Consider the following 51,443-nt stretch of genomic DNA (forward strand, 5'->3'; position numbering starts at 1 on the left):
AGCAGTCCAGGGCGGGGCGGGGTATGCAGACTCTATCTGAATATGAAGGGGTGCAATCAGAGAAAAGAGACAAGTACTCTGGCCCTAAGTAGCTTTTCTTGAAGGCCGTTTGTCTCTTGCTCAAATCTCAGACCTGCCAGTCAGTCTTACTAACCCTGGCTGTAGACCCTTCCACTGGAGACTGGTTTTCATCTCCCTGCTTTCCCCTTTTGATTTATGCTAATTAGTAGCAGAGTTGGCTCCCAGCCTGGTGTTCTCACTGCTAGATCAAGAGTTTGAACACATGAAACTTTATGGTGACAGAGAACCCTAATAAACAAAGATGATTATAGACAGCAGGCCCCCATAATAAGGAGTGTAAGGAACCGCCTGTGAAAGAGGCCAACCTTAGAAGATAAGAGATAAGAATTGGAAAATGGCATTGGCCAGGTTCACAAAATTTTTGCTTAAACAAAGTATTTCATGCATTTCTTTTTATGAATAAATTGTTCAGAGATGAAGCCGTAGCTCAGTGGAAGAACGTGTACTTAGCATGCACATGGCCCTGGGATAGATCCCCAGCACAGAAAGAAAGAGCAAGAGAGAAAAGAAAGAAGGAAGGGAGGAAGGGAGGAGGCAAGGAGGGAAGGAAAGAAATGGAATAAGTTGTTCAAAAAAGGACAAGCATAGTTTTATATGCAATTCAGCTTTCTCTTGTCAACTTCCCTGGGCTTCTCTAATAACTTCCAGTCTACTATTTAAAAAGCTCAGGTTTCTATTTTCATTTGTAGCTTTGTTAATTTTAGATATTAAATGCAGTTCTTCTTTACACCAAAAAAGACTATAATTTAATATTCAGTTGATATGTAATAGATACCTTTTAAAAAAGGTATTTTCCCCCTTTTGTCTTCCTTCACCTCCCTGAATGTGGGTGCCTGATTCCAGTTTCCCCCTTACCCTCCCATCCACTTCTGAGACCACATGTTCCTGACAGATAGAGAATATCCAGGTGGCCTGGTACTTGGAAACCTGTCAGATGCTATTCAATGCAATAAAGAACACATCATACCAGTCTTTGGCGTATTGTTACAGGGAAACCCTGTTTAGAATTCACTAATTGGGAATTTGTGATAATTTGAGGAAGGGCTGGCTGAAGTTAACCTTTGTACTATCTATGGAAAAAAAAGAGTTCACTGAAGTTCTGAATAGTATAAACAAGATTGGAAGGGGAATAATTATCTACTTAAAAGAACCAGTTGTTTTGAAAAGCTTTAGAAGTATCCTTTTACATACAAACAGGGTAATTATGATTTAAACAAAGGCTGGCCTGTTTCTTAGGCTTCTTTGAAATGTCAATTACAAATTACTCTTGTCTATTCACCAAGGCAAAACCCGACCCCTGTGTACCAGGCCACAGTTGGTTAGCTTGCTTCCACTTACAATATTTGAAAATAATAAACCCGAAGTTCTTTTAAAGTAATATAATTTAATTCAAGCTTTTCACTATCCTAGAAAGCTGGTCCATCCTGGAGAATGGGTAAGGATTTACTGAATGCTAGTGTATGACAATCAGGAATGCGTGGAAACAATTACTTTCGCTAATTTAATGGTGTAGCTGGATAAGAGGTGAAAATCTCCAAAGAAAAGGACTCTACCCCAGTGACTTTTATGTTTTAGCTTATCAGTGTAAGAAACACAGTTTGTACTGCAACTCAGGGCACACACACTGAAGCAAAAACAATTCCCTTGCTGGGTGTGCTGGCACATACTTGTAATCCCAATGGCTTGGGAGACTGAGGCAGGGGTATCCCAAGTTCAAGGCTAGCTTCAGCAAATTACCAAGGCCCTGAGCAACTTAGTGAGACCCCATCTCAAAATAAACAAAAAGAAAAAAAAGGACTGGGATGTGACTCAGTGGTAAAGTGCCCCTTGTGTAAGTCCCTATTCCAAAACAAAACAATTCCCTTATTTGTACAATGCTATTATTTTCTAAATAGAAATTTTTTTATAAGTGCTAGTCATAACATACTAAATTGATTTTGTGATCTATTTATAGTAGACCCCTTTATCCACAGGAGATATATATGTTCTAAGACCCCTCCAAGAATACCTGAAATCACAGATAGTACCAAGCACATATTATGAATTTTCCTATACCTATAGTAAAATTTAATTCAAAAATTAGGCACTGTAAGAAATTAACAACAATAAAATATAAGAATTATAACAATATACTATAATGAAAGTTATGTGGGTGTGGTCTCTTTCAAAATATCATGCTATATATACAGGGTTTGGTATCTGAGGTTGACCAGGAGTAACTCAGACCAATAACCAGAGAACCAGGGATAAGGGGGACCACTGTAATGGGTTGCCATTTTGAAAATACCTCTCCAGAATGTGTTGGGCAATAGATTCTTCATGACAGAAGTGTAGAGGAGGGAGGGCCATAACTGCTATCTACTTTTCTTTATCGTATGCAGGTTGGTGCAGAGCCTGCAATAAACACCTGCCTGGGGTGCCACAGGGAAGCCGGCTCACTGCCCTTTCTGAACCCAGATCCTGTCCTCATTCTCCTTCTCTCAAGGAAGGCTTTGACCTCACTACTCTAGCCTCTGCTGCCTCTAGTTTCTCAATGTTCCATACAAAGTTCATTTCTCCACATGCCAACCCTTCCAGCTCAGTCTCCATTTCCCCCTTCTCTGTCAGGCTTCACCACTGCAGGTGAGGCAAGTGGATGCTACAAGGCCTCTCTACCAAATGGGGTGAACACTCCCTAGTTCACTTTCAAACTGCTCCCATCTCCACTCAGTTTCTCTTGGCTGTATTTTCCACTGACAGTCCTTTTCTGGTCTATCTGAATTGGGTTTGGTATTTGGTGTCTAAAGTTTTTTTGTTTTTTTTTTTTTTAAATATTTATTTATTTATTTATTTTTAGTTCTCGGCGGACACAACATTTTTGTTGGTATGTGGTGCTGAGGATCGAACCCGGACCGCACACATGCCAGGCGAGCGCGCTACCGCTTGAGGCATATCCCCAGCCCATTGGTGTCTAAAGTTTTTAATTTAATTGCTTTTCATTAAGAACATAAATAATATAGTATAATGGGGGAAAACATGTCTGTGGTCCACCCAGTTCCCCACACATTTACCAGCTGTATAACCCTGACTATGGTATTAATTTTCCCATAACCTCAGTTTCATCACCCATCCCTTTGGGATAATACCAATCTTGCAGGCTTGTGAAGGGTAAATAATATTATTAAAAAGCTTGCCTGTGTCTGGCATAAGGCTAGCATTCTCTAAGTGCTACCTAATATCAATGTTGTTATTGTTGCTATTATTAAGGTTTAACCTACTGTAAACTCATCTCTCCTCCTGCCAAAACTATCCCACCCAAATTTGTTCAGAGTTTGAAAGAGTCTACCATGGAGCCTGTGTCCCCAGCCTCCCCATTCCCTCCTCTCTACAAATACCTCCTATGGGTATACTCTCTTTCTTTACTGCATCCATCTTAGTTGAACCCTTCCCCGCATTCCCACAGTTCCCTGCATCCCAGTTCCTGATACTTGACGTAGATGGGCATCTTCATAGAGCTCAATTCTGATACTTACCTGAGTGGATAGGCCAAAGATGAAGGCAGGCCCAGGAATCTCATGCCTCCCAAGGCAGCCATCCAATCAGGTGACTGGTTTCAGCCTTTAAAACCAGAGAAGACTTAGTTTATCCCATCAGGCAAGGAGAGACAAGGACACTGTCATACAGCCCAGAGGCCCCATGCTGAGAGGCCATACAAGGCAACATCCAGCCATGGCCAGTGTCTGCAGCCTGGGTTTCATGAGTCAGCTCCTACTCTCCAGTTGTGTATCTCATTTATTAATCCTGTCCCAACCCACTTGGCCATGCTTTTGCTCCTCATCCTACCATATCTCATCCTTTTTTTTTTTAGTTGTTGTTGTTATTGTTCTTTTTAGGTATATATCAAAATTGAGTATATTTTGACATATTATACATACATGGAGTATAAGTTCTCATTCCTATAGTTATACATGATGTGGAGTTACACTGGTTATATATTCATATGCGAACATAGCAAAGTTATGTTCAATTCTTTCTACTGTCTCCTATTCCTATCCCCTTTCCTTTCCTTCATTCCCCTTTGTCTAATCCAGTGAACTTCTATTCTTCCCTCTGCCTCATTTATTTAATGTTAGCATCCTCATATCAGAGAGAACATTTGACCTTTGATTTGGGGGATTGGCTTATTTCATTAGTATGATAGTCTCCAATTCTATCCATTTACCAGCAAATACCATAATTTCATTCTTCTTTAAAGCTGAGTAGTACTACATTGTGTATATATATTACAGTTTCTTTATCTATTCATCCATTGAAGGGTACCTAGGTTGTTTCCATAGCTTAGCTATTGTGAATTGTCTCTCACTCTTTTGATTTAGTACCACTCTCTCTGGTTTTGATGTCCTCCCACCCAAGTTAGCTTCTATTTTTGGTCTAATGTTCTTACAGATTATCTTGGATAATTTTCTCATATTTATAGAATTTATAATCCTGCCATACTGAACCAACCTCTATTCCTTCTTCCTGTAGGCAGCCATCTCTTATCCCTCAACAATGGCCTGTCCTGGGTCTTATCTATGAAACCAGGGAAAATATCAGCTTTTGGCACAAATGACTTGGTAATAGTGTCATTGGTTTATGTTCTAGGTCTATAGTAGAATATCCAGGGAATGAGTCCTTATTTTATTATTTTGAAAATAACTATGGTCCTCCTTCTTGGACAGGCCCTGGTGAAGCTGTATATGTTTGGGCATTATTTATGACTGTAGAAAGTGCTGATTAACTTACCTTGAAATCAGTACTATGCCATCTTCAGAGAAGAATGATTAATATCATAGTAATTAAGAGTCTGGATTCTGAAGCCAGATGACTTGGGTCCAAATTCTGCCTCTGCAACTTACGATATTTTAAACTTGGTTATTTTGTTAATTTGAGGTTTATTGGGGTCCTACTTTCATAAGCAACTTAAGCATCTTGATCACATTAAGCTGGAACTACTGGAATTATTCACTCAATTGTGGATACTTGCCCCTGCTCTGATTCTGTTGCTTCTGTTTCCCCAGGTCTTGCCTTTTGTATTCGTGAATTCCTTTGTGCACTGACTGAACTGCATTATTTATGTGCCCTGTTGTCTGGCACTGTGCTAGGCTACAGAGATGCAAAGGTGACAAATCCCAAATTCTATTCTTAAGGGTGGATAAATATTCACACATACACAGGGCACAGATATGTGCTAACATACATATTCATCAAAATGTTAAGGGTGCTGAGTTAAGAGAACTTTCCAAGGCTCACTGGCACACAGGGGAGAACACAGTGAGTTCTGCCTAGGCAACAGAGCTAAATAGGTAACAAAGGTCTTTATGAAAAAGGCCAGGGCTTACACTCTTGGTTTTCTTTTTTTTTTTTTTGGTGGTACTTGAGATTAAACCCAAGGATATTCTACCATTGAGCTATATTCCCAGCCCCCACTTTATATATATATATATATATATATATATATATGTATATATTTTAATTGTAGTTGGACACAATACTTTTTATTTATTTTTATGTGGTGCTGAGGATCGAACCCTAGCACATGCTAAGCAAGCGCTCTACCACTGATCCACAACCCCAGCCCCAGACTTTTTTGTAAACTAACTTCTACAGAAGGTCTCACTAAGTTGCCGAGACTGGCCTCAAACTTGCAATTCTCCTGCCTCAGCCTCTGGGGTGACTGCAATTACAAGTGTGTATCACCACACCCAGCTAAGTCAAATCCTGACGCTTCCTGCTTCCCACCTGTGCCTTCAAACCCACTCCAAAATGAGGCAGTCTGACTTAGACAAAGGCTCTACAAACTTGCCTTAGAAATGTCATCCCATGTCCTGATTTCTAGTACCCTAGTCCCAGTGGTTGTAATGGGTTAAGGAATCTGCTCTTTGGTTTCTGACCTGTCCCTTCCCTGTCTCCACCCCCATTAAAGGCTCAGCCCTTAGTTATGAGGGCTGCAGTCTGGACCACATATAATACCCAAGTCTTTCCCCAAGACTTAAGTCCTTCTTTGAACTCTAGCCCCATCACCAGTCCCTACTGGCTTATCTTGTCTTCATCAGCCTTCTCCTCTCAGATATGGGCCTTATTTTATATCCCAGCTGCAGTCCTACCACCCAATCAAAGAATGAGCACCAGAACTGCCACCCATCTACCAAGGCCTGGCAACCCCACTTCACTGGAACCATGGCTGAATTTCAGCTAATTTGTGACAAAGGCTAAACTTTGGTCAGGCTCCTCTGAGTCCTATTCTTAACTAGGCCTCAATTTTGGTCCTGGTCTCTTTGGCCTGTCCAGCCCAGGTTTGTTTTTTGTTTTCTTTTGCAGTACTGGGGATTGAACTCAGGACCTCACACATGGTCCAGCCCAGTTTCGTAAGAATCTTGCTAAGTCAGTTTAGTGAGAATCCCCCAATATCAAATCACACTTCCTATCTATCAGTTCTTCAGCTTCTACCTTTGGTGTATAAGTCCTTTGTCTGCCTTTGCCAAGAACCTTGTTTAGGTCAATTTAGCAGGAATCCTTGAGGTATCCTTTTTATATCAACTGACCCCCACCATCTGCCCTTGGGCTATAAATCTCTGTTTGTCCTTGTTATATTAGGAATTGAACTTCATTTATCTCCCTATTGACCTCTATTGCCATAGCCTTGTATAAAATCTTCCTTACAGTTTTAGCAAATATCAGAAAAATGTTTTCTTTAGCACCTATCATGCCCTTGGTACAACAGCTGTGGACAGCCCATAGTGCATCTACCCTTCTGAGTCATGTTGCCTCCCCTCCCTGGTCTACTCCAGGAATCAGTTATTTTTTTCAGGCCCCTGAGCTCCTCTTCGTCAACAGCCCCTAGTAGATACATGTAGAAGCACAGCTGTGGTAGAGTTGTTTGAAAATAGAAACCTAGAAAGGATGGGCCAATTCTATTCCAATCAACTTCCTCTAGTTCATTCCATCAGTCAGATAACCAAAATATGTGAATAAATGTAAATGGTTTCTCAACATAAATTTATTTCCAAAGAGCTTCCTTATTTGCATTTTAGATATAAGCAAAATACACACACTCAAGGCATGAAGTATCTGTCCTGTGCTCTTTTGAATAAAAGAAAAAAATCACAGTGAATGCAGATCTTCAGTGTTCCAATGGTGCCAGAAACAAATTCACTGGCTTTTTTTTTTTTTTTTTTTGAGAAAAAAAAAAAAAAGAATTGTCTGAAATTTTACCTCTTGGGTTCCAAGTATGTTTTTGTTGATAGTAGAGAAACTTTATTATAAAAGTCTCCTCATAGGGCTCTGGTGAGTTCTCATTTTTATTAATCTCTTTCACTTGGCTTCAAGTAAGGTAAGATGAAATTCAAAATTTGTTGAATTTTGGATTAATGTCAGGCATAGCATTTTCCTCTGGAGTATCTCCCTTCATGGGGACTGATACTGAAGTGTTCTGTAGGAAATGGCGGGTCAACCACTCATTGGTTCTCATGGCTTTGCAGTGGAGGCAGGGCCTTTCCCTGATTTGGTAATTTCCCAGATTTCTTTGCCTTTGAGCTATTTTTCTCTTCTTAACAATGGTTGGGGATAGATGCTGCTCACTTTCACTCTCCTTCCAGGAGGAGGCTCCTGAGTTAGATTCTTCACTGTCACACTCAGTAGTGTCACTGTCATGTTGGGTCTGATTCACCTGATGGAGTTGAGACTGGCGCCTGGCTCGTCTTTGTTCTAGATAGGCATTGACCAAGGCCACTTCTGAGTCCGTTACTGGGGAAAGTTGACCCTGTTTTGTTTTTTTCATTGTTTGAGAAAAGGCCCAGGAACCGTCTTTGTTTTGTCGCTTATAAGAATTTTCTTTGCTTGCTAACCAAGAAAACAAATGGACAAGTTAGAAACACTGTTGTTTACTTTAACTTCACATCATCCAAGGAAGCCTACTGCATGTGTGGGCTCACTCGTAAGGGTCAAATGTCAGGTCACTGCTTTCACCCAATCAACTGCTCTGCTGGCAGCTGGCTGCACTTAACAGTGCCATACCCTATGTTCCCAAGACCAGACGGTAATAGACAGATGCTTGATATGTCACTTTTGAAGTTTTGCAGACCCCAGAATATTAAGAACAAAGGGGAGAAAGTCTGCAAACTTTGTCAGAGAAGGACTTTTTCTCCCTTTGTCTCAAAGTCTCAAACATTCAAGAATGTGTATGTGTATGAGGGTGATTTGGGTAGCAAGAACTAAGGCTCTTTTCTTTGTGCATTGGTATGCTGGCATTAGCTTAGACCAACTCACTAGTGCTGATAAATTTTCAGGAATTTCAAGAGATGGTTACACATAGTCATCACTAAAAATCGTACAAACTTACAATTAAATCAATCCACTAAAAATAGTAATAATTACTTAATAACCATCATTTCCAAATTATCGTACTGCAGTTTATTATGCTATGTGTTCTTGAAACTATTGATTTATGTCTGTTGTGTCTGGGTGTTGGAAATACCAAGCTGGTAGCTTGAAACCAGCTTTGAGGGGTTACCCTGAAAATCAGCAAACTCAAAAGACCAGGATTTGATGTATGGTTTTGTTGAATGTCTAAGACTAAGAAAGTGACAGAGAACATGTTACTAATGCAGACTGCAGTGCCATGCTGGCAGCCACTACATTGTGACTAACTCCTTAAAATGAAACATTCTTCCAGTATTGTAAAGCTATTAGCCATTTCAGCAAAGAAACCCACTCACATCATAGACAACCAAGTTCCAACATAATATCTTTTTCACTTTCATTTGAGGAAAACAACATTCATGCTGGAACTATACCTGTTCATCAACTGCAGCCATGCTCAGGATGCAAGGGTCTGGCAAAAGTCAAGAAGAGGGCTGGGGGTAGTAGCACACCTTGTAATCTCAGAGGCTGGGGAAGCTGAGGCAAGAGGATCATGAGTTCAAAGCCAGCCTCAGCAACAGCAAGGCATTAAGCAACGCAGTGAGACCCTGTCTCTAAATAAAACACAAAATAGGCTGGGGATGTAGCTCAATGGTTCAGTGCCCCTGAGTTCAATCCCTGGTATGCAAAAAAAAAAAATTGTGGGGGGTGGGTATAGCTCAGAGGTAGACCGCCACTGAGTTCAATCCCTAGTACCACAAAAAAAAAAAAAAAAAAAAAAAAAAAAAAAACAAGGAGAGCATTTTTGTGATCAGTGGTCTATACAGAATTTACCATAAAGGGCATTATATATTTTATTATTTATAAATTGTGTAAATTAAATTATAAAAACATGCACATTTTGGGAGAGAACCAGTTGTTAATTGTTACCAGCACACCACTGTTTATAGGTTATTGAAAAAGATGTCACTTCAGCTCACAACAAAGTGTACAAAAGGCAAGTTAATGTGAAGGGAGAGTGCTAAGGAAAGAAAAGAGAGTTTGTGTTCTACCTACCAGTAACTCATTGCTTCTGATGGCTTGGCTCAAGCAAGAGGAGCTGTCCTGAACTAGGGAGTAGAAAAGCAAGGAGCTCACCCAGTGGGCCTTTGTTGGGTGGAGAAGCCCTGCAATGGTTTTGGCCGTTCACCTCTGTTGCTTGCTTTCCACACTCAGCACATGCCTCTCATCACAGTCCAATACCAAGCACACACCAGCTCTCACCTTTACTTACTGAAGCACTTGTTCCTCCGTCTTCATCCTTTTTAGTCTCAGACATCTGTTTCAGAAATATATATTAGTAAGAGTGATCTCGGTTGTTTTTCACTAATATTTACTTGTTAAGAAATGCTATTGCCCAAGGCAATAGGGTTGATGTCTAATTTTTAAAAAGTTTTTAGTAACTTTTTTAATATTTATTTTTTAGTTATAGCTGGACACAATATTTTATTTTTATATGGTGTTGAGGATCGAACCCAGGGCCTCACCCACACTAGGCAAGTGCTCTACCTCTGAGCAACAACCCCAGCCCTCATGTCTAATTTTAAACATTCAACAGTTACATAAGTACTTAAGTTCCTGTTACTATGTTTCTACTTCTGCTGCCCATTCAGCCGCAGAATCTACCAAAATGTTTTAAACTAAGCAAAATGAAATAGAGAAAGGAGAGAAAATAATGCTGAGGAGGAGCTGCTGGTTATAAAGTTTTCCTTATACCCATTTACATTACACAGAAATTTCATTTAAAAACACATTGGATAATACTACAATTCATTCAAAATTATTTTTTAAAGAATTTATCAGGTTATTTTTTAAATAAAATATCTGATATGAGGCATTTATATACACAAATATCTTTACCTGAATTCACAGACTTAATACCTCCTTAATCTTTCAGATAGTTTCCTCCAAGATGCAACCATAATTTATTATCTTTTAATACGACATTCAGAAGAAATGGATTTCTTTGAATAGTCCAATTCCAAATATTCTGTCCCAAGACTATAAATATTTGTCCCATATTTCAGAGTAGCGTCCCACTTTCTGGGGCTGGAGATGTGGCTCAGCGGTAGTGCGCTCGCCTGGCATGCGTGCGGCCCGGGTTCGATCCTCAGCACCACATACCAACAAAGATGTTGTGTCTGCCGAGAACTAAAAAATAAATATTAAAAATTGTCTCTCTCTATCTCTCTCTCTCTCTCCTCTCTCACTCTCTCTTAAAAAAAAAAAAAAAAAGAATCAGAGTAGCGTCCCACTTTCTGATGCTGAGGATGATTTTGCCAAAAGACGCAAATACAAAACAACTTTCAGAATGTATCAAAAACTTTAGAAATATTCATTAATGTCTTGACATATAATTTTTTTTCTCAAGGATTCTGTCATCAGGAAATAAGCCTCCCAAAAGAGAGCTTTTTCCACAGAAATATTCATCATTGTATAATTAGGATAATATAAAATTCAAAATTCAAAAGTAAATAATGGCTAATTAAATTATGGTATGATCATATAAGATATAGTTGTAAAACTTATAATAAAAGTATGTCATAACAAGAGGAAATAAATATTTCAATGTTGAGCTAAAATTCAAGATGCAAAACTGTATATAATAGTATGAGCACAAGTTTGCTAAAAATATGAAAAGAGACTTTAAGGAATATGTGTATAAGGGGTAGCAATGGTTGGCTTTTAAGTGATTAAGACAGTGACTTTTTGTTTCTTTTTTTTTCAATTTTTCTACACTTAGGGGAAAAACAAATTTATGCAGAAAGTCAAACTTCCTTTGGGTTGAAAAAATGCAATACTTGGATATTTATAACTGCAATCTAAGATCCTGACCCATTACTTTCTCAATATCTAAACAAGGTACTTCCTTGCTTTTGGGGTTACAATAACCATTCTCTGAAAATCTTGACAGTGGAATCCTTTTTGAAGACACCTTTTAAAAAAAATGTTTTAGAGCTCCATAAATATTTTAAATGTAATATGTATAGAGAAAAGTATTTAAAAAATTGGAAATTTATAACCCTCAAAGTTAATAGTTGTTGGATATTTCTACATAATCTGAAGTGATTTTTATTTTAGATTGTCTATTTTCCTATAATCTCCACATTGTCTATAACATGTACTTGTGTAACAGGGAGGAAGGTGTTTGAAAACACTTATTGGTTTTCTATCATTTCTAAAGAAAGTTTCCACATTTGATGTCAAATAAAAATAAAACCACAAAATCAAAAGAAAGATTTTGTGTTAAGCTAAGTGGAATCACACGGACTGTGGTTACAAAAAGCATTTTATTAACTGTCTTTGTGTGTGACTTAGTGAGTGAAAACAGCAGCAGTGCCTGCCCTGAGGGCAGAGTAGAAAATGTGGGCTGTGCTCTTTCTTTCTGCCACTAACCAACTCTGTGATCTTACCAAGCCACTTAACACCTCCTAAGCTCAGTTTCACATAGGCAGAATAAGGATTTCAGAGTAATATTTCCAGAAAAATACCAGCACTAGCAATCTGAATAAATCCTAAACAACTAAATAAGCTAAATAGAGTATTTATAGTCTCTGAAAGCAAAAGGGTAAGTGCATCCTAAAAAGTGGGAAATCCAGAGGAAATCAGCATGCTTCACGTGGAGGATAATTACCACCACATTTCCATTGTGCTATTACCATTACTTCAAGGTTTGTAAATAAAGTCTCATAGTTTCACAGAGAAAATGAAGAAGTTCAAAGTGAAGGAAAAATTCCATCCTCCTTGACTAGCTCTCATATGGTTCTCAGATTTCCAATCTGGGACCCTTCAGGAGAAGCAGTCCGGCCAATTGTAGCTGCCACAAGGTCACAGAATGAAAGATAAAACCTCTAAGATAATTAAGGTTTTAATCAGCACTGAATAGATTTAATTCAACATTTCAAACTATGCTTTGAAGTAAACAAATAATATGGCAGGAAATCTAGGTCTAGTCCCCTCTGTCACTAATCACTTGTGTGACATTGGACAAGTCCCTTAATTTCTGTGGGCCTTATCAACTAAAGAAAGAGGTGGATAATGATACCTTGTTTGCCTGCAAACAGAGCCTGGACCACATACTCTCTTGAGTCCTTGAAGCTCAGGATTCTGAGTCTCCAAAGAGCTGATGCAAGCAAGAGAGCAGAGGAATAGCTGAGACCTCTTAAGTGGTCTTCATGATGAAATTGCCAGTGATCAATTTCAATTTTTTGTTAATTTTCTAAAGTAGCTTTTCTTGCCAGGCCAGACAAATTCAATATACTTAGCTAGGGAGTCTAAGACACATATAAGCTATCACTATTCTAAATCTCCTTTTGGCAAAGTATTTACCTTAAAGAAGCATTTAGACTTTAGATGAAACTTCTTCTTGGCTGGGATTTGGTGGGGGAAGAATCTTTGATTATTATAATGGAATCTGGCTGGCATAGACATAGCAAACCTCCTCTCTATCCAGAGCTGATATAGCACTCAGTCTAGTTGACCACTGCCAGACCAGGGCTCTGGCTGTAATGCTAAATGATGGTAGCTTGATTAATCATCAACCTGGCATTAATGGCCAGCAAGGATTCCATGTCAGCAATTTTCAAGAGCTTGGTTGCTCATAATATTTTGGGGCATCACAGTCCTGATAAAGTAGGCTATGTCATTCCTAAGAGCATGGGATTTTCTTCTGCTGATAAGTGATCCAGGGTGGTGACTTTAGTTTAGTTTAGTTCTGCATCTTATCCTATGCAGAAAGTATACTGCTTCATTCTAAAATCTCCCAAATCCTGCATGAGTTTTTATCAATATAACTTTTTTATCTTCAACTAGAATGACATGGCTACAAAAAGAATTAACTAGGACAGAAGTTTATCCAAGCATTACCTAACTTATGGATAAATTATAAATAACCTAAATATCATAAAACTGAAGACAGAAAATCAAGCAATCATTAAAAGTGCTGATGAGTAAATATAACTTTTGCAAGTGTTTGCGGTATGTTATTAAGTTTAAAAAAACAGGATATGAAAATACAAACAATATAATGTCAGCCATGTAAGAGGAAAGATATACTGGGTCAGGAAAAAAAAAGAAGAAGAAAAATAACCTAGAATGATACTAAAAAATGTTAACAGTGATTATCTCTGTGAAATAGTTTTAAATTTTTTTCCTCCATTCTTTTCAGTATTCTTGGATTCTCTAAAATGACTTTTGAATTATTTTTATAACTAAAAAATAAATTTTTAAGTAGTTTCAGCAAAGAAATTTATAAAAATCCCCTAGTATATACTAAAAATATTATTTAAAATTTAAAAAGGATATCCTACCCAGACAGAAGCCCGAGACAAGAACATCAGGACAGATATAATGGCAAAATACCAAAGCAGGAAGTTCCCTATTGCCCCACAAGAGTCATCCTTCCGGCATTCATAATCCTGATTAGGAATGGTAAAACTTAAAGGTATGGGGGGAGGATCTACCTCCCAAAATAAGGAAAAAAGGTCTCCCATGATGGATTCTTGCTGAGAAAATAAAACATGCTCAAAGGGATGAAGATGACTGGGAACTATTTCACTCCATGACGTATGACAATTTCCTTGGCAACCCATTATGACATACATTTAAGGAACTATTACAGGGATTGACAAGTGCTTCTTGTATTTCTAAATTTTTGGAAGATTTATCTAAATTACTTCTACAAAATTTTATGGTATTTTCCCCCATACTTCAATATGGTTTTTTTGGCCTTAATCTTTTATTCCCTTAAAATTGTATATGTTTTCATATCTTTAGATCTAAGTGTCTAAGGTACCACTCATTTTTATCAATCTCTTTTATATGTTTCATACCATTATAAATTAATATACACAATTCTAATTTATCAAAGACTGAGTTGCGTTCCCCCAAATTCAAATGTTGAAGCCCTCATACCCCGACATTTGATTATATTTGGAGAGAAGACCTTTAAAGAGGTAGCAAAGGTTAAGAGAGTCATAAAAGTGGAACCCTAATCTAATACTACTAGTGTTCTTATAAAAAAAGGAAACACTAAGGATTTACCCGGCACAGAAAAAGCACACATGAGGACATATGACAAGGAGACTATCTATGAGCCACTCAGGCCTCAAGAGAAACCAATCCGGGCTGGGGATGTGGCTCAAACGGTAGCACGCTTGCCTGGCATGCGTGTGGCCCAGGTTCGATCCTCACCACCACATACAAACAAAGATGTTGTGTCTGCCAAAAACTAAAAAATAAATATTAAAAAAGAATTCTCTCTCTCTCTCTCTCTTTAAAAAAAAAAAAAAAAGAGAAACCAATCCTGCTGACACCTTGGTCTTGGACTTCTAGCCTCCCAAATGGAAGAAATAAATGTCTATTGTTTAAGCTACACTGTCTGTGATTTTTGTTTGTTCGCAGGGGCACCCTGTGGTTTGTGATATTTTGTTATGGAAGCCCAAATACAATGGCAAACGTCTATCAAACTTGATTGGCAGTGTTCTTTTTTAAGCCTGGAATAAATGCTCAATAGCTTATAGATTACATTAAGATGGAGAAATACATATGTGTCTGTTAAAAATTATATCAAATGTATACTATTTTTTTAGCAAAGAGTTGGACATGGAAGAGGTAGAATCCGGACATTCTAATTTTGACGGTATATTGAATCCAACTTTTTTTCTTTGAACAATTTTCATGTTACTTCATTTTTAAATCCACAACTAGGGCCAAACAATATTACTGCAAAGATAATATAAAAATGATTTTAAAATATCATTTAAAATCTGTTAGATCTTTAAGCATAGCAAACCCACAGGTTTTCTTATGCAATACAATGAACTTCATATTCTTCTATTTAACCTTAGGATCGATTTAGGAAAAATTTTAGTTACTAGGCGAACATGATGGTTTATTATGACCATGGATTAATGTTTTCATTGTGGGACACATTTCTCCCTATGTCGAATGAGTCCCCAGACTTCAAGCACCCAGGCCACTGGTTCTCTGGGCCTCAGGCCAGTGTCAAGATCTCCAAGAGATCTGGGAGCCAGACTAAGTCCTGGGCCAAGGCTGAGCTACATGTGCCATCTTAGGGCTCACTACACTCATCTCACTTGGCCTTCACTGCACCTCTGGGCCTACAGACTGAGCTCCTGAGACAGTAACCAGGGAGTTCTCATTTTTTATATTTCTCGCCTAGCTCAGTGGCACAGTATATGTATTTGGAATAGAACCAAACTCAACTACTCCTTGATGAACCTTTTCCTCATAATTATAAGTTCCTTAAAAAGAATTTTCAGGGAAATAGGTGTTTGTTTTTTTAAACATTGAAAATCTTTAACTTCAATCAAACGAATTTTGGGGTTTCTTGTTACTGTTGCATTCTCATTATATAAATATTTAAGAATTATGTGGGGGGATGGGCTGGGTTGTGGCTCAGCGGTAGAACGCTGCCTAGCACATATGAGGCACTGGGTTCAAGCCTCAGCACCACATAAAAATAAGTAAATAAAATAAAAGGTATTGTGTCCAACTACAACTAAAAAAATATTATAAAACAAGAAAGAAAAAAAGAATTTACGTGGGGCCAGAAGTGGGATGGATATGGATATATATATATATATATATATATATATATATATATATATATTTTTTTTTTTTTAACACAAGGAACAGAATTGCTTTGTCTTTGCTCATCGTGTCCAGACCCATCATGCAAACTCTATCCAGAAAATTAGCCACCCTACTAAATAAAATCTGCTTACAAATGTAAGTACATAAAAGCCCTAAGGAAGCTAAAATTATATTAATATATACAAAATTCATCTTGTTATAGTTATTACTTTTTACTGCGAGTTCAGAACCTGGTCTGAATTTTGCTGTTCAGCTTTCTCCCTGCAGCTTAGTGATAACTACCAATCCGAGCTGTTTCCCTGGTAACGCACGAGCCCGGTCCCTCCGCACCTCCCCCCCCCCCTCGCCGCTTCTCGCGAGAAGAGACGGCGCAGTTCTTCCGGTAACTGTAGACCAGCCAGACTCCCGGTTTGGCCTTAGCGCTTGGTTTCGCGCATGTGCAATAAGGAGTGGCGCGAGTCCACGACTTCCGGGCGAAGAACATGGTGCGTTCTCGGGGTAGTCTTTGTGCTTCCTGGACGTGGAGTCCACGCGGGCTTTGGGAGTTCCGCGCCTACTGATCTGCACGGGTTTCAGCCAAGGGAAGATACTGCTAGGCGTCCCATCACTTTTAGTGAAAGGGAGGAAAGAAACATTAGGGGTGACTAAAGTTTGTACTGAGGGATCCTGGGAGGGAAGCACTTTGCACTGGGGAGTTGTGAAGCGGACTGAAGGGCGGGAAGGGTACTGTAATATTCTCTATGGGATACGACTCCTGTAACTGGAACACGTTTTCCACTTGCCTGTTAAGTTTGAGCTTACCAGGAAAAAACAAAAAAAGGAAACATAAATCCCCATGTGAAACAAAACCGAATACACTGTCCTCTCCTCTTCCTCTGGTTCCTTTCTCACCATAGGTACCCGCCGTCTAATGTAAAACCTTGAACTTTATCAGTACACAAAATGGAGATCCCTGGCTTATATAAGTCCCAGTGCAGGGTTATTTAAGGTGGGACGTAATGAGAGCTTCTGCGTTAGGATGAAGAAAGAGTCTTCATGATTTACATGGCGTACGGAATATTTTCTCCCAAATTTGGGGTATATTGAGTTTTAATAATTTTTTAAAAACTACACCCTTGCTGTACTTGTGACATACCCCAAAAACAAAAGGTGGAATATTTGCAGACATAATAACCAACCCTTAAATTAGAAAAAAAAAAAAAGACATTTTTACTAACTAAAGTATTGAATTATTCTCTGAAAGAACAAGTCAGTTCTCTCTTGATTTCCCTGTGGTGCCAAAGAAGATGTAATTTAGGGTTCTCTTTACATGCAGTGAAACTAGATACATTTTTGGTTAGGTATTTTTAAAGATGAAGGAAAGAACAGTTTTTACTTCATGGAGGACACAAAAGTTTTTGTTTCTTAGATGGAAAAGTAGTTTCTTTTGACTTAATTCCTGTGATTTTACTTTGAATAGATGCAAGGAGAGGCAAGCCCTAGTGCTTCCCTTATTGACAGAACCATCAAGATGAGAAAAGAAACAGAAGCCAGAAAAGTGGTTTTAGCCTGGGGACTCCTAAATGTATCAGTGGCTGGAATGATATATACTGAAATGTAAGTTAATCAGCCAAAAAAGGTGAAAATTTAAGCAGCCAATGGTTGGTTCCATAGTATTTTGTATGTGTTTTGATTTTCGGAGTTTTTTGTTTTTTTAATTGAAAATACTTTCTAATTTTTTCAGGACTGGAAAATTGATTAGTTCATATTATAATGTGACTTACTGGCCCCTCTGGTATATTGGTAAGTAATTTCTAGTAAACAATCAAACTAATAAACAACAATACAATTTCAGGTAATTATGAGTCTGTGAAAAAATATTAAGTTTGGGGAAGTTGAAATTTATATTTGTTGGTCTCCTGAAATGCTGTCTCCACATTTTCAAGAATTAGTTCAGATTTCTACTCCACTGGATGCTTTCCTTAATTTCCTCACCCTTTCCTCTTCTTTTGTCTGCTTTTCCATAATCCTTGAGTATAAAGGGTCCCTTATAGATGTTAAAGTAAATTTCTTAGTCTGGACTCATTAGTCTACAATCTGCCATGAGAGCTGGTATGCAAAGTGAAAGAGCAAAGGATTTGGAATGTGCAGACCTAAATTAGAATCATGGCTCACTAACTAGATGTATAGTCTTATAAAAGTCATTTGGGCTGAGCATGGTAGCACATGCCTATAATCCCAGCACTTCTGGTGGCTGAAGCAGGAGAATCACAAGTTCAAAGCCACCCTCAGCAATTTAGCAAGGTTCTAAGCAACTTAGTCAGATGCTGACTCAAAATAAAATATAAAAAAAGGGCTGAGGATATGGTTCAGTGGTAAAACACCCCTGGGTTCAAGGTTCAATCCCTAATCCCCCCCCCCACCAAAAAAAAAAAAAAAAGAATTTGGCCTCAGACTATTGATTAATGATTAGAAGGAGGGTAAAGCTATCTCTTATACAAGGTTGTAAGGATTAGTGATAGTTTGAAACTCATTGATAATCTGTATTTCATTAGCTGTTGTCAGGTACCATTAGTTTTCAATTTTGTTGTTAATGTGCTAAAATATGGAGGGTTTTTGTCCACCCCACCCATCAACATATACCTCCTCCTTTTTAAAATAAATTATTGTTCTTTTCCAGAGCTTGCCCTTGCATCTCTCTTCAGCCTTAATGCCTTATTTGATTTTTGGAGATACTTCAAATATACTGTGGCCCCAACAAGTCTTGTAGTTAGCCCTGGACAACAAACACTTTTAGGGCTAAAAACAACTGGTGAGTATATTATATCTCTTGCAGAGGTGAGAATAAGGTTAGAAATAAATCTTTTATAAGTTAATTTTTCCTTTTCATAGACTCAGAACTAGAAGGGACTTAGAAATCCTTCTGGTTCAACTATATTGAGCAGATCTATAGTAAACTGTCTTCAGACCAATGATTATTATTCCCGTTTCTATAAATTGAATGGAACTAGCATTCAGCAACGTCATGGAAGTTTGTTCCATTGTTCAATTACAATTAAATGACTAAATCTTGCATTGAAATCAATTTCTTATTTTGAACTCTGGAAAGGGTAAACAACTAATCTGTGCCCTTTAGTAATAATATTTTATATAATTTAACAACCAGATTCTTCTGTTGCTTTCTTTCTTTTCTGAAAGAGAGGTTTGAGTTTCTTAAAATCTGTTTCATTAAAAACAAAAAAAACTTTTTAAAATACATACATGTATGTGTTCGTGTGTGCGTGTGTACACGCACGTGTGCATATGCATGTGTATAAAATTTTTTTTTCTTCTCCTTCTAGTTGTACAGACTACTCCTCCACGTGATCTGGCATCTCCCCAAATCCCCCCCTCTCCACCTTCCCCTCCAATTCAGGGTCAGAGTGTATTGAGTTATAGTCCATCTCGTTCACCTAGTACCAGTCCCAAGTTCACCACCAGTTGTATGACTGGATATAGCCCTCAACTACAAGGTCTGTCCTCAGGTGGCAGTGGTTCGTACAGCCCTGGAGTGACCTACTCACCTGTCAGCACTTACAATAAGGTAATGACACTTTTCTCTTGGTCAGTCACTTTATTTTAGAATTGGGAGGTACATTGAAAATAATGTAGTCCCACCAAGCATGGTGATACATGCCTGTAATCTCAGCTGCTTGGGAAGTTGAGGCAGGAGGATTGCAAGCTTGAGTTTCAAGCTTGTTTCAAAATAAAAAGGACTGGGGATGTAGCTCAGTGGTAAAGCACCCCTAGGTTTAATCCTGATACCTAATCAAAAGATTTTTAAACAATCTCTTAATATGAAAGAGAACTAGTGGTATAGATCAGTGGTAGAGTGCTTACTTGCATACACAAGACCCTGGATTCTATCCCCACTATCACAAATGCTATTATTAATTTGCACTAAATGTCTATAAAGTTCCTGATAATTTAAAGGGAATAGGTGGCTACTCAAAAGAATTGTACCAGGTTATATTGTCACAGAAATGTTTAAGAGTATTCATTTTATCATACCTTTGATTATCAAGTTAATCAATTTTTTATAAATTTCTGATGATAAGAAAAATGAAAATAGTCTGTTGTAGCTTAATGTATATTTTTTGCTAGGTTCTCATTCTTTACCCACTTGTCTTTTGGATGTGTACCCTCTGATTTTTTCCTCCTAAGTTGGTATTGTAACTATGGGATTTTCAAAAATATACATATAGAGATTTAAAAATTTTTAATAGTCAATTCTGTTTGTCCTCTTGTGGTTTTTTTCTTTCCTAAATTTAGAAATTTTCCTTACTTCGCCAGTTGATTTTCTCCCTTTCAGTGGTGTAATTAAGGGATTTTGCTGGGTATGGTGGTGTATAGGTAAACCCAGTAACTGGAGGAGACTGAGGCAGTTAGATCAGAAGTTTGAGGGCAGCTTCTGCAACTTAGCAAGACCCGTTTCAAAATAAAGATCTAAGATGTAGTTCAGTGGTAGTGCACGCTGTTACAAGGTTCAGTCTCCAGTACCCCACACATAAACACAAACATGTACACACACAAACACAGATGAGGATTTTATTTTATTTTTTAAATATTTATTTTTTAGTTTTAGGTGGACACAATATCTTTATTTTATTTTATTTTTATGAGGTGTTGAGGATCAAACCCAGCACCTCACGCATGCCAGGCAAGCACACTACCACTTTAGCCACATCCCCAGCCCTTTATTTTTGTTTTTGCTGAAATTTATGTTGCTCCAATTTTCATACATTATTTTCATTGTCACTGACTTGTGATTTCTCATTTATATTATATGTAATCTGGGCCATCCTGTTTCCATATGTCTCTTTGGTTCTATTTTTTATATATGTATTTATTTTTAGGTTGTAGCTGGACACAATATCTTTATTTTATTTATTTATTTTTATATGGTGCTGAGGATCGAACCCAGGCCCCTGCACACCCAGGGCCCTGCACGTGGTAGGCAAGCGCTCTACCACTGAGCCATAATCCCAGCCCCTCTTTTTGATTCTTTATGTAGCAATTTCACTGTGGATTGTCTGTATTAAGAGAGTTGACCAAAAATGTCAAATGTTGCTTTTTTGCTACAAAATCAGGTACATTGCAGCTTATATTCTGTCTGTGCAAAAAAAGTAGTAGAGATGCCTCCTACCAAAACATCAATACAATGTTTGTTTTTAATGAAGCAGTCTTTTCTTGCTCACTTTTGCTACGCAATCTTTTGCAGTCATCTTTTCTGCGTTGTACATTTTACCATATACAAATTAGATAAAAAAAAATTATAAATTAAGATTTTTCACCTTATTGTCTTTCTTGTTTTAAAATCTTAAGAAGTATATCAGGAAAGTGTCATAGTAAAAGTGACAAAGTTACACTTTTGTGATGACATATCAGAAAAACAATAAGGTGGCAATGTTACCAAAGTATAACTTTAAGGGAGAATGCATTATATTGGACAAAATGTCATTTTAAATTGATGAAGGAAATGATACATTGGGAAGATACAATAGTCACAATCTTTATATGTTGAATAATATAGCATCATAAAATATAAAGCAAAGGGGCTCAGTGGTACAGCTCTTGCCTAGCACGTGCAAAGCCCTGGGTTCAATCCTCAGCACCACATAAAAATAAATAAATAGATATTTATTTAATATGTATATTATATATATTTTATAATATATTATATATTATATACATACATGTATGTATATAATATATATAAATGTATGTATATAATATATATAAAGCAGAAATATGAAGAGATTAATAAACAGAATTATTGTAGAAGACTTTAGTATTATCAACCTATGTCCAATAAAGTAGGCAACAAATAAAGGCAAAAGATTTGAACAATGTTTAAAAAGACCACCTTGATAAATACATCGAATACTGCACCTTTCTTTTTGCAGAGTCCATGGAATTAGAAAAACTGTATTTTCTGTTAACTTTAGGGACAGAAATAATACTGTAAAAGCTCAAAAAATACAACAGGACAAATTTATTTGTGAAAATCATAAATAACCATTTAAATTCATAGAATATTAAGATGCTGATTTTTTTCCTAAAATAAAGGATAATCGATGACCAGGTGGTTTATTCTATCAGAGCAAGAAATCTATTAGCATATTCTATTCAAGAATCTGTATAAAAACTAAATTTTTCTTTTCTTTATTTCTTTATTTTTGTAGTGCTGGGGATTAAACCCAGGATTTTGCACCTTATAGACAGACAAGCACTTCTATCAGTGAGCTACACCTCCAACCCAAAACTAAATTTTTAAAAACTATTTTCTAAAAGCATCCATTTTAATATTAAATACTTTGGTTATAAACCACGTGTGGTGGTGAACACCTATAATCCCAGCAACTCAGGAGGCTGAGACAGGATGATTGCAAATTCAAGGCCAGCCTCAGCATCTTAGTGAAACTCTGTCTCAAAATACAAAATAAAAAGAACTAGGGGTGTGGCTAATGTTAGACAATGCTCAGTACTAAAACAACAAAAAACTCTTGCATTAAGTAGCTGGATATAAGGTAAATATCCAAAATCAGTAGCTTATAATCATATAAAGCATTATTTAGTTAGATCCAAGGGGATTTCAAAATTCCTATAATTGTGTATATAAACATTCCAAGATTGAGCTATAGAAGTATATAGGTCCTATATGAAAATATATTTATATTACTATTAAATATAAAAGATGCTAAATGAATAGAGAACATTAATAGAGGGGGGGAAATGCCAGGAAAGAGTTTGTTTGTTTGGTTTTTTTTTTTTTTTTAATTTTGTATTGGGGATGGAACTCAGTGCTTCACCCCTTAGCTATATCTGTGTACCTTTTATTTTTTTACTTTTATTTTAAGACAGGGTCTCCATAAGTGATTGAGGGTCTCAGTTGCTAAAGCTGGCCTGGAATTTGCAGTCCTACTGAGTCACAAGGATTGTAGGCATGTGTTACTCTGCTCCTCTGGAAGCCAGGAAAGTTTTTACTAAGAGTTAGGGTATATCCCTATAGATATTAAAGCTATAACATCTGTTTTACTTTTTTAAGTAAAATACCAAAAAATAGACCAATTAAATACAACAGTACCCAATAAATTGGGTGAAGGGGGATAGAATAGAAGTTCATTGGATTAGACAAAAGGGAATGAAGGGAAGGGATGGGGGATAGGAATAGGAAAGATAGTAGAATGAATCAGATATAACTTTCCTGTGTTCATATGTGAATAAGTGACCAGTGTAACTCCACATCAGGTACAACCTTAAGAATGGGAAGTTATACTACATGTATGTATAATATGTCAAAATACACTTGACTGTCATATATATCTAAAAAAAGAAAAATAGTACCCCAGATATAATCATAGTATATAAAAGGAATTGATATGTTAACTTAAAAAAAGAGATATCAGTGTGAAAGAGGATTAACACTTTTATTTTTGAACAGCATTAACTAATTATAAGACCTGTAATAAATTTATTATAAACTAATACGAATTGATCATGAAATGCAATAGAAAAAATTGTCAATACTTAAGCAAACAGTTAACAGGTAATATAGGTGACCAGTAATTGTATTTATAGTGTTTAATTTTGTGAGGATAAGGAAATGATAATTAAATGTACATTTATAACAAAATATTCTTATATATCAAGTAAACTAAAGTAGTACTTCTAATGGACATATAGTTATATGGTATTCCTATCTATTATTTTCTGATAGGAACATGATTTAGGGTAACATTTCATTTAATAGGTGGGAATATGTATTTTAAAAAGTTCATATTCTTTAGCCAAATAAATTTAGTTTCAGAAATCTATCCTAAAGAAAATGATCACAAATTCAAGCAAAGATGTATGTATAACAGTGTTCAATATTAACACTATTTACAATAGCCAAAACTTGCAGACAATCCAAATATACAGAATAAACATATAATAATAAATTGTTATATTTGTGTATTAAAATATATGGTAATAAAAATAATATTTTTAAGAGATACAGGAAACACTTGGGTAACTTTTTTAGAAAGTATATAAAGCCAAATAGTATTGTCTTAATTATGTAAATACAAATACATTGAAATAGCTATGTACATTTTAAAGATTTCAAAATAGAAAAGAAACATGAGAAAGGATTAAATTATTTCTGGATAGTGAGGTTATAGATATTACCTATTTTCTTCATTAAACTTTTTGAAATACCTATTACTTTTTTAAGTTTGTGTTTGCAGCAAAATTGGTAGGAAGGTACAGAGATGTCCCATAACTCCTCTTGTAAAAATACCCCTCACCAATATCAGAGTGGCATGTTTATTACAATTGAGGACCCTACATTAATTGACACATTCTATGGGTTTGGACAAATACATAATAACATATATATCCACCAGTATAGCATCATACAGAAGAAAGTCCCCTGTAGTCCACTTAATTCATCCCTCTTTCCCTCCAGATTTCTTATAACCACTGATCTTTTTATTTCCTCCATATTTTTGCCTTTTCTGGAATGTTATATATTTGAAATTACACGTATGTAGCCTTTCAGATTGGCTTCTTTCACTTAGGAATATGCATTTAAGGTTCCTCCATATCTTCATAACCTGATAGCTTGTTTCTTGAGTAACATACTCATTTACCTTCTGAAAGACATCTTGGTTGATTCCAAATTTTGGCAATTATGAATAAAGCTGCTATGAACATCCATATGCAGGTTTTTTGTATGGACATAAGTTTTGTGTAAATACGAAAGAGTACAATTACTAGATGGTTTGGTAAGAGGATGTTTAACTTTTGTAAGAAACCACCCAACTGTTGCAAAGTGACTATACCATTTTACATTCCCATCAGCAATGAATGAGAGTCCCTATTGTTCTACAACCTCACCAGCATTTGGTGTTGTGAATGTTCTAGAATTTGACCATTGAATAGGTGTGTTATTTTTTAAGTTAAAAATAAGCCATGTATTGTGGTGCATGCCTATAACTCAGTAACTTGGGAGTCTATAAGGCCAACCTTGGCAACTTTGTGGAGACCCTGTGGAAAACCAAAAGGGATTGGGATATAGCTCACTGATAAAGAACCCCTAGGTTAAAACCACAGTATAAATAAATAAAAAAGAAATAACAACAAAAATAAATTTCAGTTAAGGAAAAATAAACTAAAGTTTTTTTTTTTTTTTTTGTATAGTTGGCAGGCTTTAGTCCTTCTCCTTCTTCTCCGTACCCTACCACTGTTGGCCCAGTGGAGAGCAGCGGCTTGAGATCTCGATACCGTTCTTCACCCACTGTCTATAACTCACCTACTGACAAAGAGGACTACATGACAGACCTGCGGACTTTGGACACTTTTCTTAGAAGTGAAGAAGAGAAGCAGCATAGAGTTAAGCTGGGTACACAATTTATTTCTAATGCAAATATTTTTTGTTGTCATTGTACATAATCCTTAATGTATTGTTTTCATTATTTTGATACCTCTATGTATTTTTGTCTCTTTTGCTAATATAATTTATGTAGTTTAAGAGACAGACACATTTTGTATTGCTTTATATGTAATAATTTTATGCATTTGGAATTAGCACCCATCAAATTTTAAGAAGTTAAAATACAATAGCTTGAGATGCCTTGAGCCCTTTATCTACAGTAAGGTTAAAAGCCTTTTGTATAATGCAAGTTAAAATTTCTATTTCAAGCCGGGGCTAGGCTAGGGTTTATTGGAACACACCTATAATCCGAATTCCCAGGAGGCTGAGGCGGGAGACTCATAAGTTTGAGGCCAGCCTGGGCATCTTAGAACTTATCTCAAAATTAAAACAAAACAAAAGATCCTGGGGTGGGGGACACTGAGGGTGTAGCTTAGCAATAGAGAGCTTGACTAGCTTGTGCAAGGTCCTGAGTTTAAACCCCAGTACTGGAAAAAAAAAAAATTAAAAGTTGAGGCTATAAAATAATGTTTTGAAGCAGTGCATGGCAAAGTTTATTCAAATAATATTTGTCTCCTTTGAGGTAATCCTTTGGAATACTGATGTGACAGGGCAGATTGAGGAAGAAGTATGTATTTACCCTAAAAATGCTACTATTTTTCAGAACGTTTAAAAATTTGTCTTTTAGTATTTTCTTAAAGCCTATGTAGTTTACCTAGGAAAGGAAAGTTAGCAAATCTTAATCTATTTGTAGAGGATTTGATTATTACAAAGTCAATTATTTGAAACCAAATTAGATTATTGAACTGAGTAATGATTTTTCCCCCTCAGGAACTTTCACAGAAAGCACATTAGGTGCTAAAGCGCAGCCATGGTGAGGAAGCCAAGTTATTGGACCATGGCTCTTTGTGTCGCTTGAAATCTCTCTAGGGAGTTTTAATTTAATTCTGCCTGAGAATGCCACAAATGTCAAAGAAACAAATCAATATTATCTTATTACTTTTGATACATGCTTTTTTCATCTTTAGATTTTGAGGTATTTCAAGTCTACTGAAAATGATATAGGGTATAACACAAAACAACCTCTACACATGTTTGTGATTTTCAGACTTCATTTTATTTTTTTCCTCAACCCGTAGAAGTTTATTTAGAAGTGCTATTGTTGTTTGTAAGTGTTATTGGTGTCACTTTTAATTTTCAAGCCTGAAGAGGCCTGAGTATCTTCATTTCCCCCTAAGTTAATTGTACTGTGTGACTAGAGATTCTGATCTATATCTATTAATGTCTGGGAGTTTTCTTTTTTTCTTTCTTTTCCTCTTTCTTTTAGACTTGCTTTTAGGTTGCTATGTGGTAGCTTGGCCATTTTTTGTAAATGGTTTTTGGGTGTATTCAAAAGAATGCATAATCTCTTAATTTTGGTCCCTATATGTGTTTATTGGTTAAGGTTCTTGATAATATTCTTTCTTTTTTTTTTTTTAAAGAGAGAGTGAGAGAGGAGAGACAGAGAGAGAGAAATTTTAATATTTATTTTTTAGTTCTCGGCGGACACAACATCTTTGTTGGTATGTGGTGCTGAGGATCGAACCCGGGCCGCACGCATGCCAGGCAAGCGCGCTACCGCTGAGCCACATCTCCAGCCCTTGATAATATTCTTAAAACTCTTTATCTTACAATGTTTTTTTCTGCTTGATCTATCATTTGTTAAGAAAGTATATCAAAACCTCCCACTGATTTTCTTCAATAAAAATATTCATAATTCTGTCAGGTTGCTAAATGTATGAGATTATATTAAGTACCTATAAATTCAGAACAGTTAATTTTCTGGTGAATTGTGTCTTTTATTTTTATCTTTGCCTTAAAATCTGTTTTGTCTGATATTAACAAATTAACATTAATTTTTTTGGTTAATATTTTCCTGGTATATCTAGATCTATACCTATACTTTAAATATTCTTTTCTAAATGAATTATTACTATGTTAAATGTTACAGAGACTTTCTGATGGCATTATTCCATCTCTCTCATGTTTTTTACTGTGATAAAATTTACATAACTTAACCATTTTAAGTGTGCAATTCAGTGATAGTAAGTACAGTCACACTATTATGTTATGACCTTTAAATTTATTTGTGTCATTTTAGTTACTAAATAGCATTTTACTTCAAAAGAAAAGATAATGCTTTTTATTCTCATCAATTAGGTCATTTATTTTGATAGTTGCATTGTCCCAGGTTGGCTAGTGAGGTCCTCTTAAACTAGTTTCTGTATTATTTTTTTTTTTCTTAAATACCTTATTTTATTTATTTGTTTATTTTTAACATGGTGCTGAGGATCAAACCTGGTGCCTCACACATGCTAGGTAAGTGCTGTACCACTGAGCCACAGCCACAGCCCATTTATGTATCTTTTTTTTTTTTTAATATTTACTTTTTAGCTTTCGGTGGACACAACATCTTTATTTATTTATTTATTTATTTTTATGTGGTGCTGAGGATCGAACCCGGCGCCCCGTGCTTGCCAGGCGAGCACGTTACCACTTGAGCCACATCCCCAGCCCTGCATTTATGTATCTTTTGACATGGCATTCTTTGAGTACTTTTTCCCCTCTGATAGTTTCTAGTATCACAAAATATTCCAGACTCATCCTTTACTTTCCCTGGCTAATTCTGGAATTATTCTCTTTACCTCAGAAGTCCAAATTTCTTTAGTGAAGAATGATATTTAGAGGTGAATAGCTAGGTTCTTGGTGTGACCACTATTGTTACTGAGTATCAGTACTCTAGGTTCTTAGAACATACAGCTAGAAAATAGCTTATATTTATACCTTAATTCCAATTCACCTACAAAGGGTTTCTCCTAGTCCCTCCCTTTCCCTATCCATAACTCCTTTCTCCATTAGTGAGAAACTAGGTGCTCAGTGTCTCTCACTCATGTGCCCACACACATATACTTTTCTGCTAAAGCATTTGAAAAAAAAGTTGTGAGCCCCCTGCCACTTCATTCTTGAATATATCACATGCATCTTCTAAGAACATGGATATTTTCCTTTATAACTACAATATGATTATCTTTCTTGAAATACTTCTTTACTCATAGACACATTAATCCAGTTATCTTAATAATAACTTTTGTAACTTTTTCTTTACTGACGAAGGATCACATTACATTTAGTTATCATGTTCCTTTTGTCCTTTTTTTTTTTTTTTGGTACACAGATTGAAACCAGAGGGGCTTAACCACTGAGCCACATCCCCAGTCCCCTTTTTTTAAAAAAAAATTTTGAGACAGTTCTCACTAAGTTACTTTAAAACGTGTAATCCTCCTGCCTCAGCTTCCTCAGTCCCTCGTATTACAGGCATGCACCACTATGCCTGGCCCTTTTGTCTTCTTTAATCTAGAAATTTGCATGTTTGCTTTGGAATTATATGTTTGTCTTCTATGACATTAGTATTTTGAAGAGGTCGTGCTGTTGTTTTGCAAATTTGGGTTTGTATAATCATTTTCTCATTGTTAGATTCAGGTTAAATATTTTCTGGTAGGCATTCAGTTTAGGTGGTGACATGTCTTCAGTGTTTCCCATCAGAAAATACAAGATAGCATTTTGTCCCTTCCTTGGTAATATAAAATTGGATCCTTTTATCTCCTGTTCATCTAGTGACTGTAGCTTGCCTTAGTGGGTTAATACAATGATGGTTGCAAAATGAAATACTAGAATTTCTGTATTTTCCTTTCTTTTATGTTGACTAGTTTGGCATTCTCTAAAGAACAACTCTGTTTTGCCTCTGAGCTTACTTTACTTATTTTAGTTACTTTGGTTGTGTGTTTTTTAACTCATTGAATCTTTTTTTTTTTTTTTTTTAATATACTGGAGATTGAATCTAGGGGCACTTAACTACTGAGCCACATCCCTAGCCCTTTTTATTTTTTGTTTGAGACAAGGTCTCACTAAGTTCCTGAGACTAACTTTGGGCTGGAGGTCCTCCTGCCTCAGCCTCCCTCCTGGGATTATAGGCGTGTGTCATAAAATTTTTAAAGTTTAGTTGGGTGTGTTTTTGTTTTGTTTTTCATTTTTTAGTCTTATTTGGTTCTTTTCAAATATGTCTGATTTTTATAGAGTGTCTTGATTTTAGTTTCTCTATTTCAAAAGTTCTTGGAAGTTAACTACTGACACTTTTGTCTTTTTGCCTATTTTGCTTGGAGGCTTGTTCCCTAGTGATTTGTGTGGTTTTTGTTTGTTTTGGTAAGAAAAACCTTATTTTTCAGTAGTTTTATTAGTGCTTTGCCTAATAAAAGGCTAGATGGAAATTCAGATGTGTATGTATATATTTGTGTGGTATTGGGGATTGAGGCCAGGATCTTACCCATGCTGGGCAAGTGCTTAACCATGAATTACATCCCTAGCCCTTCAAGTTCACGTTTTTCACAGAAAGCTTGATTATCATTTTTTTAAAGTTAATATTCAAAATGATTAATCAAAACAGGATAACCTTTTATGCTGCATCATGACCATATTTCTTACCTTCCTATTCTATTTCCTACTTGGAAATGAGTTACACGTGAAGTATGATATTTCTTCACATAACTAAATTTTTATGCCATCATGAAACACTACATTCATCATGGCACAAAACTGGCCAGCCCTTAAGGTGAATTGAAATGTTGCCCCATTTCTCTTTCATGATTTCTCATCATTTGTGTGTATAAACATCACAGGAAAACCAATTTTAACGTTTTGTAGTCACTCATCTTAAAACTTTTTTAAGGCAAAAAAAAAAAGTTTCTATTTGTGATTTTTATGTGTGAGTATAAATTCTTAGTTGATGTTACTGATATCTGTGGAACTAAAAAAAAAAAGCCCTAGTATATTTGTCACTGGAAACTTGTTTATTTATTCAGTCACTGTGTTAGGTGCTAGTAGAAAAAATACTCCCTGCCCTCAGGGAACTCAGATTCTCTTTGAGAAATCAGACTGATTATAACTCTCAAGTGTGATGAGTACTCTGTATAATTAAGCCTCTGAAGGAGTAGATTCCTAAATGTAGATTTTTTTTTTTTTTAAACATTTATTTACTTTTCTTAGTTCTCGGCAGACACAACATCTTCGTTTTTTGTATGTGGTGCTGGGGATTGAACCCGGGCCGCACGCATGCGAGGCGAGCGCGCTACCGCTTGAGCCACATCCCCAGCCCCTAAATGTAGATTTTTTAAAATATTTTTTTAGTTGTAGATGGGCACAATATCTTTATTTTATTTATTTATTTTTATGTGGTGCTGAGGATCGAACCCAGTGGCTCATGTGTGAAGGTAAGTGCTCTATCACTGAGCCACAACCCCAGCCCCTAAACGTAAATTTTTTGACACTTCCTAAAAGTAAATTTATAAATTTTGTTATAAATATAGAAGTGTAATCTGCAGATAGTCTTTTAATCAACACAGGAATGGTAAGTAAAATAGGCTAGTAAATAAAACACAGTGCAGGGATGAGTAAGTTTAGCCCATAGCTCAGAGAGTAGTCTATTAATAGGAGGTTGTAGTCATTCCATTTAGCAGGGGCTTCTAAAAATCAGGTGAAAAACTTGTTTAACCTGTTTATTTGCTGGAGAAATTTGTTTCTCACTGAATCATTTAAAAGTCTTACAGAATGAAACAAGCTTAATTTTACAACAAATATAAACATTTCCAATCACTTATAATTATTATGGTTCTTAAGTTGATAATGCTCAGAAAATGTTCTTTTTAATTTTTAACATAAGAAATGCATGCTCTCTAAAGAGAAGATAATGTTGGGGAGCAGGGAAGAAGAAATGCTTTATGAGGGTCTGTCTTCTAATTCTTTGTCATTACCTAGCTATATGACTGCCCAGTGTTTGAGGATAACAATCAGATGTAAAAATTACAACAGACTTAAATTATTTCAATTTCTTATTGTAGGAAGCCCAGATTCTACGTCTCCTTCTACTAGTCCTACTTTCTGGAACTATAGTCGTTCTATGGGGGATTATGCACAAACTTTAAAGAAATTTCAGTATCAACTTGCCTGTAGGTCTCAGGCCCCATGTGCTAACAAAGATGAAGCTGATCTCAGTTCTAAACAAGCTGCAGAAGAGGTAAATGGAAAATTAAAATGACAATATTTATGATTTCCAGATCGCTAGAAAGTTGTCTACTCCTGGATCGTTTTTTTTTTTTATAATCTCCACTTTTGCTAGATAGAACTATAAATCTGGCACTCATTAAACAGTGGAAAGGCTCCTGTTTTACTTTGTGTACCAAAAACTAAATTATGTTGTACATTTTTACTCTTCATGACACATAGTTGACATTAAGGCTCTGCCTAAAATTTTTTTTTACTTACATTATAGAAAGCCTCTCAGGTATCTAATTGTACTTAACATATACCAGACTCTTGGTTTCAAAATACATTTGAATTAGAACATTTGGCGTTCTGTAACTTTATCAGTTTAGTACCAAACATGGGATTTTTATTTTGTTCTTAAAAGCAAGAAAAGTGTTCTTTAAACTTACCAACATAAGGAACTTTAAAAGATATATTTGTGTGTGAATAATAGCCATGAGAGAATAAGTTTTAAATTATGGAATATTAATTAAATGAATATTGATGTTTTGGAAGTTTTTTTCAAACTTCAAATATTTTTGAAGGTGCAGGAAAGAAGAATGATTTTTGGCAAGATTTTTCCTCACTGTTTATCTTAAACATATGTTTAATAGGTTTGGGCAAGAGTGACTATGAATAGACAACTTCTTGATCACATGGATTCTTGGACAGCTAAGTTTAGAAATGTAAGTTCTGACATTACTGTTAGGACATATTTGTCTCTTCATATGCAAAGTGTCTATCAGAGTCAATTATTAGAATGTTAACATTAATTGTTATTAAAAGTATAATATGAATGGTACATACATAAGAATAAATATGACGTTCACCTTATGCTGTTGGTTTTCATCAGTGCATTTAGAGAAGATAAATAGTATATTTAACCATGAGGATCCTCTTTCCTTTTCCAATTTTTCAGTTGTATTTTCCAGAAAACTTTTCTGTCATTCTATTATGTACCTAGAATTGTGAGGGAAACAATTAAGAGGAACCTTGTCCTCAGAAAATTTAACATTTAGATGACATATCCTTGAAGATACTTCAGAATATATAATTTCATTGATTTCTGTACAGAAGAGCCCTCTAATCTTTGGCCTGTAGGTCAATTCTCCTATATCCAGAGGGGATTAGTTTCTGTTTTCAACCCTGTCCTTTTGCCCCACTCTCTGTAGCACTTGTATGTTCCAGGTTCTATGGGTGCCTTAACCCCTCCTTCACTACAGGTAGCTTTACTATATTTTAAAGTAGTGGCGGCGGCTGCTGCATCTTTAAACAATCATCCAGCTTCTCTCCATCTTCGAGAACTATATCAAAATAACTTGTACTCAGTTTTTATTCACTTACTATAATTTTTTTTAAATATTTATTTTTTAGTTGCAGTTGGGCACAATACCTTTATTTTATGGATTTATTTTTATGTGGTGCTGAGGATCGAACCCAGGGCCTTGCACATGCTAGGCGAGCACTCTCCCACTGAGCCACAACCTCATCCATTTGCATATTTAACTCTAGACTTCAGGTAGCAGCTACTTTCAATCTTTTTCACTGTACTTTATGGTTCTGTTAATATTCAAACCAATAAAAAATTCTTGCTTGTAAAAATGAAAATAATTATTGGAGAAATATTTTTGAATTATGTATAAAAAATATATACCTTATTTCTTCTTAGTGGATCAATGAGACAATATTGGTGCCACTTGTACAAGAGATTGAGTCTGTCAGCACCCAGATGAGAAGAATGGGTTGTCCGGAGCTACAAATAGGAGGTATGTGCAGTAGAGTTCAGCATTTCATTTACTTTCAATAAATCAGCCAAGTGGAAACTACCTTCTTATAATGGCCTATTAAAAACTTCCTTTGTTATCTTCAGGTGAAGAAAACTAAATTACTATAATATGATTTTTTAAAAATGTAACAGCTTTATATAATTTGACTACCATATAGTTAGCACATTTTAAATGTGCAGTCCAGCAGTTTGGGTTATACAACTATCTCCACTATCAATTTTAGAATATTTTATTACCCAAAAAAGAAATTCTACACCCCAATAGCAGTCACCCCTATTTTGTACATTTTCTCCAGCCCTTTGCAAGTATCAGTCTATTTTCTGTCTATGGGTAGGCCTGTTTGGGATATTTCATTTAAATGGTGTCATACAATGTGTGGTTCTTTGTGACTGGTTTCTTTCACATATGTTCTTATGTTCTCAATGTTTATATATGTGGTTGTATTTATCAGTACTTCATTTCTTCATGTGGCCAAGTGGTATTCAAAATGCATCTTCTATATTTTATTTATTCATTCATTAGTTGATAGGTATTTGGATTGTTTCCATTTTGCCTACTATGAATAACGCTGTTGCGAACAGCCCTGTGCAAGTGTTTATGTGGACATAAGTCACTACTTAAAAAGTAGGCTGAGTGCTGTGGTGCATACTGGTAATCCCAGCAGCTAGGAAGGCTAAGGCAGGAGGGTGGCAAATTCAAGACCAACCTCAACAACTTAGTAAGGTCCTAAGCAATTTAGTGAGACACTGTCTCAAAATAAAAAGTGACTGGGAATGTAGCTCAGTGGTAAAGCATCTGGGTTTGATTCTCAGTTCCAAAAAAAATAAAACTCTCTGGGTATTATAGCACACACCTGTAATCCCAGTGACTCAGAGGGCTTAGTCAAGAGGATCACAAGTTTGAGGACAGCCTCAGCAATTTAGAAAGATCCTGTCTGAAAATAAAAAATAAAAAGGGCTGGGGATGTAGCTCAGGGGTAAAACATCCGTGGGTCCAATTCCCAGTACCTAAATAAATAAATAGATAACAAACTAAGGTACTTTGTGATATAATTTGCCTGAAAAATATATATTACACTTATTTACCATTAAGCAACTAGATTTCAAAATGAAAAATGAATATTTTAGCCAGCTCCTTCTATAGATTAAATTTCTCCTTGAAATATAATATTTAGGATTATGCATTAGCACTCATTTACACTGAACATCTTTTATTCAATCTTTATTCTTTGGACTAAAAATAGAAATGTGCATTCCTGAAGTATTTATTCAGTATCCAGATATTTCATATGTAATTAACACATGTTCTTATTGCTTGGAAGCTGGTATTGCTCCATTTTCTGGATGAGGCTACTGAGACCCAGAGAGGTTAAATAAATTACCTAGCACACAGAGCAGTGATTTGGGGTCAGACCTCTCTGGCTCCAAGGCCAGAATGAATAATTTCTTGGTCTTGGTAATGTTAGTGAATCTATGCTTAATCCATTTTGGTGGGTGGGCAGAGGTACTGGGGATTAAACCAGGGGCGCTTAACCACTGAGCCACATCCTCAGCTCTTTTTTATATTTTATTTAGAGACAGGGTCTTGCTGAGTTGCTCAGAGTCTCACTAAGTTGCTAAGGCTGTCTTTGAACTTGCCATTCTCCTGTCTCAGCCTCCTAAGCTGCTAGGATTACAGATATTTGCCTCCAGGCCCCGCTGGAGCTTTCTTTATGAGTTATAAAGATAGATATGTATCACAATATGTTACTACTGTGATGGGCTTGTTAAAAAATAAAATTACGGGGTGGAGATGTGGCTCAAACAGTAGCACGCTCGCCTGGCGGCCCGGGTTCGATCCTCAGCACCACATACAAACAAAGATGTTGTGTCCACTGAAAACTAAAAAATAAATATTAAAAATCTCTCTCTCTCTCTCTCTCTCTCTCTCTCTCTCTCTCTCTCTCTCTCTCTCTCTCCCTCTCTCTCTCTCCCTCTCTCAAAAAAAAAATTAAAAAAATAAAAATAAAATTACTTTGGTTGATAACTACAAAAGATATATATGGGACCTGGGGCTGTAGCTCAGTGGCAGAGCACTTGCCTAGCATGTGTGAGGCACTGGGTTCGATCCTCAGCACCACATAAAAATAAACAAAGTAAAGGCATTCTGTCCATCTATAACTACAAAAAATAAAAAATTGTTTTTTTATGTCACAACCAATTATTATGTTTGAAGGAACTATATTACCTGTATATAACAATTGTAATTTGTATTATGATTTAAGAAATGTGAAAAGTACATATTTAGAAACTGAGAAATATGTGTATATAATACATATGAACATATTTTTAATTAATTAAATAGAGATTATGTTGTTTTGTCATATTTTTCCATTTTGTTAAATATTCTCCAGCATTATTTTTATGGCTAGACTGTATTTCTTATTTACATTTGTTATCTATTGTATTTAGTAAATCTCTGTTATCTAAAATTTAGGAGAGTTTTACTATTATTAGTAATACTGAAGTGAATTTCCTTTTACCTAAATTTTGGTATACATTTAAAATCATTTCCTTAAGATAATTTCTTTAGAGTTGTTTAACAAAATGAGTATTCCTTTCAAAAAGCATATACCAGTTTATGTGTTATATATATATAAGAATGCCTTTTCCCAACATCAGGTATTACTAGTAAGGGACATTTTCGAATTTTTTTGGCTTTTTAATTTCTTTTCTTAGTTGTCTTTTATTATATAAGAGAAATGATTATCATAAAGTCTGCTGATCCTGGCATAACAGCCAACTTCTAATGCAGTTTATTTTGAAAGCTGTCATGTGTCTATTTATACGTATACCATGAAAATCTTCTACATATTACTTGTTTATAGATTTGTCAAAATGGATTTTGTTTGCTTCTTTGCTGGGGCAGGGGGTTTCTTAACCAGGCCTTCTCGCCTGAAATGATAAATTGTAGGTAAAGTGCATAACACAAATTAAGATAAATTATTATTGCTTTTATTTATCCTTCAACATCTTTTGAGTACTTGTGTAATTGATACTCATATGCATTGGGAATACAATTGCCCAAAAAACGGCCCAAATCCCTTCCCTCTTTAAACTTTCTTTATTAGGTGAGACAGGCAATAAAAATAAAATGATTAGTGCTAAAAAGGAAAAACCACACAGGAGGATATTACTGTTGTTATTGTTTACAGAGGACAGTCAAAATCTGCAATAGAATGTCATAGAAGACATTATTGACTTGTGTGAAGACCTGAAAGTAGTGAGGAATCAGCTGTTTTGAACACATGAAGAAGAGCATTTTGAGAGCCCCTGAAGAATAATCTGTGTTCTCTGTATTTTGTTTTTAACAGAGGCCAGTATTACCAGCTTGAAACAGGCTGCCCTGGTCAAAGCCCCTCTCATTCCAACTCTGAATACAATTGTGCAGTATCTAGACCTAACACCAAATCAGGAATACTTGTTTGAGAGAATCAAAGGTAACTATTAACTTGAATGGGAAAAAAATGAGAGCTTCTTCATGACATTGGGATTTTATAAATGAAGAAAAATAAAGAGAAACATTTTTTAGAAAAAATTAAGTGTAACCATGGTCTTTTGTTTCAAATATATATTTAATTAAGGCTAAATGAAGGCTTATGCCTGAAAAACTCTTGGATCCTTTATCTTATGTGCTAAGAATTGTCAAAATAAAAGCCTTGAATGTGTTAATAATAATTTTATTTTGAATCGGAACCTTAAATATGAGCCAAATGGGGTCAAGTTAATATTTCACTTATTTTCTACTCTTAGATATCAAGAATGGGTGCCATTACAACATTCTTTATATAATATCAACATGCTAACCTTTATCTTTCTTAATTTTTATCATTCCTATTTAATATTTGCTACCTTATGTTTCTGTTGTATTCTTATGAATTCTTTGTAATTTGGATAAACTTTGTAAAATGTTCTCATCCCTAAAATAAGTATTAAAAATAGTATTTTATTATTCATATTTATCATAAATCTTAATTTGAAAATGTTGCAGTGTTTTCCCTTTCCCTTACGTTTGAATTTGGGGTTCAGGAATAAGCATTTTTCATGACTTTGTAAGAACTTTTTCACATATGAAGGATTTCAATCATACAAATCTAGGAAGAATAATCTGCACAACCCTTTTGTACATATCACCCTGCCTTAACACCATCCACAAATCTCTGGGCAACCCTTACCCCATCCATACATATCCCCCCACCTACTTTTTGCCTTTAAAGCAAATTCTATATATCCTTACCAGTTATCTATAAATATTTCCTAATGTATCTCTAAAAGATGAAGACTTTAAAATACCATCATTCAGGGAGGCATGGTGACACAGCCTTAATCCCAGTTACTCCAGAAGCTAAGGCAGAAGGATCACAAGTTCAAGGCCAACCTGGGCAACTGATTAGCAAAATCCTATCTCAAAATAAAATATAAGAAGGGATGGGGGTGTAGTTCAGTGTAAAGTACCCCTGGGTTCAATCCCCAGTATTATAAAAATTAAAAAACAAAACCAAAAACCACTCAGCTACACCTAAGTACAACATAGTTATCATACCTAATATTTTTAACTTTTCCTTTATTTCATGAACTGTCCAGTCTGTATAAGTTCAAATAAAATTTCTTTTTTGTGTAATATTATTTTTTAGTTGTAGTTGGTTGGACACAATACCTTTATTTTATTTATTTTGATATGGTGCTGAGGATCAAACTCAGGGCCATGCATGTGCTAGGTGAGTGCTCTACTGCTAAGCCACAACCCCATCCCCAAATAAAATTTCTTTTAGGCTTTAGGGTTCCTATTCATTCTCCCCTCAAACCCCTTGCAGTGTATTTGTTGAAAGACTAGATTGTTTGCCCTATAGAATTGCCCTTGGTCTGGGTTTTATTGAGCATATCCATGGTATAATTTTACATGACCCTCCCTCCGTTTTCTGGGGTTCCTGTCAACTTGGGTTCAAAGATTTTAGCAAGATTGCCTCATAGATGGCAGGGTGTTTGTATATCCAAAAACAATGTGTAAATATATTCATACAGACACACACATATGTATATACATATAAGGTAAATATATGTGTATATATACAATATGACATATCAAATATACAAAGAATTTTAAAAGAGTGTGATGAACACTGTACCACCAGGATTGAACATTTAGAAATATTTTGCCACCTTTGATTGTCTTATTGTCTTTCTCTGGTGCATATACTTTTTTTCCTGTACCATTTAGAAGTAACATTGCAGATATCATTACATTTACTTTTTCAGCATGCATTTTGCTAAAAATAAGCTTTTAGGGCTGTGGGTGCAGCTTGATGATAAGAGCACTTGCCTCTCCAGTGTAAGGCCCTTGGGTCATTCCCCAGCGCCACAAAACCTACATAGATAAAAGAATTTAACTTTTATGTAGTCATGATAATAGTTATCACACTTTAAAAACTAACAGTTCTATAATACCATCTAATCTAAAGTCCATATTTAGATTTCCCAGTTGTTCAATGACTTTTGAAGAATCCAGGGTTCTTATCCCACATTTTAGATTTGTCTAATACTTTTTTCATAGTGATGTTTAATTTGATCTTTCATATTCTGTGTTTATTTTGGATGTTTTGTTCAGGTTTTTAAGATGATGTGCTTATTGTAATCCTTTAGCCTTTTTTTTTTTTTGGCATGTCTTTAGCTTTTTAATTTTATCTTTTATTTTTTTAAGTGTTGGGCATGCTAGGGAAGCAGCATACCACTAAGCTATATCTCCATCCTCTAGCTTTTTTTTTTACACAAATGCAGCACAGCTTTTCATTTCTCTGGTTGTATATGATGTAGAATCACACCATTTGTGTGATCATACCCATACATAGAGTAATAATGTCGGTCTCATTCCACCATCTTTCCCACACACACATCCCCTCCTCTCCTTTCTCTCCCCTCTGCCCAATCCAAAGTTCCTCCATTCTTCCCTTGCCCCTAGTCCACTTACCAGAGAAAACATTTGGCCTTTGTTTTGGGGGGATTGGTTTATTATCTTTGCTTAGCATGATATTCTCCAATTCCATTCATTTATTTGCAAATGCCATAATTTCATTCTTCTTTAAGGCTGAATATTCCGTTGTGTATATATACCACAGTTTCTCTATCCATTCATCTATTGAAGGTCATCTAGGTTGGTTCCACAGTTTAGCTATTGTGAATCGAACTCTTTTAACTTTTTTAATGTTGTCTTTGTTTACACAGAACTTTCTCAGGGAGGCTGTATGAGCTCGTTTAGATGGAATAGAGGTGGAGACTTCAAAGGACGAAAATGGGATACAGATCTGCCCACTGATTCTGCTGTAAGACCTTAATTGAATTTTTTTTTTTCAGTTTAATATTTTGGATACTAGACTGGTGGTTTTGTTTTTCCATTGTAAAAATAGGTATTTAAAAAGAATTTTGAGGGCTCGGGATGTGGCTCAAGTGGTAGCGCACTCTCGTGGCATGCGTGAGGCACTGGGTTCGATCCTCAGCACCACATAAAAAAAAAAAATTAAAGATATTGTGTCCACCTAAAAGTAAAAAATAAATATTAAAAAAAAAAAAGAATTTTGAGGGCTGGGGTTGTGGCTCAGTGGTAGAACACTTGCCTAGCATGTGTGAGGCACTGGGTTTGATTCTCAGCACCACATATAAATAAGTGAATAAAATAAAAGTCCATAAACAACTGAAAAAAATGTTTAAAAAGAGAAGAATTTTGAAACTTAATGAATTATGGTAGGCCCAGTTTCTCAACCCAACTGGTTAATACTTTTGTACATTTTTTTCCCATGTACTTAGGTGGTCTTATTTTTTAATGTTTTTATCATACTGTAATCATTCCTGTATATAAAATCATGTAGCCTGATTTTTTTTTTCATTTTTTGCAATATGTAAGAATTTTTTTGTTTTTACATACTGTCATTCTATTTTGTTCTATTTTGGTCATAGAAAACTAGGAAACTTGTGGTGGGGAAAGAATTTTTGTTTTTCTATCTTAATGTTGCAAGGAATATTATCGTGCTTATTTCTTTCTTATCTGGGATCAACATTTTAAGAAAGATTTCTAGCATCAAATTTTCCAGATTAAAGAGCATATAAGTTTTTGTTACACTTAAAAGAGTTTATCAAAATCCTTTTTCCTTATCTTTTTATCTAATAATTATATGTGAAAATTAAGTTTTAAATGTTGATATTCAAGTTAAGAATTGGATATATGTGCATTTTATCTTGGTTTTGCTGAGTTAATGAGTATGAATGTTATCCACTGAACAAAAAACCAAGAAATATCCTGCTTTTCTGGGTGGCTTTATTTCATTTTGTTTTGCTTTCTGGATGCTTTTGGTTTTATGAAAAAACAAAAAAAGGGTCTAGGGCTGTGGGTCAGCGGTAGAGCACTCGTCTCGTATGTGTGAGGCCCTGGGTTTGATCCTCAGCACCACATAAATAAAATAAAAAGGTAATGTGTCCACCTACATCTAAAAAAAAAATATTAAAAAAAAAACATTAAATATTTAAGGTAGAGAAGTTTGGTGTTTAAACTGTCCCTACCTTATATGACCCCCACTCCCTAACACACAGTTAATAAGATAATGGTACCTTTGTAGGCTAGAATATTTCATGTTTTTTAATTTGAAAAGGAAACCTTTACATCAAAATTTACACTTAGGGCTGGGGATGTGGCTCAAGCGGTAGCACGCTCGCCTGGCATGCATGCAACCAGGGTTCGATCCTCAGCACCACATACCAACAAAGATGTTGTGTCCGCGGAGAACTAAAAAATAAATATTAAAAAAAAAATTCTCTCTCTCTCTCTCTCTCTCTCTCTCTCTCTCTCTCTCTCTCCTCTCTTTTAAAAAAAAATTTACACTTAATGATGGTAAATACATTTTTTTATTTTAAATTTTTAGTGGATTATTTGAACTAAGCCTAGCCTCCCTTCTTAAACATAGTGTACAATTAAAGAGGAAATGATTCTATTAGTGAAATCCTTATCTTTATTGAAAATAATACTTTTGAAATAATACTTTTAAAGAGTAGATATGCTACCTGAATTATGACTTTTTTATCTTTTCATTTTATAAATTTTATCTTAAGCATAACTTCTTCAAAGCAATTTTGCTAATTCTCTCTTTTTGTTGTTGTTTTGTTGTTGTTTTTTTTATTGTTGGTTGTTCAAAACATTACATAGTTCTTGATATATCATATTTCACAGTTTGATTCAAGTGGGTTATGAACTCCCATTTTTACCCTGTATACAGATTGCAGAATCACATCAGTTACACTTCCATTGATTTACACATTGCCATTCTAGTGTCTGTTGTATTCTGCTGCCTTTCCTATCCTCTACTATCCCCCCTCCCCTCCCCTCCGCTAATTCTCTCTTGAGGGAAAACTTTGTAAGGGATACATCCATACTAGATTTCATGTTAACTTTGAACAATTGTTTTCTCATCTTCAGATCATCATGCATGTATTTTGCACCTACCTTGATTCCAGATTACCTCCACATCCCAAGTACCCTGATGGAAAAACATTTACTTCTCAGCACTTTGTTCAGACACCAAATAAACCAGGTATAGACCTCTCCTAAAAGAATGTGTTGAGATTTTCGTATGAAATATGTCTGGTGTTTAGTTTTTTAATGTAACATTTTTCTTTACAGATGTTACAAATGAGAATGTTTTTTGCATTTATCAGAGTGCTATCAATCCTCCACATTATGAGCTAATCTACCAGCGTCATGTCTACAATCTTCCAAAGGTATTTCTACATATAGAGAAGTCACTGTTACAGAAGGTCATGGGTGACTTATTTTGATAATGTTTTAAAATTAGTATCTGTTTGGAGAATAGTAAGAGTTTTTTTTATTATTTTTTTAATATTTATTTTTTAGTTTTCAGTAGACACAACATCTTTATTTTATTTTTATGTGGTGCTGAGGATTGAACCCAGCACCCTGCGCATGCCAGGCAAGCACGCTACCGCTTGAGCCACATCCCCAGCCCCAGTAAGAGTTTTAAATTAGGGGAAATGTGTTTCTTTATATTATTCTCTTCTTTTGACTATAAAAGTAAGAAAAACTACTCATTCAGAGGCAGCTATAGTTAACATTTTAGTGTATTACCTTTTAGATACTTTCATTTTGATCTTTTTGTGTATTTTTTGTGGGTTAAAAATCATTGTTCTGCTTTTAAAATTAACTTTATATTATAATTTCCTATTCCATAGAAATACTACTTAATAGCTATAAGAAACATTAGCCAAGCATGGTGGTGCACATGTGTAATCCCAGCAATTTGGGAGACTGAGTCAGGAGGATCCAAGTTTGAGACTACCTACAGCAACTTAGTGAAACCCTGTCTCAAAAAAAAAAAAAAAATAGCTTGGGATGTGACTCAATGTTAAAACACCTGTGGGTTAAATCCTCAGTACAAAAAAAAAAAAAAAAGATGTGATTACACATCTTCAGTTTCTTGAGTAAAAACAACCTAAATCAGGATAAGTAGATAAAAGTAGGGGCAGGGGTTGTGGCTCAGCGGTAGAGCGCTCATCTCGCACGCGTGAGACCCTGGGTTCGATCCTCAGCACCACATAAAAAATAAATGAGTGAAATAAAGGTATTGTGTCCAACTACAACTAAAAAATAAAAAGTAAATTTAAAAAGTTAATCTGTAAATTGAAAATTTAAATTTGCTATTTTTATAGACCAACAATTACAAAATAATAGTTTGTTTTTAGAGCTAGCAAAATTGCCTAGTAGTCCCTTGTAGATAAAATAAATTTATATTTAACCTGTTATTTGCATATTTTTTTTTTTTTTTTAAAGAGAGAGTGAGAGATAGAGATAGAGAGAGAGAGAGAGAATTTTTTTAATATTCACTTTTTTTTAGTTTTCGGCGGACACAACATCCTTGTCTGTATGTGGTGCTGAGGATCGAACCCGGGCCGCACGCATGCCAGGCGAGCGCGCCACCGCTTGAGCCACATCCCCAGCCCCTGTTATTTGCATATTAAGGCATGATGTAATGTGTTTTGAAGAATGACTAAAAGCTTTTTAAATTCTCACACTTGTTTATGTATGAGTTTAGGGCATAGAGCACTTTTTGTGTGTAGCATTCAGGGGCACCCATTTCAGAGTAACTCTCCAGGCCTCTCTCAGTGCTGTTACTATGCATGGAACTCTCAAAATGTCAACTTTTTGTTTATGTTTTGGGTCTCGGCTTTTAAATCTTTCCCTTGAGGAGGTCTCTGCCTTGCTGGTCTAGGGTAGATGCCTTCTAGTGTTCCTATAGTATCTATCCTACAACCCTCATAATATTTCCTCGCACTCTGTTGTATCTCTTCATTTTCTGTCTGCTTTTCCTACTTGATATTAAAGCTCCTGAATTATTTGTACCCTTTCTGTCTTGCCACAAATATTCCCATTTCCTCACACAAAGTGTAGACGTTTTGTTTAATGAAGGAAGGAAAATCTGAATTATGTGGAATTCTGAGTGGTAGGATATGAATTGATAAGATCTGCATTTATCTGCCAGACTGAATCTTTTTAGATTAATTTAAATTTTCTTTTTTGTCTTGGTTCTAGGGCAGAAATAATATGTTTCATACTTTGTTAATGTTCCTCTACATCATAAAGACCAAAGAGTCAGGAATGCTTGGGTAGGTATTTAAACATAAGTACTTAATTTATTTACTGTTTTTCTTCTTATATTAAGATTCTGTAGGCGGCAACATCACCTGATTAGTGAACTGAACCTTCAGTGCAGTTTCTGTTACTAGCTCAGCCCTGTCATTCACAGACTATCCCATCTTGGGCAAGTCCATTAACTCCTCAGAACCTCCATTTGTTAATTGGTGAAAGGCAACTAGACCACATCATTGGCTTTATACTTGTGTCTCCTGGAGGAATAGCTCTGAGATAGATAAAAATTGGGCTTATAGCCAGCACAGTGGCTATTAAGGAGACGGAGGCAGGAGGCTCACAGTTTCAAGGCCAAAGTGGGCAACTTAGTGAAACCCTACCCTGTCTTGGAATTTTAAAAATTAAAAAATAAAAATTTAAAGGGCTGAGGGATGTAGTTCTGTGGTAAAGCACCCCAGGGGTTCTTCCCCAGTACACGGGATAGGAGGTGGAATCAGGCTTTTGCCACTTGAAAACTAGGGGGGAAAAAAAACTTGGACGTCCATTATTTCCAAGCTATTTCCTCTCAGACACAGAGTATTCCGTAAAATGTTTGTACTTGCAGAGAACTAAGTTGGTACCCACTCCAAAGTATTGTTAACTGGGATAGACAAACTAGTCCACTGAAGTTTTTTTGGGTTTTTTGGGAGGGTACTGGGGATTGAATACAGGGATACTCAACCAGTGAGCCACATCCCCAGCCCTGTTTGGTATTTTATTTAGAGACAGGGTCTCACTGAGTTGCTTAGCGTATTACTTTTGCTGAGGCTGGCTTTGAACTTGTGAACCTCCTGATTCAGCCTCATAAGCCATTGGGATTATAAGCATGTGCCGTGGCTCCCTGCCACTGCATTAAAGTTTTTAGCTTGGTAATGGAGCTCACATAGTATTACACTGTGGTATTGTCATTTTAATGATTCAGAATTTTAGTATATCAAACAATATTTGAAATAAGTTGACCCCTGCTGATCTTGGAATCGAAAGATTAAGCCTGAAGACCTGGATTCTGAGCCTAGTTCTGCCATCGAAGGCTGATGAAATGTAAAGGGAAGGGCTTCAACCAAAAGGTATCTGGCCAGCTCTGCTTCTGATAGGCATGCCTTTGTTTAAAAAGATTTTGTTTAAGCATCCTGTTCATAATTTAGAGGTTACTCATGTTCCAGAACTAAACTGCATTGAGCACTTGGAACATAGCTGGTGTAAATTGAGATGCTAGTGTAAAATGTATACCAGATTTCAAAGACTACCAAAGAGAGTATCATCTTAGTAATTTTGTATAGTAGTTATATGAAATACAACTTTGGATGTATTGAGTTAAATAAAATATACTCTTAAAATTATGCCAGGTACAGAGGTACATGCCTGTAATTCTAGTTTGGAGGCTGAGGCAAAAGGATCAAAGTTTGGGGCCATCCTGGACAACTTAGCAGTACCCTAACTCAAAGTAAAAAGGGCTGGGGATACAGCTCAGTGGTAGAGCCCTTCCATAGCATGCACGAGGCCTGGGTTCAATTCCCACTACCATGGTAATGATAATTTCTTTTTACTTAGGTTTCTACTAGAGAATTTCAATTTTTTAAAAATTTTTTAATATTTATTTTTTAGTTTTCGGCAGACACAACATCTTTGTTTGTGTGTGGTGCTGAGGATCGAACCCGGGCCGCACGCATGCCAGGGGAGCGCGCTACCACTTGAGCCACATCCCCTGCCCAAGAATTTCAAATTATTTATGGCCTGCATTTGAGGCTTACATCATATTGCATTTCTGTTGAACAACAATACTCTAGAGAAGCAAAGCTCCTGTCCTTAAATATATTAGATGCAAAAGATTAAGACAGATATGAGGGCTGGGGTTGTGGCCCAGTGGTAGAGCACTCGCCTGGCATGTGTGAGGCACTTTTGATCTTCAGCACCACATAAAAATGAACCAATAAAATAAAAGTAAATACATATTTTTAGTATAAGACAGGAAAATAACTTTTGCAGGGCATGTAAACTAACACAGCTCTTCATTCTTCTTTATTCTTTTTAGTTGTAGATGGATATAATAACTTTTTTTATTTATTTTTATCTGGTGCTGAGGATCGAACCCAGTGCCTCACACATGCTAGGCGAGCACTGTACCCCTGAGCCACAACCCCAACCTTCTTCATTCTTTTTTTTTTATTATTATTATTATTATATTGGGAGGGTACCAGGGATTATAGAGCACTTAACCACTGAGCCATATCCCCAGCCCTTTTTATATTATTTTGAGACAGGATCTTGTTGAGTTGCCAAGGCTAGCTTTGAACTCACCATACTCCTGCCTCAGCTTTTCCAGCTGCTGGGATTACAGGCATATGCCACCATACCTAGCTGTTTGTTTTAATTTGTTTGTTGTTTGTTTGTTTGTTTATTTTTAACAAAGGGGGGGAAACTTTGAAATTAAAAACCTTTTTATGGGTTGGGATTGTAGCTCAGCAGTAGAACACTTGCCTAGCACAGGAGGGGCCCGGGTTCCATCCTCAGCACCACATAAAAATAAAGGTATTGTGTTGTGTCCATCTACACCTAAAAAAAATAAATATTTTTAAAAAAACTTTTTAATGTGATTGACATATCTTTTATTATGCTTTCTAAATCATTTGAGTAGTTAAAAACTACCATCTTATAACTTAAAGGCAGTTGAATAGCTCAAATAAAGTCTATTTGGAATCATGACCTTAAAGCTTCAGATAATCCAAATATATTATCAGTTCAATGCCAGATATTTGTGCAGTTCCTGGAAATAGATAAATGTTTTACTTCCAAAAGAGGGGGAAAAAATTGCACAGTAACTTAAATGTTCTGTTTAGCAAAAGACATCATAAATAAAATTTAGTGATAAATGACAACCTGAGACAAGACATTACATACTGCGTTACATACAGCAAACTCAAGTTAATATCCATAGCATATAAAGAATGCATATAATTAAGTAGAAAATTAAAATATAGAAAAATAGCAACAATATCAAAGACTTTTTTTGCAGAAAAGTATTGTGCACATGCCTAATAACTACCAAAAGATACTTAACTTCATAAACAATCAAGCCTAAATTAGAATATTTCTTCCTAGCAAATGAAATTTAATTGTTTGCATTATCAGGTTATGAAAAAATAGGGCATCACATTTGACAAATTACCTATTTTGAAGCATTGTTTTGTTTTGTTTTGTTTTGCTGTAGTGGAGATTGAGGCCAGGGATGTTCTGCTAGTAAACTACATCCTCAATCCTCCTTTTTTTTTTTTTGGCCAGGAGTCAGTGGGCAGTGAAGTAGGGCTGGGGAGACCAGGGATTGAACCCAGGAGTGCTTTACCACTGAGCTACATTTCTAAGCCAATTTTTAATTTTGATTTTGTATTTATTTACTTTTTGGTACTAGGGCTTGAACTTAGTGTTGCTCTACCACTGAGCTACATCCCCACTTTTAATTTTTATTTTGGGACAGAGTCTTATTGAGTTGCCCAGACTGACCTCAAACTTGCAATCCTTCTACCTCAGTCTCCTGTAGTTTGGATTACAGGTTTGCACCACTATGCCCAGCTTGAAGGTATTTTTGGTAATATAGCTATGTTTTTAATTTTTATCACTTAATACATTCTCATAATTTCTAAAGTCATATAGTGCTAAAAGTTCATGACTCTCATAGTTCCAAACAATAAAGGTATATACAGCACTTTCTTCAGTCTTCACTTTTAGACATTCTCTGTTGATTTCTTGTTTTGTTAGATGAGTGATTTATCTCTTTTGTAGTCCTTCTATTTTCTATTCCCCTTGTACTTCCAATATATTTATATCACTCTCTAGCGTAGATTTGTATTTGTATAATATGAAATATGGTTTAGTTTAAGATCAATTAATAGGAGCTGGCGTTGTGGCTCAGTGGTGGAGTGCTTGCCTAGCATGTGTGAGGCAATGGGTTCAATTCTCAGCACCACATATAAATAAATGGATAAAATAAAGGTTCATCAATACCTAAAAAAAAAATTTTTTTTAAGTGTATTAATAATAAACATGCAAACTTACCAAAGCATTTCTTCATAATAATTAGTAAATTCCTAATTCAAGTCAAGCAAATAAAAGTCTCTAAGAGGCCTCATCTCTATAGAATCCACTTTTTAAAATTTAATTGACTCTTTAATCTTATTTACTGAAGTTATTCTGTTAGCTCTCTTTATTATCTGGTATAATAGTTCTCAAAGTCCACTGAAAAATTAATTTTCAACGCTCCATAAATCTATTTATTGTAAACTTGGGTTTTAAGCACAGTTAAGAAAGTAATTACTGTTACTAGAATTTACCTGATAAGCCATGTGTGACATGGTTCATTGCCAAGTAGCATTAAATGTCATCAATTAAACATATATTCCTTATAAGGATTCTTGTTTTTGTTGTTAGTTAAAGACCTTAAATGCTTGGTAAGCAGTTCTGCTAAAACTTGTTTTGTTTTTTCTCTTTATAGGAGAGTTAATCTTGGTCTATCTGGTGTGAATATCTTATGGATTTTTGGCGAGTAGTTGGTTATTTAATTCCAAACATTTGGACTTTTATTTTATTGAACCAAGCTGAATTTAAGCATCTTTGAGTCATTCTCTCTCCTGAAATAAGATACATATGTGTATACGTTATAGATTCCTTAGATTTAACCAAAAAAATTAGCTATTGTGAAACTTTCTTGTGAAAATATACTCTATATCTTCTACTTTAAAAACATTATCTTTGATTTTATGTTGCATTTCAGAAATTTGAATTGACTATAAAACTGTAACCCTTTGGATTTTTGTTGACACAAAGTAGAGCAGTTCCTTTAATTAAATAAATTTAAGAACCCTTTTTCTTTGTAACAGGAATGATCTACCTCATTCTTCCACCACAAACATGTTTTTTAGTTATGTTATTCGGTAGTATAAGTACTTAAAAAAGAAAATTGCTAATTTAGTTTGTTTTATCTGTTTTTCCAGTGTTCTGCAAATCAGTCTAAAGCTCGTATTCAAAGAAATGAAATTAGTTTCTAAGTTATGTTTTAATTAGTCCATGTGTGTTTTCAAAATATTATTAAAAGAGGCTCGACAGTGTTGGCATTTTAAAATGTCAGCACAAGATTAAATTTAGTTGGTAGAACTAACTATTTGGATTTTAGTTAAGAGTTTGAGACATTAAGAAAACTGTTGACTGCTTTGGTTTTAGCAACTCAGTTTCACTGTTAAATAGTATTTTGCTGTTAGTTCTGTTCTTTAAGATTATAGTGATGGGGCTGGGGATGTGGCTCAAGCGGTAGCGCGCTCACCTGCCATGCGTGCGGCCCGGGTTCGATCCTCAGCACCACATACCAACAAAGATGTTGTGTCCGCCGAGAACTAAAAAAATTAAAAAAAAAAAGATTATAGTGATATCCTATTCATTTAAAGTATTTAGATACAATATTTTAGAATATCTAGAATGAGAAGATACCGAATTTTAAGTTTTGCTTGACTCTCCATCTTTATTTTCTACGTGTATATGACATTGCCAGCAGTGGCATATGCTTTTCTTGATTGACATTTTATTAGAGACTGCTGCTTCCATGACCTTTCTGCAAACCTGAAAGTGGCTTAAACCAATATCTTCTAAAGTATTATATATGCGTCCCCTTTTGTATAATTTGTAAATTGTTTTTCAAAAAAGCTGTTTCTGTTTTTAAAAGTTGATGTCAAATAGAAAGGAACTTTTAACTGTTTTCAATATGTTCAGTATATTTAGTATAACATTTTAAAGGAAAATAATATTTAATTATGTTAAATATAAGAACATGTTAAAATTTAAATATGTTTTCAAAAGTTATCCGGATGTCATGGAATAGCAACTGCTATGCTGTTGTGTATACTTTATTAAAAGCAGTCCAAAGAAAATTTTTTATAATACATAAGACTATGTTAAAAAACAAAAAAAGGTATTTTGTCTGCAATGTGGCTAGACTCTAGGTATAGCTTTCTTGTATTAACTTTTCTTTGCAAATGTTTTAGCCAGTTTGTATTTGTCTTGTTTCCTTCCTCTTTTTGGGTGGGTGGGTGGGGTTGTTGTTGCTGCTGCTGCTGCTGCTACTGAGGATTGAATCCAGAGCCTCATGCATGCTAAACACACACTCTCTTCCTGAACTATAACCCCAGCCCCAAAGATAGCAAATGTTTTGGTCCTTGTGTTAAAATGAATCAGTATCTACTAATATCTCTTAAGTAAATGTTATTTCTAGGATATATGTCACAAGTTTTTTTAATTGCTTGAATCCTTGTGAGGTCAGATCCACTAATTTAGATTACGTGCACTATGTCATTTATCTTTTCTTCCTCTGTCAGTATCAGCCTTTACTTAAACCACATTTGTTCTTGAGCATACTTCATTTATAATTCAATTCCTCCTGAGACATAACAATACTATGTTGCTTTGCTTTCTCAAGCTCATGCATACTTTAAACTGATATTTTGATAGTGAAAACGTGTAACATGGAAGGGGACATTTTCTAAACTTAGCCTTGTAATATAAATCATTTACATGTGAACATTGCTCAAAGGGCAGTCTTTGGTACTGTTTCACTATATATGCTTTTCCTTAGCGATCTCATTCATTCCACAGCTTCATTTATCATTTCTCTGCCTGATTCCTGAGATCATCACCAGGCACCGCATCTCTCCTGAGCTCTGGTGTTACATTTCCTGTTACCTGTCAGACATTTCCAGTTGGGGATTGTGTAGACTGTCTACGTCTGGAACTGAATTCACATCTGCCAAAACTCGCTCCCTCTTCTATCATCCCTTTCTCTGTTCTTTGTACTACCAGTTGCCCATCCTCAAAACTCTGGTGTCATCTTTGATTCCTTGAGCTCCCTGGGTCCCCAATCCAATCAGGCAGCAAACCTCATCCATTCTTTCTTAACAATGTCTCTTGCAGCTGTCCCCTTCCATTTCTGCCACCACTCTGCTCATTTACACACTTATCAACTCACACAGGACTACTGCAACAGCCTAATTAATCTCACAGCCTCCTAATTGTTGCCATGCTTCCAGATTTTCCAATTCATCCTACACATTCTCTTCAAATTTATCTTCCTGAAACACCTGTTTGATCATTTCATTCCCCTGATAAATTCCTTAGCTTGACATTTAAAGCCCTCCACAATCTGGCCCCAACCTGGCCTTCAGCAACCAAATCCTTGGCTTCAGCCAGTGCAGGCTGCTCCCTGCTTGCTGGGTTCTCTGCCTGCTCCCTCCTTC

At 35.6% G+C, this 51,443-nt stretch overlaps 2 protein-coding genes across 3 annotated transcripts; one reads left to right on the plus strand and one right to left on the minus strand.

The window, feature by feature from the left end:
- Positions 1 to 7,341: 7,341 nt before the first annotated feature.
- Ssmem1 (serine rich single-pass membrane protein 1) lies at positions 7,342 to 13,991 on the minus strand. Its single transcript, XM_026392819.1, has 3 exons — positions 13,809 to 13,991; positions 9,724 to 9,778; positions 7,342 to 7,941 (listed from the first exon to the last, which is right to left on the minus strand). Exons 1-3 carry the CDS (start codon positions 13,989 to 13,991, stop codon positions 7,445 to 7,447), a joined length of 735 nt encoding a protein of 244 aa, XP_026248604.1. The 3' UTR covers positions 7,342 to 7,444.
- A 2,584-nt stretch (positions 13,992 to 16,575) lies between these two features.
- On the plus strand, positions 16,576 to 50,213 carry Tmem209 (transmembrane protein 209). Of its 2 annotated transcripts, none has more exons than XM_026392796.2 (15): positions 16,576 to 16,601; positions 17,576 to 17,712; positions 17,840 to 17,898; positions 18,776 to 18,907; positions 19,437 to 19,678; positions 25,321 to 25,522; positions 31,483 to 31,658; positions 32,281 to 32,352; positions 33,336 to 33,432; positions 36,806 to 36,931; positions 39,711 to 39,808; positions 41,950 to 42,064; positions 42,154 to 42,251; positions 44,077 to 44,150; positions 48,659 to 50,213. In XM_026392796.2, the coding sequence occupies exons 1-15, from the start codon at positions 16,599 to 16,601 to the stop codon at positions 48,711 to 48,713; spliced, it is 1,686 nt and encodes a 561-aa protein (XP_026248581.1). In that variant the 5' UTR covers positions 16,576 to 16,598; the 3' UTR covers positions 48,714 to 50,213. The 2 variants fall into 2 exon arrangements, with proteins under 2 accessions (XP_026248581.1, XP_026248582.1); XM_026392797.2 differs by lacking the exon at positions 16,576 to 16,601 and adding an exon at positions 16,714 to 16,756.
- Positions 50,214 to 51,443: the final 1,230 nt, after the last annotated feature.

This window comes from Urocitellus parryii, chromosome 3 (assembly GCF_045843805.1).
Source record: "Urocitellus parryii isolate mUroPar1 chromosome 3, mUroPar1.hap1, whole genome shotgun sequence".
Lineage (NCBI taxonomy): Eukaryota > Metazoa > Chordata > Mammalia > Rodentia > Sciuridae > Urocitellus > Urocitellus parryii.

Coding starts and splice junctions, on each gene's coding strand:
- Ssmem1 (XM_026392819.1), bottom strand. CDS start 13,991: ATGGGAGACCTTTTTTCCTTATTTTGGGAGGTAGATCCTCCCCCCATA. Junction 9,779..13,808: donor TGTCTCGGGCTTCTGTCTGG/GTAGGATATCCT, acceptor TTTCTGAAACAG/ATGTCTGAGACTAAAAAGGA. Junction 7,942..9,723: donor AAGTGCTTCAGTAAGTAAAG/GTGAGAGCTGGT, acceptor TTTCTTGGTTAG/CAAGCAAAGAAAATTCTTAT.
- Tmem209 (XM_026392796.2), top strand. Junction 32,353..33,335: donor GGACAGCTAAGTTTAGAAAT/GTAAGTTCTGAC, acceptor ATTTCTTCTTAG/TGGATCAATGAGACAATATT. Junction 33,433..36,805: donor TCCGGAGCTACAAATAGGAG/GTATGTGCAGTA, acceptor TGTTTTTAACAG/AGGCCAGTATTACCAGCTTG.